Source organism: Bos mutus, chromosome 7, assembly GCF_027580195.1.
Source record: "Bos mutus isolate GX-2022 chromosome 7, NWIPB_WYAK_1.1, whole genome shotgun sequence".
In the NCBI taxonomy this organism is placed as follows: domain Eukaryota; kingdom Metazoa; phylum Chordata; class Mammalia; order Artiodactyla; family Bovidae; genus Bos; species Bos mutus.
Genome location: NC_091623.1, coordinates 51,884,875 through 51,954,036, shown reverse-complemented (window position 1 = coordinate 51,954,036; position 69,162 = coordinate 51,884,875). Strand labels below are relative to the sequence as shown.

The 69,162-nt window shown below is 50.4% G+C and overlaps 4 protein-coding genes across 6 annotated transcripts in view; all 4 read left to right on the top strand.

Annotated features, from left to right (window-relative positions):
* The first annotated feature begins 17,885 nt into the window (after nt 1-17,885).
* Nucleotides 17,886-31,030, top strand: YJU2B (YJU2 splicing factor homolog B). Its single transcript, XM_005888014.3, has 10 exons — nt 17,886-17,985; nt 21,560-21,604; nt 23,697-23,750; nt 24,790-24,872; nt 24,992-25,047; nt 26,531-26,591; nt 27,429-27,571; nt 27,655-27,827; nt 30,084-30,222; nt 30,320-31,030. The coding sequence occupies exons 2-10, from the start codon at nt 21,602-21,604 to the stop codon at nt 30,808-30,810; spliced, it is 1,203 nt and encodes a 400-aa protein (XP_005888076.1). The 5' UTR covers nt 17,886-17,985; nt 21,560-21,601; the 3' UTR covers nt 30,811-31,030.
* Nucleotides 31,031-31,977: 947 nt separating this feature from the next.
* On the top strand, nt 31,978-38,418 carry MRI1 (methylthioribose-1-phosphate isomerase 1). Its single transcript, XM_005888015.3, has 6 exons — nt 31,978-32,185; nt 32,266-32,504; nt 33,345-33,520; nt 34,825-35,001; nt 35,084-35,308; nt 38,179-38,418. The coding sequence occupies exons 1-6, from the start codon at nt 32,054-32,056 to the stop codon at nt 38,304-38,306; spliced, it is 1,077 nt and encodes a 358-aa protein (XP_005888077.1). The 5' UTR covers nt 31,978-32,053; the 3' UTR covers nt 38,307-38,418.
* Nucleotides 38,419-40,052: 1,634 nt separating this feature from the next.
* Nucleotides 40,053-45,534, top strand: C7H19orf53 (chromosome 7 C19orf53 homolog). Its single transcript, XM_070373553.1, has 3 exons — nt 40,053-40,210; nt 40,288-40,343; nt 44,756-45,534. Exons 1-3 carry the CDS (start codon nt 40,111-40,113, stop codon nt 44,894-44,896), a joined length of 297 nt encoding a protein of 98 aa, XP_070229654.1. The 5' UTR covers nt 40,053-40,110; the 3' UTR covers nt 44,897-45,534.
* Nucleotides 45,535-52,569: 7,035 nt separating this feature from the next.
* ZSWIM4 (zinc finger SWIM-type containing 4) overlaps nt 52,570-69,162 on the top strand; it is a 23,006-nt gene continuing 6,413 nt past the window's right edge. Inside the window, exons 1-11 of one of the 3 annotated variants that reach the window (XM_005888013.3) lie at nt 52,570-52,962; nt 55,174-55,375; nt 57,030-57,386; nt 58,723-58,871; nt 58,955-59,105; nt 60,261-60,428; nt 61,239-61,589; nt 62,894-63,031; nt 63,364-63,618; nt 64,303-64,438; nt 68,937-69,091. In XM_005888013.3, the coding sequence (XP_005888075.3) occupies nt 52,810-52,962; nt 55,174-55,375; nt 57,030-57,386; nt 58,723-58,871; nt 58,955-59,105; nt 60,261-60,428; nt 61,239-61,589; nt 62,894-63,031; nt 63,364-63,618; nt 64,303-64,438; nt 68,937-69,091 (2,215 nt within the window). In that variant the 5' untranslated portion in view covers nt 52,570-52,809. The remainder of the gene's footprint in view (nt 52,963-55,173; nt 55,376-57,029; nt 57,387-58,722; nt 58,872-58,954; nt 59,106-60,260; nt 60,429-61,238; nt 61,590-62,893; nt 63,032-63,363; nt 63,619-64,302; nt 64,439-68,936; nt 69,092-69,162) is intronic. The other 2 variants (XM_070373552.1, XM_070373551.1) reach the window with 2 other exon arrangements.

Below are 69,162 nucleotides of genomic sequence, written 5' to 3'. Positions count from 1 at the left end.
ACACATCATATCACACGTTCCCTAGCAGGATATACTTAAAAGGGCTGCTGTAAACTGAAAGTTTGTGTCCTTCTAAATTTCATGTGTTAAGACTCTAAGCCCCTGTTAATCAGCTATACCCCAATATAAAATAAAAAGTTTAAAAATTTCTTTTTGAAAAGAATATATACGATGAAATATTTTGTCGGTGTTAAAAAAAACAATAAATCAGATATTTTTAAAACAAACAAAAAAAACAAACAAAAAATCTAAGCCCCATAGAGAACAAGTGTATGGACACCAAGGGTAGAAAGGGGGAAGAGAGTGGGATGGATTGGGAGATTGGGATTGACATATATACACTATTACGTATAAAATAGATAACTAATGCGAACCTACTGTATAGCACAGGGAACTCCGCTCAGTGCTCTGTGATGACAAAGAGGGGAAACGTGTATACCTAAAGCTGATTTACGTTGCACTGCAGCAGAAACTGACACACCACAGTAAAGCAACTAAGCTCCAATTTAAGGAAAAAAGTTAACCCACAACATGATGATATTGGGAGGTGGGGCCTTTGGGAAGTGATTAGGTCATGAGGGTGGAGCTTTCATGAATAGAATTAGTGCCCTTACATTCAGGGAAGCTGGGTTAAGTGTGTAAGAACTCTCTGTACTATTTTTGTAACTTTCCTATACATCTAAAATCATTTCAAAATACAACTAAAAAGCTTAAAAAGAAAGATTTCAGGTTTTGACCTTCAACTGATGGAAAACATGATCCAGCAGATAAATGTTCCTACCTCTAGCTTTCAGACAGACATTGTTGGGAGAAATCTTTATTCTATGGCCCACAGCAGTGACCACAACAACTCACCTCATCTTGGCTTTTCCCCCTTCTCCATTGTGTTCTCCCAGCTCTTTCACTCCTCATCCCTGGGGTCACCTCTGACAAGGACCCCTCTCTTTGACCAAACTTTACTCAGGCTCCTCTGAACTCTCTTGTCCTTGTCCTACTGAATCCAGTTGACACATAACCCAGTTCGTAACTTAGTAACTGATTCCCTCACCACACCCATTGGCTATAAACTACCAGCTTTCCTCGCTGTATTAGGAGTTGAGGTCAATCTCTCTCCTCTATTGCCATAGTCTTGAATAAAGTCTTCCTTGCCTGTTTAACACTGTCTGGTGCAATTTTTCTTTGACATCTCCCAGATAAACAACTTGAGCCCAAGTCCTTGTCTCAAGGGGTCCTGAACTAAGATAATCCCACTAACAGATGAGGAAAATTAGGCACATTGAAGTTAAGGTGTAATCTCAAGGTTTAACAGCCAGGAAATGGTAGAGATAAGATGTAACAGACAGGCCAACATCAGAGTCTGTCCTCTTGATGACCACACTATACTGCCTCTAAGAATTAAAGGATTTTCTGGGACATTCCTGATGGTCCGGTGGCTAAGACTCCATGCCCTCAATGCAGGGGGCCTGGGTTCAATCCCTGCTGGTCAGGAAACTAGATTCCGCATGCTGCAACTAAAGATCCTGCATGCTGAAACTAAGACCTGGGGCAGCCAAATAAGTAAATTAATTTTTAAAAAGAATTAAAGACTTTCTGTTTAAAACTTCACTAATTTAAACCCAGGTTTGTGTCCCCATGATTCCCCAACACAAACCCAAATGCTGTTCTTCTGCCAACTTATTCAAATAATGTGTGTAAGGCAGAGAAATGTGACAGCTTGAAACTACTCTAATTTTACTTACAAATAATTGGGTTGATTCATGCTGTTTTCTCCAAAACCTACCCCCCAAAAACTGGTAATCTGATTGGTGTTACAGAGTGCCAAATTTGTCACATACATCTCTTACAACTTTTATAATTCTCCTTCAAAGGCAACACGCAAAAGCAGTCAGTCACAAAACTAGAGTAGTAAACAAGAGATATTCCAAGATGGGAGAAAGTTAGTTTTTCAAAAGAGATGAAATGAGAAGAAAGAAAGGCAAGAGGGAGGAAAATCAAAGAGCAGCTTCTGGAAGAAAGAAACCTCAGTGTTCCATGATGTAAAGATCATTAATACGGGTGGGATAGGGTGGGAGGTGGGAGGGAGACTCAAGAGAAATTGTGTCAGTCGCTCAATCATGACTCTTTATGACCCCATGGACTGTAGCCCACCAGTCTTCTCTGTCCATGGGATTCTCCAGGTAAGAATACTGGAATGGATAGCCATTCCCTTCTCCAGTGGATCTGCCCAACCCAGGGATTGAACCCAGGTCTCCTGCATTGCAGGTGGATTCTTTACTGTCTGAGCCACAAGGGAAGCCCTGTAAAGATCATTAATAGGGTAAAAAAAAAAAAAATTTAAATTGCTATAACAGGTACTCAAAAATGTACCAGTTAAAAGAATGTAGAAGTATGGACCTTACTCAGGTAAGTGTCCTCAGATAAGTGGTCCAGCTGTACATGCAGATGCTCTCTATTTGATCACTAGGGACACAGGTAATTTCCACTTCCTTTCTCTGTTATTGCATTAGTTACCTGCTTGTGTGCTCAGGTGCTCAGTCATGTCGGAGTCTTTGCAACCCCATGGACTATATAGCCCACCAGGCTCCTCTGCCGATGGGATTTTCCAGGCAAGAATACTGGAGTGGGTTGCCATTTCCTCCACAGGATCTTCCCAGGGATCAAACCCCATGTCGCCTGTGTCTCCTTCATTAGCAGACAGATTCTTTACCACTGAGCTACCTGGGAAGCCCCATTAATTTTCCAGGTCTGCTTTAACAAAGTGCCACAAATTGGGTGGCTTAAAACATCGTTTACTCTCTGGTGGCCAAGAGTCCAAAATCAAGGTGTTGGCAGGGCCATACTTCCTCGGGCTGTGGTGAAGTCAAGTGAAGTATTATTCATGTCTGACTCTGCAACCCCATGGACTGTGGCCTGCCAGGCTCCTCTGTCCATGGGATTTTCCAGGCAAGAATACTGAAGTGGGTTGCCATTTTCTTCTCCAAGGGATCTTCCTGATCCAGTGATCAAACCCAAGTCTCCCATATTGCAGGCAGGTTCTTTACTGTCTGAGCCACCAGGACCTGTGATAGTGTAGCCAAAAGTGGGGTCCGGTTGCTCACTGCTCAAAAGCCATTAAAGAGGCCAAGTCGGTGGAAAGGCAAGTTTGCCTTATTTTGGATGCCAGCAACTGGGGCAGAGGGTGGAGCCCAAAGGCTGACTCCCCCACCCTGAAAATCAGGAAGCAAGAGCTTTCATAGATGAAAGGAAGGGGCTACAATGCAGAAACTCTGCATTCAACTCTGCATACAACGCAGTCAGCTCGAAATTGGTCTTTGGCATCTGACCAGGGATATCTTAATTGTTTTAGGTACAGAAAACCATTCCATGGTCTGTTTGTTCTCATTTCCTTGAGGCCAGTTCTCAGAATTGTGGCAACTTATGTCATGGCTACCCTGGAAAAGGAAATGGCAACCCACTCCAGTATTGTTGCCTGCAGAATCCCAAGGACAGAGGAGCCTGGTGGGCTACAGTCCATGGGGTCCCAAAGAGTTGGCCATGACCAAGCATACACACACATGTCATGGTTATAGTCAGGTCATCATACAGGTAACTTCTTCCACCTCATGGGGGTTTCAAAACCTGTAAAACAGCTCACAGGATATGGCTCAGAATATTATCTATAGCCCTTGAGAAGGAGCTAAAGGTCCTTGACTATGCTTAATGACTAAATGACTAATATTTGGTCTTCTCTGACTGTTTTTCTTTGTTTCTGCATTTTCTCACTTCTCTGATTAAGCTTATTCTTAAGATTTTTCCACAGACAAAAGGTTGGCAGAGGGCAAGGGACAAGGGACAGAGGGCAAAGGGACAAGAATCATAGGGTCTTGTTCTATTTCAATAGCATCACTTCAGTCTCTGCCCCTGTCTTCACAGAGTCTTCTTCCATCAATTTCTCTCTGTAGTATCCTCTTCTCATAAGAACACCAGTCATTAGAATAGACCCCCCCTTAATGATCTCTTCTTAATGCAAAGACCGTATTTCCAAATAAGGTCACTACTGAGATGTTTTTACTCACACTTTTGACACCAAATGCCTGCATTTTTTCCACATCAATAACCTATTTTCCAATTGGGACCTCAATTGGGTGTCCAAAAATTCAATTCAATAATGATGCTAACTACCCAAAGTTCATGCCAGACCTCAAAGGTTAAGGGCTCAATTCTACAAGACTCTCCACCACTTCATATGCCAATTACAAATCCTGGGCGTCCTGTACTTATGACCAACTATCTATAAAGGGCTACCATGATCACCTCCCTGGGTTCAGTAATTTGCTAGATCAGTTCACATAAGAAAGAAAAGTGAAAGTGAAGTCACTCAGTCATGTCCGACCCTTTGCGACTCCATGGACTGTGGCCCACCAGGCTCCTCCGTCCATGGGATTTTCCAGGCAAGAGTACTGGAGTGGGGTGCCATTGCCTTCTCCAGGGGATCTTCCCACCCCAGGGATTGAACCTGGGTCTCCAACTCAAGTAAAATAGTTTAGTTACTAGTTGTTGTTTAGTCACTAAGTCCTGTTTGACTCTTTTGCTTCCCTATGGACTGCAGCCCACCAGGCTCCTCTGTCCATGGGATTTCCCAGGCAAGAATACTGGAGTGGGTTGCCATTTTCTCCTTCAGGGGATCTTCCTGACTCAGGGATCAAACCCAGGTCTCCTGCATTAGCAGGTGGATTCTTTACCACTGAGCCACCAGAAAAGCCTTTAGTTACTATTACTGGTTTATTACAGAGGATATTATAAAGGATACTTTATATACTTAGAATAACTGAGGTTAGATGATGATATAATTTGGTCAAGATCATACAGTCAGCAAATGGCACAGGGAAGATTGGAACCCCTGTTTCTCCCCTACACAATGCTGTTGATCAAATATAACAGTACCCTTTCTCATCAACCAAAAATAAAACACCATATGTCTGCTTGTTTATTCAAAACACTTGATGAGCTAGTCCTTACCCTCAAGAGGTTTACAACTTATTTAAAAAAAAAAAACAAAACAGAATCTACTCCACTCTCTATTACTTTCAGTTCAGTTCAGTCGCTCAGTCATGTCTGACTCTTTGCAACCCCATGGACAGCAGCACACCAGGCTTCCCTGTCCATCACCAACTCCTGGAGTTTATTCAAACTCATGGCCATTGAGTCGGTGATGCCATCCAACCATCTCATCCTGTGTCATCCCCTTCTCCTCACGCTTTCAACCTTTCCCAGCATCAAGGTCTTTTCAAATGAGTCAGTTCTTCGCATCAGACAGCCAAAGTATTGGAGTTTCAACTTCAACATCAGTCTTTCCAATGAATATTCGGGACTGATTTCCTTTAGGATGGACTGGTTGGATCTCCTTGCAGCCCAAGAGACTCTCAAGAGTCCTCTCCAGCACATTTCAAAAGCATCAGTTCTTTGGCACTCAGCTTTCTTTATAGTCCAACTCTCGCATCCATACATTACTACTGGAAAAACCATAGCTTTGACTAGATGGAACTTTGTCAGCAAAGTAATGTCTCTGCTTTTTAACATGCTGTATAGGTTGGTGATAACTTTTCTTCCAAGGAGCAAGTGTCTTTTAATTTCATGGCTGCAGTCACCATCTGCAGTGATTTTGGAGCCCCCAAAAATAAAGTCTGACACTGTTTCCATTGTTTCCCCATCTCTTTGCCATGAAGTGATGGGACCAGATGCCATGATCTTAGTTTTCTGAATGTTGAGCTTTAAGCCAACTTTTTCACTCTCCTCTTTCACTTTCATCAAGAGGCTCTTTAGTTTTTCTTTGCTTTCCGCCATAAGGGTGGTGTCATCTGCATATCTGAGGTTATTGATATTTCTCTCAGCAATCTTGATTCCATCTTGTGCTTCATCCAGCCCAGCATTTTGCATGATGTACTCTGCATAGAAGTTAAATAAGCAGGGTGACAATATACAATTTTGACGTACTCCTTTCCCTATTTGGAACCAGTCTGTTGTTCCATGTCCAGTTATAACTGCTGCTTCTTGACCTGCATACAAATTTCTCAGGAGGCAGGTCAAGATGATATTCCCATCTCTTTAAGAATTTTCCAGTTTGCTGTGATCCACGCAGTCAAAGGCTTTGGCATAGTCAATAAAGCAGAAGTAGATGTTTTTCCTTTAAGTAATAAAATCTCCTGAATTGGAGGGGGTCACATGACCCCCACCTAGAAACTACATTTCCCAGAAGAACTTGCTGCCAGGTGTGGCCATGTGACTATGTTGAATCCCAGTGGGATTTAAGCAATCCTCAAAGCAATTTGGGAATCATCTCCTTAAAAACAAAACTACTCACCTAGACCTCCTCCTCCTTCTGCTGGGAACTAGGCTATAGAGGCAAGCCAGCTCCTACTGTGTATCTGAGGACAGACCCTAGGAGATGGAGAAGAAACAAGACAGAAGGAATCTGGGTTCCTGGATGACCTAAGGGAGCACAGAAAAGAATTAATATCCAACCCTATGTGACCTTATTTGCCCGTGCTTAATTTTAATCAAAGACTTGAGTCCACACAGAGTATATAGCAAGAATGAAACAGAATGACTTACTATAAAAGCTTGTTATAAACATTCCATAAGGCTCAAAGCCATGCAACTAATTACAGTAAAATTATATGTGCATGAAGATTGTTGTCGTTTAGTCACTAAATGGCATCCAACTCTGCTACCCCATGGACTATAGCCCACCAGGCTCCTCTGTCCACAGGATTTCCCAGACAAGAATAATGGAGTGGGTTGCCATTTCCTTCTTCAGGGGATCTTTCTGACCCAGGGATCAAACCCTCATCTCCTGCATTGGCACATGGATTCTTTACCACTGAGCCAACTGCAGGAAGGTAACTGGCACATATGGAAACTTCAGGCAAATAGAAAAAGACATCTACTCTAATAGAATTAGAATAGGGTCCAGGATCCTTCAACTTCGGGAACACAGTCTAGGCAGGATTTCAGCCCCCTTTCCAGCCTCTCAGCCAGTCACAGCATGAACATACACAGCAGTTCATATTTTCTGCATATCTATATGCAGAAAAACGAGGTGGGATCTTGTATCTAAATGAATTTTCTATAAAGTGAATCGTTTTCAGTGCACTGGGGAAGTTTTCTATTTAAAGAAATCCTCCTGCGAATTCTTTGACAGAGAACGCTTTCCTAATGGAGTTAGTCACCAGTGAGTCATCTCTACAAAATTCAGATTCGTGATTTGGTCTTAGCCGGATTTGGCCAGAGACGTCAGATAAATTATAGATGGCGTTAATGAATTATAGAGTATTCAAAAGCAAAAGAGGAAAGAGAACGTGGCACGTGAATGTGAACCTATGGACACCAGGAGGTAGATCTTTAAAGTGGTCCCCGTGCGTGCTTGCTTAGTTGCTCAGTCTTGCCCCCTTCTTTGCTACACTTTGGACTGTAGCCCACCAGGCTCTTCTGTCCATGGGATTCTCCAGGCAATAATACTGTAGTGGTTGCCTTGTCCTCCTCTTCCCGACCCGGGGATCGAACCCGCATCTCTTGCATTGCGGGTTCTTTACTACCAGCGCCACCCAGCACCTAATCCTAGCCAAGATCCTACGCTATCCATAATTTTTAATTAACAATTGGTCCTGGGGACAGAAAAATCAGCTTCTGTCCAATTGAAAAGTGAACGAACGAAGGGAAAAGAAAGAGCAACTGGGAAAAGAGTCACCAAGATGAGGTAAAAAGCTGTGGACGAACAAAAGAAGCCACCGCAAATTCTTGCAGCCCCCCACCCTCCCGGGCCCGGTTGCCATGACAACCGAGCGGGCGTCAAGGTAGAGCCTGGAGCACTCCGCAGGCGTCCCGCAGGCCCCGGCGCTGGTTGACGCTCGCGCAGACGCCCCAGAACCAAAGTCGCGCCGCGGAGGTTGCACCTTTTGAGCCCTATGCTTGACCTCTGCTCCTCGCTGGATCCTTGCCGCCCGGGGAAGCAGGATCGCAGGGACCCAGGAAGAATAAGCAGCTCGTCTGGATGCCCCTTTAGTGCTGAGAGCCCTCTGGAGGACTCTGGAGAAGATCCCCGCCTTCCAAGTCGGCACCTTCCTTCAACGCTATGTGAGACTGCGCTTCGGGTCCGTGTGTCTAGCCTCAGTCTCCCCATCTGTAGTGTGCGGGTTCACAGCTCCTACCCTGGAGGCCAAAGAATATTCATAAAACTGCAGACAGGGCGGGCTCCGTTGGGGGAGTGATGGGGTTAAGGCAGCTCTTCAGCGGCCCGAGGAGGTGGGCATATTATTCTCATTTTACAGAGAAAGAAACTGAACCCAGAAAAGTAAAGTGAGACCCACTCATGAGGCTCAGCTAGTGCCTGGCAGGAGGAAGAGGGGAAGGTGCCCACCCTGGGGTAAACCCCACTGGAGGATCGGGGGACGCAATGAACCTTGTGCCTTGGCAGGAGTGACAGTGAAAGTGACGTCGCTCAGTCACGTCCAACTCTTTGCATCCCAATGGACTATACAGTCCACAGAATTCTCCAGGCGAGAATACTGGAGTGGGTAGTGGGTCCCTTCTCCAAGGGATCTTCCCAACCCAGGGATGGAACCCAGGTCTCCCGCATTGCAGAACCCAGCTCTTCTGATTTCCACGGCCAGACGAGGTGGGCATATTATTCACATTTTACAGAGAAAGAAACAGCCCAGAAAAGTAGTGAGCCACCAGGGAGGAATGAGAGGGTTGTGTTTCAATGTTGGGGGTGGGGAGATGGAGTGAAGGCAAGAAATAACAACCCAGAGTGCCCCAAACACCATCTGGACTGTAAACAGGATGGGAAAAGTGTTGAATTTAGGAGCCCATAAATGCTTACCTTTTGAAACAGTACCTTTGTTGGCAAATTCTTAGCCCACTTGGCATCTCCACCAGGGTCCAAATTCTAATCTGAGTTCGCATTTTGGTTCCTGTGCCTCTGGGTTTCTCAACATCAGCAATTCTGACATTTGGGACTGGGTCATACTTTGGGAGGTGGGCTGTCCTGTTCGCTGTAAGATGTTTCATCTAGCAGCATACCCAGCCCCTACCCTCTAGTTGCCATGAATATGACTACCTCCAAATGTCACAACCAAATGTCGTCTGGGGGACAACTCTCCCCCATTGAGAACCACTGACCAGAGCCAAAACTTAAGACATTCTGTCTCTGGACTTCCCTGATGGCACAGTGGATAAGAATCCACCTGCCAATGCAGGGGACACAGGTTCCATCCCTAGTCCAGGAAGATTCCGCATGCTGCAGGGCAGCTAAGCCCAGTACACTGCAACTGCTGAACCCAGTGGGCCTAGAGCCTGTGCTCCACAACAAAAGAAGCCACAGCAATTAGAAGCCCATGCACCACTACGAAGAATAGCCCCCACTCACCATAACGAGAAAGCCCACACAAGACAATGAAGATCCAGTGCAGTCAAAAATAAATAAATACTTTTTAAAAGACAGATAAATCTACTCATTGTCACTAAATAAATGTTTAAATTCTTGGATCATGCTCTATGCCCCAAAGTGGTGGTGGTGGTGTTGCTGTTCAGTTGCCAAGTCATGTCTGACTCTTTGCAACAGGGTGGACTGTAGCATGCTGGCTCTGTCCTCTACTACCTCCCGTAGTTTGCTCAAATTCTTGTCCATTGAGTCGGTGATGCTATCTAACCATCTCATCCTCTGCTGTCCCCCTCGCCTTTGGCCTTCAGTCTTTCCCAGCATCATTCATTCCAGTGAGTCAACTCTTCACATCATCAAGTGGCCAAAGTATTGGAGCTTCAGTTTCAGCAACAGTCCTTCTAATGAATATTCAGGGTTGATTTCCTGCCCCAAACTATGTATCATATTAATTCTCTCTCTCTCTCTCGAGATCCTTAAAATAGCCTAACTTTCTGGAAACTGGTTATCACAGTTGGATTATATGGAACACAATGGATGATTGTAATGGATAGGTCAACTGTGGAGTAAGCACTGGCTAAGAATCAGGAGAGCTGGGTTCTGTGCCAAGCTCTGCCATTACAAACTCTGTGGCCTTGTTACTTAGGCTCTCTGGACTGATTTTCCCATCTGTCAAATGAGGATAGTGAGATGATTTCTAAGGACTTGGAAACGCTCAGATTCTAACAAGATAACACTCCCCACCTTGAAGTTATTTAAGCCACCCAGCCCCCATCCCAGCGCCCTCTTCACCCCCAAATGTCTTTCATTTAACATTTTTCAGCCTCCTGGCCTGTCCCTTTAAATATATCTTACAGAGTCAGTTCTTCCAGGCTCCTGTTACCACTCAGACAAACTCATTATTTTTCCTGATTCTAACAAGTAAATTATGGTGGCGTTTAACACAGCAGTGGCAGGGGCTTGTTTGTAGGAAATTACGGTGTTTAAGCACAAACACACCCTGATATTTGCATGAGGAAAAATAAAACTAAAAATGGTCTTTTAAAATGCCCCCATGATGTGCTGCTTAAATTACAGGAATGTCTCAAGCATCCACATAAACTATGCTGACCTGTTTGGTCTTCACACAAAAAGCCGTGTTGTTGTTTAGTCACTCAGTCAGTTGCTCAGACTCTTTGCGACCCCATGAGCTGTAGCCTGCCAGGCTCCTCTGTCCATGGGATTTTCCAGGCAAGAATACTGGAATGGGTTGTCATTTCCTTCTCCAGGGGATCTTCCCAATCCAGGAATTGAACCCATGTTTCCTGCTTTGGTAGGCAGGTTCTTTGCCCCTAAGCCACCTGGGAAACCCACAGAAAGCCATAGATCATCCATGTAATTAATTCTCTTCAGCACCCCCTGCCTTTCCACATACTCTGCTGTTGCCAGATTGGGGTAATGGGTCAGAAGATTCTACGTCCTGTCTTCAAAGAGCAGGAACTCGAAGTAAGGAATGAGGTGTTCTGCTCACAGAGAACAGTCTGCCCAGGATGATCCAAACTGAACCCACCAGAATGTAAGCTCAGGAGGGCAAAGATTATCTGTTTTATTTATCGCTGCATCTCCCATGCTTGGAAAAATTCTAGACACCTAGTTGTGCGTGCATGCTTAGTGGTGTCCAACTCTTTGCAACCTGATGGACTGCAGCCCACCAGGCTCCTCTGTCCATGGGATTTCCCAGGCAAGAATACTGGAGTGGGTTGCCATTTCCCCCTCCAGGGGATCTTCCTGACCCAGGGATTGAACCCGCATCTCCTGTGTCTCTTGCATTGGTAGGTGGAGTCTTTACCACTGAGCCTCGTGGGAAGCCCCAGACACCTAGAAGTACTCAATAAATGAGTCAAATGAATGACTGGACAAGATATAGTTTGGTAAGTCATAAATAAAGTCAATCTAAATATTTTGCCTGAGGTTTAAGGTTGTGTTGCAACCCCCCAGGAAGTTTTGGCGTAGTAGACAACATTTCCATCTTTTCCCTCCTTCCTTTTTTCTGTTACCCTCATCAGTTCTCTCACTGACAAAGCATCTCCTCCCTCATCTGGGTCAGTTCTGTGTAGTCAGCACCCTTTTGGAGGGCAGCGTTCAGGTGCATTCCTTGTCACAGGAGGAGAAAGAATTTATTACCTAGGATGCATGCTGGGAGGAAGAGGCAGGCACTTCTGTGTTCCCCAAGGATGATCCCTATGCCCCTGGTGTTATCCCCAAAGCTGGTTCCATACACTTCTGGTTTGCTGTTTGAAAATGTCATCTTTAGGCAGATGAATCAGATGGTGAATGCCACCTCCCTGGTGGTCCAGTGGTTAAGAATCCACCTTCCAATGCAGGGGACACGGGTTGTATCCCTGGTCAAGGAACTAACATCCCACATGTTGTAGCTAAGAGTCTGCATGCCGCAGCTAAAGATCCTGCATGCCACAACTAAGACCCAGCACAGCCAAAATAAAAAAAAAAAATTGTTTAAGAATATTTAAAAAAAGAGAGAGAACAGGAAATGCCTTCTTGTTGGTACCATTAATCATTCCTGGCCTCTTCCTTGCAGCCATACACCAAAATGCACCGAGTTATTCCTTCAAAGGCTTTTAGAAAGCCAGAAATGCTGGGAGTGTCTCTATTTCTCTGGTTCTTTGCTCTCTTCCTAAATTTCAAGAACAATCGGTTCCAAGAGATTGTCAAACCCTTCCTATGGCACACCAGGCTGACTAAAATAGCAAGCAGCAGAGCCAAGAATAGAACCCAAGAATCCAGTTTTCCTAAACCCATAAAAGGCCCAGGCCTCCTTTAAAAGTCCTTTGAACTTGGTGCAATAAAAGCAGCACCTCAATCAAGCATGTTATTCTTCTTGTGGAGGTAATTCACAGATGGCATTGAGCTCGTCAAGGTCCAGACCTCCTTCTTATACTCTCTTGCAGATTAAAGAACCACAATGCATGATGCGCCCTCGTGGCTTCAAGGTGCCCTTCCACCACTGGGAAGGGAGGCTCCCTGTCTCATTTAATCCAGTCCTACCTTCTTCCTTTTTAGAGACACAGTTCAGTTAAAGAGCTCTCTTTACCCTGAAAAGCCCCTTGCATCGCTACACTCCTCTTGTCACACACAAAACATTTCTATGGCTCAGTGGTAAAAGAATCCAACTGCCAATACAGGAGATGCCGGAGACACAGGTTCGATCCCTGAATCAGGAAGATCCCCTGGGGAAGGAAATGACAACCCATTCTAGTATTCTTGCCCGAGAAATCTCATGGACAGAGGAGCATGGCAGGCTACAGTTCATGGGGTCGCAAAGAATTGGACACAACTGAGCATGCACACATAGTTGATTTGCAATGCTGTGTTAATTTGCTGCTGTCAGCAAAGTGATTCAATTACACACATATATACATCCTGTTTTAGATTCATTTCCATTATGGTTTATCCCACAATGTTGAATACAGTTCCCTGTGCTAGACAGTAGGACCTTGCTGTTTATCCATCAGATGTTCTTTTTCAAGATTTTTGTTTTCCCCAAAGACTTTAGCCTCAGGGACTTACCTGAAAGCTCAGTGGTTAAGAACTTACCTGCCAGTGCAGGGGACTTGGGTTTGAACCATGGTCAGGGAACTAGGATCCCACATGCTGCGGAGCAGCTCAGCCTACACACCACATTGAGCCCACATGGTCCAGAGCCATGTGCTGCAACTAGAGAGCCCATGTGCTGCAGCCACTGAGCCTGTGCACCTCAAAGAAAGATCCCAAAGGGTGCAACAGAGATCCCGGTGCCACAATTAAGACCCGACACAGCCAAATAAATAAATAATTTTAAAAAGTATGTCATCTCTGAATAAGAACAGTTGTTCTTTCTTAAAAAAAAAAAAAAAAAAGACTTTAGCTGCAGAATAAAGCAGGTGCAGCAGCTAACCAGTGGAGGTATGGCACTGAACTTTCTAGCTCTAGAGGTCCTCTCTTGCCCCCTCCTCTGGAGTTCATGGCGAGAGCATGAAGGCTCCCTGGGTGCCCCGTGTGCTCAGAGCCTGGCCACTGGAGGAGTGACTCATGCCAGAGCTGGTCCTGTCCTTTCTGCCTTCCACCAGGAAGAGGATTTTCTAGAATCCGATGAGACACTTGAATGTTGTCCTGATCACACCAGGATCTTACAGAGGCGAATGTATAGGCATTGAGGTTTCTGTTTTGTCTAAAGTTGATTTGAAAACATGTCCAGCTCCATTTTCTGGAGTTCTTGATTCGACCTTTCATTTTCTCTCTGGGCTCAGACCTCAACCACCAAATCATGAGCTCTGATACTGCTGGAAAATGGGTTAAGTAACCGGGAAGGACAACTTCACATTGAGAGATCCCTCATCCATTCTTTTCAAATCCCGTTACCTTGTTTTCCATAATCAGAGAGCTTGCACCATTGGCCAGCTTCAGTGCTCACCTGCAAAAGATGATTAACTTGGTTTTTCTGGTTTGCACTTTATTTTTACTGTTCTGTAGTTATTTCATATTTTGCAGTTCTACCTATAAAGTGAATTGTTTAAGGCTCCCCAGTCTTGGGGTTGGTCCTCACAGAAAATGAAGTGAATCTGAAGTTTGTAAATTCCGTGTGTAAATTTCATGTCTTAGGCACTTACACAGTTACAGTACTTTTGCTTGCAAGAAAGAGAAACTTGTTCAAATTAGCTTAGACAAAGAGGAGAGTTTGTTACAGGGATAAAATACAGGGATATATCAAGGCACTTAAGAACTGAAAGGTCTCCAAAGATAAGGAAAGTTTCTCTGTCTCTTTCTGTCTCCTGCTGTTTTTCAAATTTTATATTTTTTATTTTTGGCTGTGGCAGGTCTTCATTGATGTGCACAGGCTTTCTCTAGTGGTGGTGCCCAGTGTATCACTGCAGTGGCTTCTCTTGTTGTAAAGCATGGGTTCTAGGGCACACAGGCTTCAGTAGTTGGGGTGCGTGGGCATGGACTTAGTTGTCCCGAGGCACATGGAATCTTCCTGGACCAGGGATTGAACCCGTGTCCCCTGCAATGGCAGTGGATTCCGAACCACTGGACTACTACGGAAGTCCTCCCCGCCCCCCGCCCCTTTCTCTCTCTCTCTTTCTCACCACATGATTGCTTATCTCTGCTCCTCTCTCCTCATGGCTAAAGATGGCTTCCCACTAAGTCCTAAAGTTCTATGTCCTCAGATCTAGCCACCAGCAGATTTCTGAGCCTCGCTGGATCCCAAGTCTAAATTCCCGGGAGCAAATCCCATTGGCCCCGCTTGAGTTAAATCCATACCCCTGATCCAATCAGCTGTGGCTAAGGATGGGCCATAAATGTTAGAAATGCTGCAGCGCCCTCTGGAGGTTGGATGTTCTCACACAGGGAGAGGTGGGGGCCGCGCAGGCACCCCAACTAAGCAACTAAGCCCCTGTGCCACAACTGCTGAGCCCAGGCACCTACAGCCTGTGGTCCCCAACAGGATAAGCCACTGCAATGAGACACCCGTGCACTGCAACAAAGAGTGGCCCCTGCTCACTGCAACTAGAGAAAGCCCACGCATAGCAACAAAGACCCAATGCGGCCAAAAAGAAAGAAATTTTTTAAAATAAATACATAAAATGTCTAATCTGTTGGGCCTGCTTTCTGAGCTGGGCTGGGCTGGGCTGAGCTGAGCTGTGACAGGGGGTGAAGACAGGTAGGCTCCAACCACAGACTCTTAGAAGTGGGAAGGGGCTGGAGGACTGGCATGTGGAAGACAGGTCAGTCCTCTGCGACCCTCGAAGGCAGGAATAGAGCCACATAGTCGGTGCCAATAGCAGGAAAGTTTGATGTAAAGAACTTCCTGGTGCTTAGAGGTCTCCTTCTCATTCTGCTCCAGTCCCCCAAAGCCACACCATGAGGAATGCCCTCCTCAGCCCACTGATTTCTTTCTTCCTATTCAAACTGTTTTACAATTACATTTGTAGACATCTATTGCGTTTGTTCCCATGGGCAGGCTGAGCTGTCCCACTTTACAGATGAGAAAACAGAGATGAGGTGACTTGGTCAGGGTCCCCCTCCAGAGCTAGAATTCAGGTCCCTTCCTGTCACCCTGCCCAGCCTGGCTAACTGTCTTCATCTCCCTGAATGGGTTCCCTAGCCCCACAGGAACTGGCCTGCCCTTGGCATCTTTAGAGACAGTCTCTTGATATCTCAGGCTGATGTTTGCTTCTATCACCTGCCCTGTGTGGAAGTAATGAGTGAGGATCTACATGTCCCTTGAAAGCCAATGGTTCCCACACTCCTCTTTCCCAAGAGTACTCACAAGGGGGTATTTTGTGACTTTTTAGTCTTCTTTCAGGTACAAGACAAGGATTTAAACAAAATCCAGAGGTAATAATAAGCAAGATTACTGAGGTTGAGAGAGGCTCCATCTTGTTCCTCAGGATCTGGGAGCCTCCCTCTGCCCTGCCTACCCTCACAACTCGATTTTGTTTTGTTGTTGGTTTGGGGTGGCATGGTTTGGCTGCACCATGCAATATGCATGATCTTAGTTCCTTGACCAAGGATCAAACCTGGACCTCCAGCAAAAGAAGTGCAGAGTCTTAACCACGGGACTGCCAGGGAAGTCCTTGCCTTGCTCCTCTTTATCTGGCTCAGGTGTTAGCCCTCACAGGGGTCTCGCTGATCCTCACTCATGCCCACTCCCAAACACCTTACCCTTGTTAAAGGTTCCTGCTGGTTCCCACAGCCCTTATGTTTAATGCATACAAACCAAGGCAGTATAACTGAGGTTAAGGGAACAAAGTTTAGCTCAACAGATGGAGGTCACATCTTCCACTCCTCACTAGCTGTGCAACCTTGGGGTAGTTACTTGACCTCTCTGGGCCTGTCTCCTCATTCATAAAATGAAAATGGCAGAGTATCCATCTCCTGGAATCAGCATTCCCAGGTGATATATGTGACAAGTGAGCACTGGTGAATGATGTCTGGTGAGTAGTGAGCACTCCCTTTACAGCACTATGATTATAGGAGATCTGACTTATGAGGGCTTTAGAACAGGGCCTGGCACCAAATAACAGTGTAATAATAGCAATCATAGTAGTAGTGTGCTTAGTTGCTCAGTCATGTCCAACTCTTTGGACTGTAGCCTGCCAGGCTCCTCTGTCTATGCCATTCTCCAGGCAAGAATACTGGAGTGGGTAGCCATTCCCTTCTCCAGGGGATCTTCCAGACCCAAGGATCAAACCTGGGTCTTCTGAATCGCAGGTGGATTCTTTACTGTCTGAGCCACCATTACAGGAGATTTGACTTATGAGAGCTTTAGAACAGAGCCTGGCACCAAATAACACAGTCATAGTAGCAATTGTAGTAGTAGCGTCATTTTTCACACTGTCCTTGATAAATTGTCAGTTGGCATGTTTGCATCAGTGAGAAATAGGTGTGTCCTTTGCTTTCAAATTCCCATGGCCTGACAAACAGCACCTAATAAACAGCTATTGAATGAACAAATGAACAGATTCTGTTAGGCTCTACAAGGCACAAAAGTACATTCAAAAGTCATTGTCCCATACAGAAGGCAAAATTAAGCTGGTCCGAAGGCTCTGAGACAAGGGCCAGATAGTACATTTTCAGGTTCCATGGGCCACAGGAGTTCTGTGGCAACCATTCAACTCTGCCGTTGTCATGCGAAAGCAGCTACAGACAACAGGTAAATGAATAGGCATAGCTGTACTCCAATAAAGTTTTATATATGGACACTAAAATTTGAACTTCATGAGGTCATAAGGTGTTATCCTTTTGATTTCTCTCCACCCCCCCGGCCCCCGCCATCAACTACTTAAAAAAATGGAAAAACAATTCTTATCTCGCTAGGCATTAAAAAATAAGGGGCTGTGGAGAAGGAAATGGCAACCCACTCCAGTATTCTTGCCTGGAAAAGTCCATGGACAGAGGAGCCTAGCGGGTTGCAGTCCATGGGGTTACATGACTGAGCACTCGTGCATGAGGGTGGAGGTAGATGGGTTGGTAGCAATAAACTGGTAAAACTTAAAAATATATATATATTTATATATGTATTTTTATATATATATATATATATATATATATAAAATGGGCTAGTTCGATTCGGCCCGGGATATGGCAACCCACTCCAGTACTCTTGCCTGGAAAATCCCATGGACGGAGGACCCTGGTAGGCTACAGTCCATGGGATCGCAAAGAGTCGGACACGACTGAGCGACTTCACTTTATGAAGAGGCCCACCTTCGCCCCACCGATTAGGCGAGCTGGATCTGGCTCTGGGGAGCGCGCGATCAGAAAGGCGGGATTTGGAATGGGTCAGGCAAATGGGCAGGGCGAGGGTGGGGCATCGTGTCGTGCGTGCAGTTGGGAAGGGCAGGCCCGATTGGTCTACTCCTGCGGCGGAGAGACAGAGGCGTGTTCGACATCCAGCCCATCAGCGCGGCGCTGCCGCCTCGCCCCGCCTCGCGCAGGCGTCTCAGTCTTGCGGAGAGTGCGCCACGCCCCCTTGCGCGCCCGGAAGGGACTTCCGGGAAGGGCTCGCCGTGACGTCAGGAGGGCAGGTAAGTGCGGGAGGGCAGAGGGGCGGGCAGGCCGGGTTTGGCAAGGGGTCTGTCCACTTCCTCACCAGGCCTGTGAGCCGCCCGAAGGGGGACAAAGTGCCGGGTCCGCGGAGCTCTGCGGACGTGGGCCTGGTGCTCAAAGCCGCTCGCGACCCAGCCTTAACCCCCGACCCCAAACCCCGGACCCCGGCCCATATCCGATACCTCTTCAGGTTTTCCTTAGGGACAGTAAGCCCCTACCTCGCTGCGTCGTCGTGAAGATTTTGTAAAATGACGCTTGTAAAATGGTTTGTCGTGAGAAATAATCAAAACGATCATCGTTTAACTTGACATCAGGCGCTGTTCTAGATCCTTATTTAACTCAACGAGTCTTGATAGCAGCCTTATCAGGTTGATACTTTTATAAACCCCATTTTACAAGTAAGAAAACTGAGGCCCAGAGAAAGAAGGAATTTGCTTATACTGCTAGAAAGCAGCAGAGTCGGGATCCAAGCCCCAGCATTAGCCCTGAGCCAATGGGATTTATCATTATTCTTGACACCAAAAACCAGAGATTTCTATACATCCCCCCTATGGTCCAACCTGTGCCACTCACTGGGGTGATAAAACCACTGAAAGACCCCAATTCTTGTAAATGGAGTGCTTACTCTGTGCAGGCATTACCCAGCATGTTATTTCATTTACAGCAACCACAGAAAGTCTTCTTGCTGTCATCCACTCTTTACAGATGAGGAACTGTACGCTCAGGGAGGCTCAGACATTGGCCAAGGTTCCCCAGCTAGTGAGGAATGGAGCTGGAGTTCCAGCCCAGGGAACTGTGTGTCCCTAAAACTTGGGTCTTGAGAGTCCCTTAGACTGCAAGGAGATCAACCAGTCCATCCTAAAGGAAATCAGTCCTGAATATTCATTGGAAGGACTGATGCTGAAGCTGAAACCAGTACTTTGGCCACCTGATGCGAAGAACTGACTCACTGGAAAAGACCCTGATGCTGGGAAAGATTGAAGGCGGGAGTTGAAGGGGACGACAGTGCATGAGATGGTTGGATGGCATCACCAACTTGATGGGCATGAGTTTGACTCAGCTCTGGGAGTTGGTGATGGACAGGGAAGCCAGGCATGCGGCAGTCCAGAGGGTCGCAAAGAGTCGGACACGACTGAGTGACTGAACTGAACTGAAAGCTTGGGTGGGCACTTGCTGTTTTGTTAGTATTTTTAGTTTGGAGGTGACTTTAGGAGACTCTGGTCCAGGGGTATGCATTACAGATGGAGGATCTGAGGTGTAGAGGGGCTCAGGATGGGATGGTGGAAGACTCTCTATCTGGGGCTTTTCACCCTGGCTCTGCCTTCTCGGCGGCTTCTGAGCTCGGGCAAGTTATTTAAGCTCCCACGTGCTCGTTTGTCAGCTGGAAATAGTAATAACATCAGTGGAGCGTGTGACACACAGTAACTATCAGCACACAGCTAAGTTGGCGGAATATTCGAGACTTTCTGACTCCAGCACCGGGAGCCAGCAAACTCCACTCACAGGCCAAAATCAGACCACCACCTGATTTCGTATAGCCCACCGGCACAAAGTGGTTTTAGCTTCTTAAATGGTTGGGGGAAAAAACAAAAGAAGAATAATATTTTGTGACAGGTGACAGTCCTGCGAAATTGAAATTTCAGCGTCCATAAATAAAGTTTTGCTAGGATGCAGCTACACCCATACGTTAACATGCTATCGGCTACTTTCTGGCTGAGGTGGCTCAGTTGATGAGTCTTTGGGACAGAAATGATTGCCCTCAATGGAGGAAATTTGCCAGTCCCCATTCTGGACTACACTTTAGTCCCTCATAATGTCTATTCTCTCTCTCTTTTTTTAAATTTCTTTTAGTTTTTTTTAACTTAAATACAGTTGATTATAATGTTGTGTTAATTTCGCCTGTACAACAATGTGATTCAGTTATACATTATATATATATACACATTCTTCTTTAAATATTCTTTCCTGTTGCGGTTTATCATAGAATACTGAATAGAGTTCCCTGTGCTATACAGTGGGACCTTGTTGTCCATCCAATCTATAATAGTTTGCTTCTGCTAACGCATTCCCATAGCATTTCTCTTTAGCATCAAGTTGAACTTCCTTCTGTTTGACTGGAAAGTCTCGCCTCTGAACAAGCAGGGGAGGGAAGTCTCCCCATCCCACGTTAAAGGAGCCCGGCATTTAACACCTGTGTCATTGACACTGGTTCTTCAGTTCAGTTTAGTCACTCAGTCATGTCCGACTCTTTGCGACCCCACGAATTGCAGCACGCCAGGCCTCCCTGTCCATCACCATCTCCCGGAGTTCACTCAGACTCACGTCCATCGAGTCGGTGATGCCATCCATCCTCTGTCGTCCCCTTCTCCTCCTGCCCCCACTCCCTCCCAGCATCAGGGTCTTTTCCAAGGTTCTTATGGAACCTCAATCAATTATCAGAGGTTCACACAGTCAGCATTTATCAGGACCTGTCCTGGGTGCCAGAGACGTAGCACAGTGTGACCTGGCAGAGGAGACAGACTGTAAACGAGCAAACAGACACAGGGTGACACGATAGAAAGTCCAGGGAGGAAGTGACTTGAGATCATGTCGTCAGGTGAGGCCTCTCACTGAGGTGATGTCTGAGCTGAGATCCGTGACAAAGGACGGACTGCTGGTAGAAGAGCACCTGAGGCAGTGGGCCTGCACCCACTGAGCCTCCTAAGGCAGGAAGCCAGTGTGACTGGAACAGAGAGAGAGGGCTTGGGGAGGCAAGCAGGGGCCCCGCAGGCCATGGAAAGGGACTCGAGTTGATTCTCAAAGCCATGGGAATCCCTGGAGGGTTGGGTTTGTTTGTTTGTTTTTTATTGTGCTGGGTCTTTGTTGCTGCATGAGGTTTTCTCTGGTTACGGTGAGTGGGGGCTACTTTAGTTGCAGTACGCCAGCTTCTTATTGCGGTGGCTTCTCTTGTTGCAGAGTACAAGTTCTAGGGCACTCAGGCTTCAGTAGTTGCGGCCCGTGGGCTCAATAGTTGCCGCTCCTGGGCTCCAGAGAGCAGGCTCAATAGTTGTGGCACAGGGGCCTAATTGCTCTGTGGCCCATGGGATCTTCCCAGACCAGGGATCGAACCCAAGTCTCCTGTATTGGCAGGTGAATTCTTTACCCCTGAGCCACCAGGGAAGGGTTTTAAGCCCCCTGGAGGCTTTTAAGCAGGAGAGCTGTAGTTTAGATTTATATTTGAAGAGATCCTTCTGGCCCTTATGAGGAGAACAGACTGTGAGAGTCAAGGCCAGAGCCAGGAGCTTAGCGAGATGACGGTACTCCTCCAGGTGAGCGATGATGGGGGCCATGGTGGGGTGAGAAGTGTCAGCTGGGAAACAGATGTTGGATGGAGAGTGGACAGGACACTCCCTTTCCAAACAGCCAAACCACTCCTCGGATGCCTCCTACACCTAGGGGGAGGACTACCACACACAGCCCCCGCATCTTCACAGGGAATCTGGACTGCTGAGCTGTCCAGAAGGGCAGCACTGGGCAGTGCGTCCACAAAGCAGTGTCTCATTGTCTTTTCAGATTGGCCACGTGGAGGGCGAGGACCTGTAGGCAGCTACCAAGATGGTAAGTAGACGGGCTGTGCTCACTGGGTTTCTCTTGTGGTCTTTGATACGGGAAGGGGCCCCCTAAGTAGCCTCCTCTCCCTGCTAAAAGTCTCCTTCCCCATCCCTACCCCTGACCCAAAGCTCTAAGGTATTTTTAAACTCTGCATCATGGTCTTCTCAGTGGAGTGGTTTTCAAACTTTGTGCATGCGTGCATGCTAAGTCACTTCAATCATGTCTGACTCTGCGTGACCCTCTGGACTGTAGCCTGCCAGGTCTGTCCATGGGGATTCTCCAGGCAAGAATACTGGAGTAGGTTGTCATGCCCTCCTCCAGGGCATCTTCCCACCGCAGGGATCAACCCACCACATCTCTTATGTCTCCTGCATTGGCAGGCAGGTTCTTTACCACCAGAGCCCACCTGGGAAGCCCAGACTTTTGTGCGTGCTAAAATCACCCCAGGAGCTTTTGCTTTTTTTTTTTCCTTTTTTTTAAAAATGAGGTGAAATTCACATAACATAACATGAACATTTTAAAGCTGTGATTCAGCAGCATTTAGTATATTCACAATATTTTGCAACAACCACCTCTCTCTAGTTCCAAAACATTTCCATCACCCGCAGAAGGAAACATTATACCCAATGGCAGTCACTCTCATCCCATCCACCCACACTCCCAGTCCCTGGCAACCCTAATTCGGCTTCCTGTCTCTGTGGATTTGTCTCTTCAGGACCTTCCATGTCAATGGAATTGTGTACTATGTGTTCTTTTGTATCCAGTTTCTTTCACTTAGCAGGATGTTTTCAAGGTTTATCTGTTAAAACATTGTAGCAGGTATTAGAGCTTCCTTCCTTTTTATGGCTCAGTAATATCCCATCACATGGTTGGACTACAGTTTGTTTATCCATTCATCCATTAATGGACACCTGGGTTGCTTCCACCATTTGGTTATTGCAAACAAACATGTATGCACAAGGATGTGTAGAAACATGTTTTCCAGGTTGCTTTTGAAAAGCCCTGTGTCCTGTGACTTCCCTGGTCAGGGAACAAGATCCTAAGTGCTGCCTCTTAAGACCCAGTACAGCAAATAAATAAATAAATTTTTTTTTTTTCAAATGGGCTTCCCTGATGACTCAGTGGTAAAAAATTCTCCTGCCAATGCAGGAGAGGCAAGTTCAATCCCTGGGTCGGGAAGATCCCCTGGAGAAGAAAATGACAACCCACTCTAGTATTTTCCCCTGGAGAATCCCATGAACAGAGGAGCCTGGTGGGCTACAGCCCGTGGGGCCACAAAGAGTCGGACATGACTTAGCGACTAAACAACAACCACCACCACACCAAAAAACAAAGAGAAAGGAAAAGCCCCGTCTCCGGGCGCCAGAGCAGGTGCTATGTCAGGTATCCGTGGTTTAGAAACTCCTCGGGACTTCCCTGGTGGTCCCATGGCTAAGATATTCCGCTTCCAATGCAGGAGGCCCAGGTTCGATCCCTGGTCAGGGAACTAGATCCCCCCTGCTGCAAATAAGACCTGGCACAGCCAAATAAATATTAAAAAATATATAAAGGTATGGTTATAACGTGCAGCCAGGTTTGAGACCCACTGCTTTGGTAGATCATTCAGTCAATTCAGCGGGTGGCTGCTAGCAGTTAAAAGAGAGACTGTCACAGCTGGATGAACATTCTTTCCTGAAACCCGTGCTTCGACTGTATTACGTGTGTTTGTGGTGTTAAATATGTCTTATTTTAAGTCACAGTCCCAAAATAACCGTGAAAGCCATTGTTCTAGGAGAGAGTGACCCTCGTGGAATTTTCCACAGCAATGGCGGTGGAGCATGTTTTGTTTTGTTCTTTTGGCGGAGCCGTGGAGCTTACGGGATCTTAGTTCCCTGACCAGGGATTGAACTTGGGCCGCGGCAGTGAAAGCGCCAAGTCCTAAACACTGGACTGCCAGGGAAGTCCTGACAGTGGGGTTTTTTCTCGCTAAGTCTCCAGTTCTCAGCCACACATCTTCCAGGAAGTCCCTGTCTCCCTGGTCCAGGTCTCGCCCTTGAGGCTACACAGGTAGGTCTCCTGCAGGACCCACCCTAAGTCGTGTCTCTCTTCTGCTTTCCAGGGTGAAAGGAAAGGCGTAAACAAGTACTACCCTCCGGATTTCAACCCTGAGAAGGTAAGGGGCAACCTTCCTTCTCCGTGTCCATGATAGAAAGCAACCCCTGGGCAGGGGCCCACACACATCGTCCCCTCCTGGAGTCAGACATCGTGGCCTCCTGGAGTCAGAACCACGGCTGCAGAAGCCCAGGCAGCCTGAGAAGTCTCCCTGCCTTAGGCTCATCACCTGGGTCTCAGGGCAGCCTTCCCTCCTGGGTGGTCAGTATGGTCCTCAGCGGACCCAGCATTGGGTGTGGCATGTTTCCAGAGGAGCCAGGATGAGATCCCTTCGCCCTTCCGGCTCCAGCTCCTCAGGCCTCCTCGTTGTTCCCTCTGCCGGGAACCTCTGCCTCATTTTGACCCACAAGGCTGCTTTCCTTCCTTTAGGTCTCTCCTCACAGAGGGCCTCCCTGACCACCGCCTCGTGTTCTGTCTATGACTGAGTGCTTTATTTCTCTCATAGCTCTCACAACTCCCTGACACATAGTTTATTTCTCTGCATGTTGTCCATCTCTCCACCTGGAATGTCTGCTGCTCAAGGCCAGGGACACGCATCTGTCTCGTTCAGGCTATGTCCCCATGCTGGGTGCTCAGTATGGGCCTTTGAATGAATCAGAGCATCCTGGCTGCTGGTCCCTGCTGACTCGGCTTTTCTATGCCACAGTCTCCCTGTACGTAGGTCCAAAGGGGAAGGAAAATGACCTGGGCTCCTAGAAACATGGAGGGATTAAAATGAGACGAGGCACATAAAGTGCCTGGCAGCCGTTTGCCGATCTTGTCGCCTATCCCAGTCCTCCCCACGACACCCGAGGTGTGTTATGATCCTTGTTGCCAGTTGATTCGAAAAACCAGGCTCAGAAAGGTAAAAAGATGAGGTCACTGCCCAGGGTTGCACAGCTTATTTAGCTCTGCCTGCTTCACCAAAGCCTCTGTGCCTCCTGTTTGCTGTTAACGCTCCCAGCAGAGCATAAGAATGAGGCCTCTCTCAGCCTGTGGGAGAGGGCCTGAGCTCCCCCTACTCAGCAGTGCTAATCCGCTCCCTCTTCCTTACCACACAGCATGGCTCGCTCAACAGATACCACAACAGCCACCCCCTTCGGGAGCGGGCTCGGAAGCTGTCCCAGGGCATCCTCATCATCAGGTAAGGCCCTGATTGTCACCACGCCCTTTGCAGCGTAACTGCAGCCAGAGTCTCAGGCATGGAGACCCAGGGAGAACCCATGCGGACAAGGACAAATGAGCTGTTCTCTGTTTGTGTAGGTTTGAGATGCCCTATAACATCTGGTGTGACGGCTGCAAGAACCACATCGGCATGGGTGAGCTGCCTGCTCCCCACCCCGCCCCCAACTATTCAGCCCCACCGCCAGCGAGCCCCGTAACTTGCTAAGCGCTGTGAGAGAGCATCTCACTGATGCCCCAGTCAAGAGTCAAGGAGAAGATAGACCCCCCCTCTTCACTGCCCCCAATAATTGGTGGGCTGTGGCCACTTGATGGCAGAGCAGTTAGGAGGCTCTGGGTTCAGATCCCGTCCCTGCCACTCCCTAAGCTGGGTAACCCTTAGCAGGCAACAGAGCTTCCATGCACCTCGGTTTACCCATCTCTGAATTCACATGATATGAGTGCCCGCCTGCATGGCATACAAAGTGCTTAGTGCAGAGAAAGAAAGAAAGAAGCGTGGGCTTTTATTATTTTTCTAGAGAATATCCAGGTTTGGGGAGGGTTTCTTTTTCACTAATTAGATGATATATTCTGGGCTCTGATCTTGCTTACTAAGTGAAAAATGCTTAAACTACAAAAACAGAACTTGGGGTGGTGGATAGTGTGGCCCTGGGAGGCTGGGGGCTGCTCTGGTTCATGGCCTCGAGGGTCAAGCTGAGCCCTGCTCTTGGTGCCCTGAGAGCCTCTTGGCCTTTGGAGCAGGTGTCCCTGGCTGGGTCTGATCAGGGGGATGCGTTAGAGGGGTCAGTCAGCCTCAGCAGTGGGGTGACCTGGCCCCTCCTTCTTGCTCTCGTCCCTCCCTCTGAAAGCCACCAGCTCCTGTTTATAGAGCAGGCTCTCCCCTGGGCTGGGTGCTATGGAATGGGCTGGGGATGTCTGCACTGCAGAGAAGGAAACGCAAGCCAGGAAGGCCGAGTCACCCACCGCAGGCCTCAGACCCCTGTCTCTGCATCCATCTGCGCCTGTGGGCACAGTCGGGTTCGAATCCTAAAGGCAACAGTAAGGGCAGGGGCGCGGCAGGTCAAGCCTACAAGCCCTCACGTGCGCCACATGTTGTCCACTAAGCACTTTATTCATTTATTTATTTTTGGCCACACTGTGTGGCTTGAGGGGTCTTAGTTCCCCCACCAGGGATTTGAATCCACACCCCCTGCAGTGGAATCGAGGAGTCCCAACCACTGGACGGCCAGGGAAGTCCCCAAAACCAGCCCTTTTGGGATGATCACTGGCACCCAGCCCTGTGTTAAGTGCTCCATGTGTGTTAACTAGCTTCTGCAGCTTGCACAGCAGCCCTGTGTGGTGGCCGTCAAAGTCATCTCTGTCCAATCCGGGCAGCTGGACTAAGGTCTTGCAGCTGGTAGGGCAGAGCCAGGATTTGAACCCAGGCCCTCTGGCCGCAACCCACCACCCTCTGTGGCTTGAGCACCCATCCCGAAGCCCCGACGGCTCTTTTCCGCTTGAATCTCTGGAGGTGTCTCCCCTGCAGGCCCGTGGAAGGCCACCACTCCTGTCTGCCCCCTACCACCCCAGGAAACGACGCTGAGGGTGCGCCCTAGCCTCGTTCTTTCCCTCTCCTCCCAGGTGTTCGTTACAATGCAGAGAAGAAGAAGGTTGGCAATTACTACACAACCCCGATCTACAGGTAGAGGCAATCTGGTGGGCAGAGGGGTGAGGGGCTACACAGAACTCGGAGTGGGAGGGAGGCTTGTACCGTCTGCCTGAGGGTCACCCCCTGCTGGTCTCTCCTGGAAACCAGCATGGTGTGTCAGTCCGGGTGCATCCTGCCTAGACCCCTCCATGGCTCCCTCCTTCCTCGGACTAAAAATCTCAGGTCTCCCCATGGCCCACAGAGACCCCTCCCTGCCTTCACTTCCTCCCACCCTCCCCGTCACTCACTCTCCTCCAACCACACAGCCTCCTCGCTGCCCCTCATAAAAACTCTCTCTGGTGCCCTCTGCCTGGAACGTCTTCCCCAGACATCTGCAAGGCCCCCTTTTCCTCCTTGGATTTCTGCTCCAAAGTCACCTTTCAGAGAGGCCTTTTCTAAAGCAGTGCTCTCCTCCCAGCGCTGTGGTTGTTTGAGCATTCCCTGCCCACTCAGCTGCCACTAGAACATCAGCCCCGCTGAGAGCAAGTTGGCTTCCTTCACTGCTGTGTCCCCAGCAGCTGGCACCAAGCCTGCCCCAGAGCAGCCTGGCTTTGGAGGGTTTGTTGAATGAATGAGTGAACAGATGAACAAACGAATGAATGCAGGGATGAATAGATAAACTCCAGACACATGGTCAGTACCAGGGTGATGGGCCCCTGCGTGTCACCCATGGCTGTGCCTCAGACACGGAGAGCAGCATGCAGCAGGTTCTCTGCAAATGCTAGTTGATGACGTAACGCACACAGATGGAGGGAAGCAGGCAGGGGTCGCAAGGTGTCCCAGGGTGGCCACAGTGTCCAGATTCCCGCCTGCCACCCTCCACCCACCCAGGTTCAGGATGAAATGCCACCTCTGTGTCAACTACATCGAGATGCAGACAGACCCCGCCAACTGTGACTACGTGATTGTGAGCGGCGCCCAGCGCAAGGAGGAGCGCTGGGACATGGAGGACAACGAACAGGTGCTGACCACAGGTGAGCGCTGTGGGTGGGTTTGGACCCCAACCCTGATCCTGAGCCGGGGCCCCGAAAGTCCAACCCCATTCTCACCCTTGCAGAGCATGAGAAGAAGCAGAAGCTGGAGATGGACGCCATGTTCCGCCTGGAGCATGGCGAGGCTGACCGGAGCACGCTCAAGAAGGCCCTCCCCACCCTGAGCCACATCCAGGAGGCCCAGAGCGCCTGGAAGGACGACTTCGCCCTCAACAGCATGCTTCGGAAAAGGTTCCGGGTGAGTGGGGCTCCCAGCCCAGGGTCGGGTCCACAGGCGGTGAGGCATCAGCAACAGTGGAGCAAAGAAAATGAAAGTTAGTCACTCAGTCATGTCTTACTCTTTGTGACCCCATGGACTGTAGCCCACCAGGCTCCTCTGTCCATGGAATTCTCCAGGCAAGAATACTAGAGTCGGTAGCCAATTGCCTTCTCCAGGGGATCTGCCTGACCCAGGGATTGAACCTGGGTCTCCTGCACTGCAAGCAGATTCTTTACCGTCTGAGCCACCAAGGGGGTCCTAACAGTGGGGCAGGGAGAACGCAAAGTGGGCCGAGACCCAGGTCCAGCCTGCGCCCCATCACTTCCTGACTATAGGCGGTCCTTTTACCCTCAGTTTCCCCATCCGCCACGCGGGGACCACCTCCCTACATCGCAGTGCCTGGGGGAGGCAGCTGGCCCAGCAGCTTTTTTTTTTTTAATAATCTTTCTTTCTTTTTGTCTGTGCTGGGTCTTCATTGCTGTGCTGGCTTTTCTCTGGTTGCAGTGTGCAAGCTTCTCATTGCTGTGGCTTCTCCTGTTGCAGAGCACAGGCTCCAGGCACTCGGGCTTCAGTAGTTGCAGCACACAGGCTCAGTAGTGGTGGCACACTGGCTTAGTTGCTCTGTGGCTTGTGGGATCTCTTCCCAGACCAGGGATCAAACCCACGTCCCCTGCATTGGCAGGCTCTTAACCACTGGAGCATCACAGAAGCCCAAGGGTTTTCTTACTAATTATTTGTTACTAAAAGTGTGTCCCTCTGGCCAGGCCTATAGCCTGAGTTGTGTGTCCCCTGCCTTCTGGGCATCCCTGAGTGGCGTCTGAGGGCCCCCAAACATAAAATGCCAGGGAAACCCCATCAGTCCCTAACTTGGCCTGCCTGCATCCTCCCTTTCTCAGTAATAGAAGCATCTTTGTTCTTCCAGGCACTCAGCCTTGCTCCTCTTGTTATAACCACCATTATTTCCCCACCTCTGCATCCATCAGCAAATTCTGGCAGGCTCTGACAACATCCGCAGCCTCCATCGTCTCCTGCCTGGACTAGCACAATCTCTCCACGCTGGTCCCCAGTGGCTCCTAGCTTCGTGTCCCAGAGCCTGTTCCCCTCACAGCCATCAGAGGGCACCCGTGAGCACCTGAGCTGGATCACATCCCTACTATGCTCAGAGCCCTCCATGGTTCCCACTTCCTTTATGCAGAAACCAAAGTCCTCCCCATGGCCCACCAGGCCCAAACAATCTGCCCTTTACCCTTCTACCCCCATCTCCACCTTCCCCTTGCTCATTCTGCTCCAGCCACACTGGCCACCTCACTGGCAAGTGCAGTTCTGCCTCAGGGCCTTTGCACAGGCTGTTCCCTCCCCTTTGGAACACTTTTCCACCTAATATCCACATGACTCCCTCACTTAGACATCTTTTCTTGAACATGATCTTCTCAGGGAGACTGCCCCTGCCCCTCTGCTCCACCGCGTGCCATATGTAAAGTTGAACCCCCTGCCAACCCTCACCCCCTTCCCAGCATTCTTTTTCTCCTCATCATTTTGTCTCACTCACCCACTAGTACGTCAGCTTCACCAGGGCAAGGGTTTTTTTCTGCTCATGGCTGTGTCCCTAGTGTCTAGAACAAGGCCTGACACCAGAAAGATATTCTGCAAATATTTGTGGAAAGAATGAATGACTGGGAACTTCCTTGGCAGTCTAGTTGTTAGGACTCCATACTTCCACTGCAGGAGGCGAGGGTTTGACCCCTGGTCAGAGAGCTGAAATCCTGCCTACTTTGAGTCGCAGCCAAAAAAGAAAAATGAGTGAAAGACCCAATGGCACGCACAGTAATAACAGTCATGTCTCCTGTTTGTTGAACAAGTTCTGTGTCCCAAGCACTGCATGAGGCCCTTTCCTCACATAAACTTAAAGAGGAGGAAATGGGAGGAGAGCTAGAGGGGATGCCCATGCCAGCTCCCAGCTCAGAGGGCATGGAAGAGGCATGACTCTGGCACCCACCATCCCTCCCCATGGCTGCTCTAGAGAGCTCAGTGGTAAAGAATCTGCCTGCCAGTGCAGGATACACAGGAAACCAGAGTTCGATCCCTGGGCTGGGAAGCTTCCCTGGAGGAGGAAATGTCAACTCACTCCAGTATCCTTGCCTGCCTGGTGGGCTACAGTTAATAGGGTCGCAAAGACTCGGACACAACTGAGTGGCTGAGCGCTGTCCCTCTCCACCCACTTCCACCCCGACACAGGAAAAGAAAAAAGCCATGCAGGAGGAGGAGGAGAGGGACCAGGCACTGCAGGCCAAGGCCAGCCTGGCCATCCCACTGGTGCCGGAGACAGAGGATGACCGCAGACTGGCCGCCCTGCTGAAGTTCCACACCCTAGACTGTGCGTGAGGGCCAGTGAGCGTGGGGAGTCGGGTGGGGGGAGACGGGGGGTAGGCGCTCAGGCAGAGGGCGGCTCTGGACCTCCTTCTCCCCCCCAGCATACGAGGACAAGCAGAAGCTCAAGCGGACAGAGATCATCAGCCGCTCCTGGTTCCCCTCCACTCCGGGAGCCAGCGCCAGCAGCAGCAGCAGCAGCAAAACCAACAGTGTCCTGAAGAAACTGGCCCAGAACCGCAGAGCCACTCCCACCAGCTCCCCTGTCACCATGGGGCACCTGGGCATCGTGCGACGGCGGTCCCGGGAGGTCCCAGAGAGCCCCCAGCACGTGGCCGAAACCTTCAAGTCTGGGGAGCCACAGTTGCCAGAGGGGACCAACCAGAACAGGCCCGTGTCCCCCCAAGACTGCTCTCTGGAGACAGCCGAGACCCCCAAGAACAGCAGCCCACTGGGGCAGGAAGAGAGCTGTCAGGACAGGCCCCAGCCCCCGCCAGACACCTCCCCTGAGGCACCCAACCCCCAGGACACACCACAGCCCTGCAGCCTCGGCTCCTCCCTCGTGGCTGACTACTCCGGTTCCGAGAGTGAGTGATTCCATGGTCCAGATTCACTCCAGAGGCCAAGACTCACCCAGGAGGCCCCTCCCAGGCTGCAGCCCCGCTGGCCCACCAGCTCTTGGAGAGCTCAGTCCCCACCTTTGTGCACACCTCACTTTCTCGCGGTGATGGAGTTGTTATTTATTTGTTCCTGGAGAGGGTGTCTGTGCCTTGTGCGACCCAAGACCTCCCAACATTAAAGCCCTGCTTCTTTGTCCCTGCCTCAGATTACTAAATGGGCCCAGGAGCTCTACCCCCACCCACCCAATGAAGGTTGCCCAGCATCTCATCACCCAGTGCAGATTCCCTGCTCACAGCCTTGGTTCCCACCCAGCTTGATAAGGGTTTAAATGTAGTAGCCCAGGCTGGCCTGAAATCAGGGCTGACTTCCTGGAGGTGGTGGAACAACAGGCTGAGTTTGTGAGGGATGGAAAGGGGACTGGACAACAGGGCAGGCACATAGGGTGCTCAGCATCCTGGCCCAAAGCAGCAAAGGATGGAGCGCACAGGTGAGGGCTGTTCATTAATCCCCTGCCCATGGGGACACCTTGGAAGGGTATACTACTTTTGAAGGAAACTAGTAAAATGAGTAGAAAACAGTCTCCAAACAGCAGAGCACCCACAAGGAGGCTCATGGCCCACCGCCTTCCCCTAAACTCTGGAGAAGGATCATTGCTCAAACATTGACGGAGCCCTTGCAGTGCACCAGGCACCATCCAAGCCGTTGGAGATAACAGCGTGCACAAATCAGACACCTCTCAGAGCTGAGGTTCCGACTTAATCTCTCGGAACTTGTAACGTGCTGGTCCGGAGAGGTGGTAGCCCCCAGCCCACTGGACTTTCCTCCCCGCGGGGATGGGACTGTCTCAGGGCAGCAGTAAGGATCGTTCAATCTTGGGACCCCCAACTGGGGCCTTGCTCTACATAAGACCACAGGCAGTACGCGCTCCTGAGGGTGCCCACCAGGAACTTGGGGGTCGTGCTATATGGCTTGAGGTCGTTGCTCCCAAAATAGTGGCAGGGGGCACTAACAGTGGAGGGGGCTGCTAACTGGGCTCGGCTGGGAAGGTGGGGCAGGATCCGACTTAAGGACGGCGACTTCCGGGAACCTGCGGGGTTACTGTGCGCATGCGCCTCCTTCCGGGGAGGCCCCGCCCCCTCCGCGTATTCCGGCTCCGCCCCGGGTGCGAGCGGGCCCCCGGAGCCCGGAGAAAAGCGGTGAGCGCGACTGTTGACAGCATGACTTTGGAGGCGATCCGCTACTCGCGGGGCTCACTACAGATCCTCGACCAGCTGCTGCTGCCCCAGCAGAGCCGCTATGAAGCGGTGGGCTCGGTGCGCCAGGCCTGGGAAGCCATCCGTGCTATGAAGGTGGAGCCGCGTGGTGGAGCTCAGGTTAGGGTGGGAGTGGTTGCCCTGACTGCTGTCCCTGACGCCAACTCCCCCTCCAGGTGCGTGGCGCCCCAGCCATTGCCCTCGTGGGCTGTCTTAGCCTCGCCGTGGAGCTGCAGGCGGGCGCCGGGGGACCTGGCCTTGCGGCACTCGTGGCTTTCGTCCAGGACGCGCTGAGCTTCCTTGTTACCGCCCGGCCCACCGCCGTCAACATGGCCCGCGCCGCACGGGACCTGGCAGACCTCGCGGCCCAGGAGGCGGAGCGGGAGGGCGCAACGGAGGAGGCGGTCCGAGAGAGGTAGAGGAGCCACGTGCCCGGCACTGTTCAAACCCGAGGCTGTTCATTCGTTCACTGGTGGTGGTGGTGGTGGTGGTGGTGCACAGCTGCCAGTTTTACAGATGGGGAAACTGAGGCAGGGTGCGCTTAATCCGGGGCGACACAGGCAGGCCTGGGACTCAACACCGAGCCGCCTGGCCCCCAGGTCCTTGAACTTAATCCCCTGACTGTCTTCCCTGAACGTCCCCAGCCCTATCTGCCCTTAGAGGTCCTTTTAAGTGCCACCTGGTTTACCTGGTTTTTGCTTTTGAGAAATTTTGTTTCCAGCCCTGGTCCTCGCCCTGCTCTCTTCCAACTCTTTCCCTCCACATCTGCTACACAGATATTCTCCATTAACCCCACCAGACTTGCTCCTGCCTCAGGGCCTTTGCACACTCAGTGTTTGCAAGCCAGATAAGCCTAGCTAATCTCCTCCCCCTCAGGTCTCAGGTTTCTGCCTTCCCCATCCCCCATATAATACAATTCATCCCCTACCCTCTGTCTCCTGACTGCTGCCTTTTCCCTCCCTTTATTGTCTGCTAATCATTTGCCTACCCAACCCCAGTGTCAACTCCCTAGAAGAGGAGATATTGTCTTATTCACTGCTATGTCTCCCAGTGCCTGACACACAGGAGATGCCTGGTACAATGTTTTGCGAGAGCGAGTGGAGTTACAGATAGGTGGTTGTAGAAGGGACCAGACCCACGCTGAGAGAGGCTTTCAGCAAGAGAATGCTAGTAGGGCAGTGTTGGGCCGTGAGGAGGGGCTGGGGTGGGCCCTGAAGCCTGGCGGCTGGTGCTCAGAGCCCTTTGTTGGCCTTAGAGTGATCTGCTGGGCCGAGGACATGCTGGACAAAGACCTCCGGGACAATCGGAGCATTGGGGACCTGGGAGCCCACCATCTCCTAAAGCGGGCAGCACCCCAGGGTGGCAAGGTGACCGTGCTGACCCACTGCAACACTGGTGCGCTGGCCACCGCTGGCTATGGCACAGCCCTAGGTGAGTGGGCATCCACAGGAATGGGGGAGGTCCCTTTTTGGATGAAAGAGAAAGAAACCCAAACCACTTAATGCATCCCCCAGAAAGGTGACTTTATTAGTTGTTGCACAGAAACACACTCAAGGGGTTGGCTTCAGGTATGGCTGGATCTGGGGACTCAGTAGCATCAGGATCTTTCTATGCCCATCCCTAAGGTCTGCCCTCCTCCAGAGTGGCATCATCCTCTCACTCGACTGGTTGGCCAGGATTCAGATCTTGAGGAAAAGAGCCAAGGATCTCTATTTCGAGTGTCAAAAAAGTCATGTATCTTGGAGGCCATGATGGAGTCACCTACCTACCCATCTAGGATCAATCACTTAATAGGCCTCATCTGAGCCATGTGCCTAGAAAGTGGGTGGAATCTGGGCTCTAAGAGGACTGAAAGGAAGGGCATAGCCCCCTAAAGAAAAATTAGAGTAGCTGTGACCAGGAATTGGGGGCTGGGTCCTGGCACTCAAGGCAACAGAGTCCACCTGATTCTTAATTCTCCTGCATGTTTCTCTGCCTGCCTCAGTCCCACCTTTGTGCCTGGATACTGAGGCAATGAATTCATTCATTTACTCGTGCTTAGGGATTTCCCTGGTGGTTCAGTGGCTAAGACTCGATGCTTCCGATGCAGGGGGCCCAGGTTCCATCCTTGTTCAGGGAGCTAGATCCCACATGCCACAACTAAGAGTTCAGATGCTACAACTAAAGATTCCACATGCCTCAACTAAGACCTGACGCAACCAAATAAATATTTTAAAAAATAATACTTATACTTAATAAATGCTTATCTACTGTGTTCCTCATTATTCATCCATGCATCCATTCCTTCAATCACTCAACATTTATTGAGCACCTACTGTGTGTGCCATCATTCACACATGTGTGCATTCCTTCATTCATTCGACAAACATTTATTAAGCACCTACTATTTGCCAAGCACCATTCTAGCAGTTAGGGACCCAGCAGTGGAGAAAATAGAAGGAATAGACAAAGGCAAGTCAACAGATACCTATGATTCATTTCCAGGTGGTACATACTAAAGAAGAGCAGGGGATGGCAGTGTGGGGGTTGCTATGTAAGATGGAGTAATCCTGGAAGGCCTCACAGAGAAGGCTTTCTCTAAGCACATGTGTACCAGGCAGAAGGGAACAGCCACTGCAAGGGCCTGGGGGCAGACTGCATGGTTTGGAGTTCCATGCTGCTAGCCAAAGGGTCACCGTGCCCATCTATCCCTTGCTGTCTTATCCTCGCCTCTTCTGGTGGGCTGGGCCCCACAGGTGTGATCCGCTCACTGCATAACCTGGGCCGTCTCAAGCACGCCTTCTGCACAGAGACCCGGCCCTACAACCAGGGAGCCCGGCTGACAGCCTTTGAGCTGGTCTACGAGCAGATCCCCGCCACCCTCATCGCCGACAGCATGGCAGCAGCCGCCATGGCCCACCAAGGCGTGTCAGGTCAGCAGGCAGGGGCACCAGTGGGCAGGGCTCCAGCATCCAGGGCCGGGTGGATCCTGACTCCCAGCGTCTCATTCCCCAGCTGTTGTCGTGGGAGCAGACCGCGTGGTTGCCAATGGCGACACAGCCAACAAGGTGGGCACCTACCAGCTAGCCATTGCAGCCAAGCACCATGGCATCCCCTTCTATGTGGCTGCCCCTAGCTCCTCGTGTGACCTCCGCCTGGAGACAGGCCGGGAGATCGTCATTGAGGAGCGTCCCGACCAGGAGCTGACCGACGTCAATGGGGTCAGGATAGCGGCACCAGGTAAGCCTTCCACTCAGAGAGGGGTGCACCACAGTGCCTGGGAACCTCTGTGTAGGCACCCTGACTGTCACGCGGCAGGTGGCATCTGGGTTATCATCAGCCTTCTAAGACAGGCAGTTCCTTCAAGCCATGTTATTAGAGCAGACATGTCTTGGAGGTCAGATGCACTGGTGTGCGTGTGTGCTCAGTAGTATCTGACTCTTTGCAACCCCGTGGACTGTAGCCTGCCAGGCTCCTCTGTGGGATTCTCCAGGCAAGAAGACTGGAGTGGGTAGCCATTCCCTTCTCCAGGGGATCTTTACCACTGTGCCACCTGGGAAGCCCCCTTCCATGGTCAGAAGGTAGAGTAATAAGTCAGGAGACTTTGAGCGAATTGTCTTCTTATCCACCTCTGTTTTCTCACTTGGATAAGAAGAATACCACCTGGTCAAGTGCTTTTGAAGAGACAGATATTTCTCAGCCTCCCCACACTTCCTGACTGTAGCCAGGTGCCTAAAATTCATCCATAAGGGCCCTATGAGGTATTGCTATGACCTACCTCATACACCCAGGATGTTCAACAAGTTAACCCAGGTGACATCGAGAACAGTGCCTGGCCCCTAGTTAGTGCTCATTAAATAGAAACAGGTTACTTTTATTAAAAAAAGGACCAGTTAGGGATAGTTTGGGAGTTTGGGATTGACATGTACACAGTGGTATATTTATTTATTTTTATATCTATATCCATTCCCAATGGCTTGGAGGTAAAGAACCCACCTGCAATGCAGGAGACGTGAGTTCCATTCCCTAGGTCGGGAAGATCCCCTGGAGGAGATGGCAACCCACTTCTGTCTTCTTGCCTAGAAAATTCCACGGACAGAGGAGCCGGGTGGACTACAGTCCATGGGGCCGCAAAGAGTCAGACATCATAGAACACATGATGGATGGGTGTCAAGTTATTCGATTTAACTCACGTTTCAGTTCAAAGATTTATGTACACTGCTATATTTAAAATGGATAACCAACAAGGACCTACCATATAGCACAGGGAACGCTGCTCAATATTATGTAAAAACCTAAACGGAAAAAGAATTAAAGAAAGACCAGTTAAAACTCCTAAGCACTGAAAATACAATGAGGCCAGCGTCCCTTACTCCAAATATGGAATGAGTGTAAAACAATACTGTACAGCTAAGCGGAGGGAAGTCCTAATATTCTATTGTTTTCTGCTGCGATTCCTTATAGCTTTCTAAAAATAGGACACATTAGCAAACTATTATATATACAATGGGTTAACAACAACTATATTCAACCATAATGGAAAAGACTATGAAAAGTAAATAAAAATAGATACATTAATTCTGAAAAAATTTTTCTCAGTGCTTTTTGATGTCCCTGCCTTCCTAGGGGCTTAATTATTTAGCACTGGTCAAAATCCACAAGACCATGGAAAGCGGAACTGACAACCCAGCCTGCTTTTCCCTCCAGGAAAGCTGGGTAACACAGACTAGGTGCAATCCAGCGACCCCAGTCTCTGCTGTCACAGGAATGTAGGCCCCAGGGTAATCGGTATGATTTTTCCAAGAGAAGCCTTAACATTTGTTATAGGGATAAAATCTCCCACATTTTGAAAACTGAAAGTGTTAGTTGCTCAGTCATATCCAACTCTTCGACGTCATGAACTATGTAGCCCACCAGGCTCCTCTGGCCATGATTTTCCAGGCAAGAATACTGGAGTGGGTAGCCAGTCCCTTCTCCAGGGGATTTTTTGAAAGCTGACTGCTAATTCAGTGGTCTTAAAAAAATAACTGAGCCAGAGAAACCAGTTTGCAGCCTCTTGTGTAAAAGGTTGTTATTCATTCACCAGATAAATTTTTAAGTACCTGATCAATGCCAGCTGCCATGCTAGGGGCCAGGGATACAGGAGTGAAAAAAGTTAAAAGTGGGATTTCCCTGGCAGTCCAGTGGCTAAGACACGATGCTTCCGTAGCAGAGGGCTTGGGTTTGATCCCCGGTCTGGGAACTGAGATCCCTCATGCCTCTTGGCACGACGGAGGAAAAAAAAAGACAAGTCCCTACTCTCGTGGGGCTGACAGTCCAGTGGGGGGACAAACGACAGACAAGACAAAGAGTAAAATTCCAATGTGTTTTCAGAAGGGGATAAATGAACGAGGCACAGAAGGATACAGGAAGTATCTCTTCAGGGAGTGGGTTACAGGATGATTAGCAAAGTTCTCACTGAGAAGGTGACATTTGAGCAAAGACCTGAAAGGAAGTGAAACATTAAATCATATGCATATCTGAGGGAAAGCATCCAGGCAGAGGGCACAGTCCATGCAAAGGCCCCGGGGTAAACTCTTGGAGGTTCCTAAAGAGATTTTTTTGGAGAAGGCAATGGCACCCCACTCCAGTACTCTTGCCTGGAAAATCCCATGGATGGAGGAGCCTGGTAGGCTGCAGTCCATGGGGTCGCTAAGAGTCGGGCACGACTGAGCAACTTCACTTTCACTTTTTACTTTCATGCATTGGAGAAGGAAATGGCAACCCACTCCAGTGTTCTTGCCTGGAGAATCCCAGGGACAGAGGAGCCTGGTGGGCTGCCGTCTGTGGGGTCACACAGAGTTGGACATGTCTGAAGAGATTCTTGGAGCAGGCACAAGTTGGGTAGACGTGTATAAGTCTTTGAAGCCTTCTTAGCAACAATCCGGGAATGTCAGGGTGTCTAAACTTGTTACTGGGTGTCAAAACCCATGCATTTGTGTATTTTGGGGGTCAGGATCCCCAGATTCTCAAGGATTCCGCAACCCCAAGAACCACCATGAGGGAGACATGTGACAATAGCTTAAGTACATCCACTGACCAAATACCTGCCTTCTTGCTTCTCCCTGCAGGAATTGGGGTTTGGAATCCTGCCTTTGATGTCACCCCCCACGACCTCATCACTGGCGGCATCATCACAGAGCTGGGTGTCTTTGCCCCCGAGGAGCTCCAGGCAGCCCTTAGTGCCACCATCTCCTGAGTGGAACACCCTAGATGGACCCCAGAAGTAACCAACCTAGCTCTCCATAGCTTCCATATGCCCTCCATATCCCCATTATTTTTATAATAAACTTATTGAATGTTCTGCACAACCGCTGACCTTCTTCCCATAACCACAGCACTTCCCAGAGCAGGGACATCAGGCAGAATACGGGAAGAGCCTGTGTGTGGCTTGAGAGGCCGGCGTCTGGAGCCCAGCTGCCTGAGTTCATACCCCAGCTCCACCTCTTTTTCTGCAGTGTGATCTTGGCCACATCACTTCATCTCTCCCATACTTTCTTTTCCTCATTTATAAAATGCAGATAATACTGGTACCTCCCTCTTAAATTGCTCTCAGGGCTGAAATGAAGGTGACACCTCAGGTGCAGAATTTTAAAGGATGTCATAAGAAGCTCAGTAATCAAGATAAATGGGCTTCCCTGATAGCTCAGTTGGTAAAGAATCCACCTGCAATGCAGGAGACCCCAGTTCGATTCTTGGGCCAGGAGATCCCGTGGAGAAGGGATAGGCTACCCACTCCAGTTTTCTTGGGCTTCCCTTGTGGCTCAGCTGGTAAAGAATCTGCCGGAAATGCAGGAGACCTGGGTTCAATCCCTGGGTTGGGAAGATACCCAGGAGAAGGGAAAGGCTACCCATTCCTGTATTCTGGCCTAGAGAATTCCATGGACTGTATAGTTCATGGGGTCACAAAGAGTCAGACACAACTGAGTGACTTTCACTTTCAATCAAGATAAATAACAGCTTCCTGCATGTTTTTTTTTTTGAAAAATCAAAATTAATGCAGGGAATTTCCTGGTGGTCCAGTGGTTAGAACTCTGCACTTCTGCTGCAGCAGGCATAGCTGGGGAACTAAGATCCGGCATCCCAGTGGCACAAACAAAAAAAAAAAAAAAAGGGACTTCCCACTCGTGGCTCAGTGGTTAGGATTCTGCCCTTCCAATACAGAGGACACAGGTTCTGTCCCTGGTCAGGGAACTAAAATCCCATGTGCCTCATAGTGTGCCCCCTCCCCCAAAAAAAGAACAGAAAAATTAATGCAAAAAAAAAAAAGACCTCCACGATGAACAAAATATCAAGATATTCAATAGAATGAAACCCTGACCTTGCCTATCCTGACTTTCCCTAAGTTTTGATAACCAGCGCTCATACCAGTAACATTTAATCAGACAGCCAGTCCACAGGCTGTAGTGGGCAATTTGATTTTTTTAATATTAAAATATTATTTTTGAATGTTGAAAATATTTTTATCTTGGTTACTGAAGTTTGGTGTGCTTAGTCACTCAGTCGTGTCTGACTCTTTGCCATCCCATGGACTAGCCCACCAGGCTCCTCTGTCCATGGGATTCTCCAGACAAGAATACTGGAGTGGGTTGCCATTCCCTTCTCCAGGGGATCTTCCCAACTCAGGGATCGAACCCGGGTCTCCCACATTGTAGGTGGATTCTTTATCCTCTGAGCCATCAGGGAAGCCACTGAAGTGTGGGGCACCATTATTATTATTATTTTTTTTTTTTTGAGGTAAACTGAATTTTACTAACAAAAAGCATAAGACAATGTAAGTTTTACAAAACAAGTGACCAATAAATGTTAGGCTATCATTATAACCCTTACTTCGAAATTTTTGCCAAACGCTGGCTATGACCAACTACCATTGTGAGTAGCTCGTCCCTTTAACTTTGCCACGTTGTATCCCGTGAGTCATTGCGCCCTTCAGCCCCGCTGTATCCCATCGTGCCCTGCGCCTTCCTTCTGCGACTTTCCCCTCTTCCGATGCGTGGCTGACAATGGCGCAGGGGCAGCGCAAGTTCCAGGCGCAGAAGCCAGCGAAGAGCAAGGCGGCGGCGGCGGCGGCCTCGGCTCGGAACCGGGGCCCGAGGAAGGGCGGTGAGAAGCGGGCCGGGGGCTCGAGGGTGAGGTGGGCCCAATGATCTCCAGCCTCACGAGAGCACGTTTCTCCCCAGGTCGCGTTATCGCACCCAAGAAGGCACGCATCGTGCAGCAGCAGCAGCTCAAGAAGGTGAGTGCGGGCGTGCAGCAGGTCGGGGATGGAGAAGTCCCAGTGCTGTGAGCCTCAGCTTCCTCCTTTGTGCGGTGGGTACGGAAACATTATCTAGCAACCCACGGGTCTCCTAAAGCAGGGATTGGCGCGCAGGAAAGTGTTCACATTGTTAGCTGCTTTCGCGAAATTGTCCTCGTTAATCAGTCAGTTCAGTTCAATTCAGTCGCTCAGTCGTGTCCGACTCTGCGACCCCATGAATCGCAGCACGCCAGGCCTCCCTGTCTATCACTAACTCCCGGAGTTCACTCAAACTCATGTCCATCGAGTCGGTGATGCCATCCAACCATCTCACCCTCTGTCGTCCCCTTCTCCTGCCCCCAATCCCTCCCAGCATCAGGGTCTTTTCCAGTGAGTCAGCTCTTCGCATGAGGTGCCCAGAGTATTGCAGTTTCAGCTTCAACATCAGTCCTTCCAATGAACACTCAGGACTGATCTCCTTTAGGATGGACTGGTTGGATCTCCTTGCAGTTCAAGGCACTCTCAAGAGTCTTCTCCAACACCACAGTTCAAAAGCATCAGTTCTATGGCACTCAGCTTTCTTCACAGTCCAACTTTCACATCCATACATGACCGCTGGAAAAACCATAGCCTTGACTAGACGGACCTTTGTTGGCAAAGTAATATCTCTGCTTTTCAATATGCTATCTAGGTTGTCATAACTTCCAAGGAGTAAGCGTCTTTTAATTTCATGGCTGCAGTCACCATCTGTAGTGATTTTGGAGCCCCCAAAAATAAAGTCTGACACTGTTTCCACTGTTTCCCCATCTATTTCCCATGAAGTGATGGGACCGGATGCCATGATCTTTGTTTTCTGAATGTTGAGCTTTAAGCCAACTTTTTCACTCTCCCCTTTCACTTTCATCAAGAGGCTTTTTAGTTCCTCTTCACTTTCTGCCATAGGGTGGTGTCATCTGCATATCAGGTTATTGGTATTTCTCCCAGCAGTCTTGATTCCAGCTTGTGCTTCTTCCAGCCCAGCGTTTCTCATGATGTATTCGCATATAAGTTAAATAAGCAGGGTGACAATATACAGCCTTGGTGTACTCCTTTCCCTATTTGGAACCAATCTGTTGTTCCATGTCCAGTTCTAACTGTTGCTTCCTGACCTGCATATAGATTTCTCAAGAGGCAGGTCAGGTGATCTGGTGTTCCCATCTCTTGAAGAATTTTCCACAGTTTATTGTGATCCACACAGTCAAAGGCTTTGGCATAGTCAATAAAGCAGAAGTAGATGTTTTTCTGGAACTCTTGCTTTTTCGATGATCCAGCGGATGTTGGCAATTTGATCTCTGGTTCCTCTGCCTTTTCTAAAACCAGCTTGAACATCTGGAAGTTCACAGTTCACGTACTGCTGAAGCCTGGCTTGGAGAATTTTGAGCATTACTTTACTAGCATGTGAGATGAGTGCAATTGTGTGGTAGTTTGAGCATTCTTTGGCATTGCCTTTCTTTAGAATTGCAATGAAAACTGACCTTTTCCAGTCCTGTGGCCACTGCTGAGTTTTCCAAATTTGCTGGCATATTGAGTGCAGCACTTTCACAGCATATCTTTCAGGATTTGAAATAGCTCAACTGGAATTCCATCACCTCCACTAGCTTTGTTCGTAGTGATGCTTTCTAAGCCCCACTTGACTTCACATTCCAGGATGTCTGGCTCTAGGTGGGTGATCACACCATCGTGATTATCTGGGTCATGAAGCTCTTTTTTGTACAGTTCTTCTGTGTATTCTTGCCACCTCTTTTTAATATCTTCTGCTTCTGTTAGGTCCATACCATTTCTGTCCTTTATTGAGCCCATCTTTGCATGAAATGTTCCCTTGGTATCTCTAATTTTCTTGAAGAGATCTCTAGTCTTTCCCATTCTGTTGTCCTCGTTAATAGACGTCAAAAAAACAGGCAGCCTGGGAAAGGAGTTAAAAACCCCAGCCTTGCAAGAAGGATGTGCTGGATGCAAAACGCAGTCCTGTTGACAGCTAGGTCTTAACTGAAATGGTCCTAATGATAGCACTTCTGTCCTAGAAATGTCAGGATTCAGGGCCATAGGAGTGCTTGTAGGGGAACAGGGTTAAATTTATAAAGAAGTTGTGGAAAGACTTATTAAGATTGCAGAGAAGTTTCAGAGAGATCTGGTGGAGTCAGATCTGAATTTGAATTGCACTCTGCACAGTAACTCGCCCTTTGTTGTTGTTGTTCAGTCGCTAAGTCATGTCAGACTCTCTGTGACCCTGTGGACTGCAGCACGCCAGGCTTTCCTGTCCTTCACTATCTCCCAGAGTTGCTCAAACTCATGTCTATTGAGTCGGTGATGCCATCCAACCATCTCTTCACCTGTCGCTCCTTCTCCTTCCTTCAGTCTTTCCCAGCATCCAGGTCTTTTCCAGTGAGTCAGTTCCTCGAATCAGGAGGCCAAAGTATTGGAGCTTCAACTTCAGTGTCAGTCCTTCCAATGAATATTCAGGGTTGATTTCCTTTAGGATTGACAGGTTTGATCTCTTTGCAGTCCAAGGGACTCTCAAGAGTCTTTTCCAACACCACAGTTCAAAAGCATCGATTGTTCAGTCCTTCGCCCTACAATCTTGAGCATATTGTTCAGAGCCTCAGTTTTTTGTCTTTTTGTTTTGGCTACAGCATGCAGCTTGCATGCTGCAGCTTGCAGGATCTAGGTGCCCCAAACAAGGGATTGAACCCTTGCCCTCTGCAGTGGAAGCACAGTCTTAACTCCAGGATGTGAGAGCCTCAGTTTTCTTAGCCTTGGGTACCGTGCTTACCTCCACCTGGCAGCTGGAGGAGGGAAGTGTCTCTTGGGCAGCTCAAGCTCAGTATATCCAAAACCAGGCTCTCCCACTCTGCTCCATCAGCCTACCATGATCCTACCAGTCTCTCCTTCCAGATATTCAGGATTCCCCCTTTCTCTCTCATCCAGGTTGGATCTCATCCTTTTTGCCTTCAGGATTTTTTTTTTTTTTAATATTTATTTGGCTGTGCTGGGTCTCAGTTGTGGCAGATGGACTGTTAGTTGTGGCATGTGGGATCTAAATTCCCTGACCAGGGATCAAACCTGAGCCCCGGCATTGGGAGAGCAGAGTCTTAGCCACTGGACCACCAGGGAAGTCCCTGCCTTCAGGATTAATCTAGAATGCACTCACTTTTCACCTCCTTGATCCCCCTCCCACCTGGCCCCATCCCATCATCTAAAAACACCTGAACTAGAGCAGTCACATCTTCCCAGATCTCCTTCCCCTGCCCCTCCAGTAATAGCCACGGGGCGCCGTTGAGCATCTGAGAGCTCCTGAACCAGGGCAGCTCTGCTCAGAACCCTGCATGACTCCACCTTGCTCAGGAAGAGCCTAAGTTCTCCCCATGGGGCCTGGCACTTTTTAGCCCTGTCTTTGCCCTGCCCTCACCCGCTCCCTCTCTTTCCTCCTGGCTCACTCCCTCTAGCCTAACTGGCCCCTTAACTGCCCCTTGACCCACCTGGGAACGTTGGCACTACTTGTTTCCTCCACCTGGATTCTTTCCCAGAAGTCCACACTGCTTCCTTCCTCCAGGTCAAGGCTGGCAGCCAGCGTTGCTTCTGAGCAGCCATCCCTGATGGTAACCTCACCACCACACCTCTCGCTCATTATCCTTTTCTTTTCTCCACAACAGCACTTGTTATCCGCCATCATTCAACAGTTTACCAGAGTGTCATTGAAGGTTACACACACACACACACACACACACACACACGTGCGTGCGCGGTCTCTCTCTCTCTCTCTGAATGTCAGCTCCGTGAAGGCAGAAGGTTTTCTGTGTCTTTGCTGTTGTGTCCCCTGCGCCCAGGTGCGTGGTGACACCCATGGTACCATGGTCATTGGAACTCATAGAGCAAGGAAGCAGTTTAGGTCATAGCATTAAACTGTCAGTTTTGGACCCAAACACTTGGGCTCTGATTGCTGTGCCTTTATTTGTTCCACCTCGTATCTCTCAGAGCCCCAGTTCACCATTTGCCAAGCAGAGATGATGGGACAAGAAGGGGCTGGAGTTTTAAGCCAGAGAGTCTGGGCGGGCTGGGTTGCAGTTTCCCATCGCTCAGATAGTTTGGGAGCCCTGGCCAAGTGCCTCCTCCCTGCAGGTGCCTCTGTTTCTCCATCCATAAAATGGGAATGAGCAGAAGTTTAGAAGCTGAGGTCCAGAGATGAGAAGGGATGTTCTGTGTGTGTACAGTGTTCTCAGAGGGTGGGAGCGCCAGCCACCAGACTCTAAGGTGCTTTTTCAGCGAGAGGGTTGCTGATCTAGCCCCTGGTGAGCTCACAGAACAAAAGGCAGCAGGCCAGGCCCTCCCTCCCACCTCAGGTCCCAGTCTGATTGCTCCATACTTGCTCCCCCCAGAACCTGGAGGTTGGGATCCGGAAGAAGATTGAGCATGATGTGGTGATGAAAGCCAGCACCAGCCTGCCCAAAAAGCTGGCGCTTTTGAAGGCCAGCACCAAGAAGAAGGAGGCCTCCTCCTCCACCAAGATGCCTGCCTAAGGATGCGCCCCAGCAGTGATCACCACTGCAGCCCCCTCCTCTGTGCTCAGACCTGTGCAGGTAACCCCATGGGAAAGAGGAACTGTGCTCTCCAAAGACTTGAATTGCACCTCGAACTTGACTGGGCCCTGGCCCATGAGCCAGTGAGTAGCAGGTCAGAAGCACACTGACGGACTGGCTTTGCAGGTGCCGAGGTCTCCGCACAGGCCAAGGCCAGGGGGATCTTTTCACCGACTTCCTGTGTCCCCACTACCCCCTCCCACATCCTGTCTGGATAACTTGGAGCAAGACACCTGACTTTGTCATTCCTCCCATGGTCACATGCTCCTGTGAGGAGGCTGTGCTGGGGCCTCGGGCCAGGTGCCTGGACCGCCGGCCAGCCCCAGTTTACACACGAGCCACATGTCCAGGGAAGGGTGGACAAGCTTCCGCACCTCCAGCCTGGGGGCTGGGGGAGAGTCTTTTCTTTCTTCCTACCTTGGGTGACTCACCTGCTTGCCCTCCACAAATATCCCTGTGTCTTCCTGTCTGCCAGGGACAGGCCAGACAGCCTAGGGAGCCACTTTCCCATTCTCGGGGCAGACACTGATACCACCTTGTAGAGTCAAAGTGATGATTAAACCAGAAGCGTTTTTGAACTTCTCTGTGCCATCTTTATCGTTATAAAAAGTCATAACAGTGAGTATGTAGCCGTGCCTGTGGCCCAGACGCGGTTCAGGTGCTTCCCACACGTCTCATCTCAATCCTCACGATGCCCAGGTCAGGTCACGTCATTCATGGTCCCGAGCAAGGACTTGAACCCGCCACTGGCAGAATCGCAGTGCACTCTCTCAGCTGCCAAACCACTGCCTCCCTTCACAGACCCACGTTTCTGACCTGTTGCATCCTGGGCTCCCCTCCTCTAAATCTGCCGTCTTGAAGACCAACCACTTATGGTTTTGAGATTAATGTGGCCAATTCTGATGAAACTGGTAGAAAATCCTACTTAAAGAGTGGTGTTGTCATATCCTAGTGGCTTGCCCAGTGGCTCAGTGGGTAAAGAATCCGCCTGCAATGCACGAGACACTGGGGTGCAGGTTTGATCAAGGACCTGGGGAGCAGGGACCAGGGCAGGCTATAGTCTGGGGGATGCTAAGCTGCTGTCTTTGGAGGGAGGTGGGCATGTGGTGGCTGATCGTCCCAGGCGAGTGACTAATTCCCTGGTGGCCCAGCCTTTCCCAGCCAGTCTCACCCACCCCACATGAGTTTCCTTTGTCCCACATAGTAGTGGTCAACATTTTTTGAACACCCAACATTTTTCTAAAAAGAGGGAACAGGGACTTCCCTGGCAATCCAGTGGTTAAAACTCCACACTCCCAGTGCAGGGGGCACGGGCAGTCCCTGGTCTGGACGATGTCACATGGCTCAGCCAAGTAACAAAAAGCAGGGAACAACCACTGTGGAAAACAGTCCGGTGGCTCCTCACTAAGTTTAGCCCGGAGTTGCCACCACGTGACCCGGCCCTTCTCCCAGGCCTTAAGGGACTGAATTCAGACAGCATCTCACACACTACATTCACAGCAGCACTGGTCACAGTCACCCAAAGGTGGCAGCAACCAAATGCCCAGCAGATAACTGGATAAACAAAATGTAGATTATCCACACAATGGAGTATTTATTATTTGGCCATATAAAACAATGGCCTCTGGTGGCTCATTGGTAAAGAATCCGCCTATAATGCAGGAGACTGGGGTTTGATCCCTGGGGTCAGGAAGATCCCCTGGAGGAGGAAATGGCAACTCTGTCCAGTATTCTTGCCTGGAGAGTCCCCGTGGACAGAGGAGCCTGCTGGGCTACAGTCCATGGGGTTGCAGAGCCGGACAGGACTAAGTGACTAAGCTATCAGTCACCATAAGACAGAACGATACAGGCTACACCATGGGTGAACCTCAAAAACATTCTGAAAGCAGACAGACACAAAAGGCCACGTAATACGTGATTCCGTATATGTGAAATGTCCAGAAGAGGCAAATCCACAGAGACTGGAATGCACTATGGGGTGCCAGGAAATGGGGAGTGTCAGCTAATGGGTATGGCTTCAGCTTTGGAAGGCAGTGATAAGATTTTGCAGCTTGATAGAGGTTGCAAACATTGTGGAGGTGCTAAATGCCACTGAATTATACCCTTCTAAATGATAAATGTTCCTTGTGGGTTTTAACCACTGGAAAAAAAAGGCAGGAAGGGAAATTTCACACCCCCTCCCCCCAAAAAATCCTAATTTACATCTCAAAAAAACGAGTTGTGGCAGCAGAGCCCTAATTTGATAGAGACTTCACAGTTGGGAGTTACCTGGAGTCCAGGGCTCAGGATTTCTGTTGGGGAGGATGGAGCTGGTGAATGGCTCACAGACCCTTAACTAGAGGGCAGGACCGCTGCTGGGCTCTGTGACACCCCCAGGGCACACCCTTCTTTGATCCCCACCTAGGGGCCTGGACCTCCTGCCATCTGCCCACCTCACAGCAGTTTTCTACCCTAAGCAGGTAGCAAGTGACTTGTGCCCTTGAAATGGGATTGCTTTGAAATCCCATTGGATTTTTCCTCAATGGGGATTTTTCCTCAAATTATTCATTTATGGCTGTGTTGAGTCTTTGTTACTGTGCTCAGGCTTTCTCTAGTTGCAGCAAGCAGGGGCCTACTGTTTATTACAGTGTGCGGGCTTCTCATTGTGGTGACTTCACAGGCTCTAGGGCAAACGGGCTCAGTAGTTGCGGCACACTGGCTCCGTTGCTCTGAGCTTGTGGGATCTTCCCTGATCTGGGATCAAATCTGTGTCTCCTGCATTGGCAAGTGGATTCTTAACCAGTGGACTGCCAGCGAAGTCCATGATGGGCATTCATTGTGCGCCTACTGCATACCAACCTCTGCGCTAAGGGAGAACTGAGAGCTGACATTTTAGTGGGGAGAACAGGAAACAGGAAGTCCCAGGCCACCCCCTCCAGACCCCACCCTCCTCCCTGAGCTGCCTCTTGGCCTTTTTCAGCCCCTATTGCTCCTCCGCTCCCAGGTGTCCCCGCAGAGAGCCTCCTCTGTCCCCCGCCCCAGGAGGTGGTCCCTGTGCCACTCTCCTCCGTTTTCTCTTCTGCATCTTTGTTATGTCTTGAGCACGTGGAACAATGGACAGCAGTTGCTCCACGAACAAGTGTTTGTTGAATGAAGGAAGGAAGGAACATTTTGCGTCTCAGTGAATCTTTCTGACCATTCAAAGCACTGTCTCCATACAACACGTGCTTGCCTTCCGGGTTAGCTGATTCATAACAGCCTCTTCGAACTTCACAGCTCCGTGAATTGTCAGCAACTGATAGCAATTCAAAACCACTGTTACCTGCTCCTTCCGGCTCATCCAGCCGAGGTCCCATTGACAAGCCTCCTCCCCTGTGGAAAAACCAATTGGCCTCCATTCGCACATTTATTTACTCGAATAGTCTGAATAGTCTGATCTGTCCTTAAGAGTGCCTGTTTTTCTGGACTCTTTTGAACCTCGTGGAACATCTGCCTGGTTCCCATAGGAGTTCAATAGAAAAAAAAAAATCTTAATACGTGTCCTTTATTTGTCAGTGAGAGCCATGATTACACCCGCTTTTGAAAATTATCTTTTAAACTTTCTATGTGGAATCTCAAAAGGGCGAGGGCTGGGACTCTCTGGGCTCTGGGTGCCATCTGGCGCGTCCCTCAGCCACAAGGGGGCGCCTCCGACCCTGGGCCAAGCCCATGACGCAGGGCAGGCCGAGGACTCTTGTAAACTGGCTCCCTTTGTCCCTCTGATGCCAGCCCCTTTGAGGGGGACCCCAGGGGTGAGGAAGAGCATTCAGGTGTGACAGATATGGAATCTGGACTGTCAACCCATCTGTTTTGTCTTCCCCTACCCTCCACCCTGTCACTGCCCCGAGTGACTCCTCTCCTTCCTAGCACGTGGGTCCTGCCCGCAAATCCCCTTTTAGTGTCGCAGCCGAGAGCCCCAAACTTGGGCAGATCCCCATACCTCCTGTTCTTTTCAGTCCCTCTCTGAGCCTCAGTTTCCGCATCTGTTAAATGGAGACCCTAACACCTCGTCCTGAGTGTGGAGAATTCGCTGAACCTTAAAGCTGTGACAGCTGCCTTTGTGTCCTGGGTGGGGTGGGAAGCCCAGTTCCAGCCACTCGGCCTGTCTTCTTTCCCTTCTTCCCCCACCCTCGCCACTCTGCCCACCCCCTACCCCTCCCCGCAGTCATTAAATGTAGCTTTTTCAGACAATTATTCCTGCAGGAGCCTTTTCCTCTCTTGCCTCCACCTTCCCCCTCTGCCTGGAATGCCCATTTTTCCTGGCAGGGCCCTGACTCTCTGCCCATGAGTTTGTGTTCCAAAAGGGAAGAAAAGAAATGTAAGAAGCAGATCTTGCCAGCTGGGCAGGCCAGAGGGGCTGTGTCCAGACCAGGAAGCGAAACTGCCCTGGCTGGTTTCCTGCCTGAGTCTTCAGGAGCCTCGGAGTGCCTGGGTGGGTGGGTAGGTGGGGGCCATGTGGGGGTGTGCTGGCAGAGGGAGGGACCCTTGGAAAGTTAGAATGGGGTGGCCAGAGTTGTGGGGCGCAGCCCCCCTCATGTGAGACTGCAGGGTTGCCCCGTTTCTCATGGGTCTCAAGGACATGTGGGTTTGGGGTCTGGAGTTGTGGATGCCTAGACAGTGAGCTCACAGCAGGGCGGGCAGGATAAACGTGCTTCCATTCCCTGAAGCCCAAACTCACTGTCTACCCTGAGAGGACTTGCCCGTGGCTGGAACCCAACCCCCCAATCTTCTTTTCTAAAAGTGTTGCTGGGTTTGAAATAGGCTTGGAGACGGCATCCCGGAGGTGTGACACATTTCCTAGGTGTCTTTCTGATTTCTCACATTCTGGGGTTGCTATGTGGCCTCGGACAACTTTCTTACCCTTTCTGGACCTCATTCCCCTCATCAGGGATCAGAATGGAATGCTAGTGTGTCTCAAACGGTGCATTTGATCCCCATCCAATGTGATAAGACCAGCCCACTTGTCAAGGTAGGGCTTGAATGCTGGCCCTACCCTTTCCTGCTGTGGATCTTGATTAAGTCACCTGACCTGTCTGTGCCTCAGTTTTCTCATCCAGGAGATGGGGATGGTGGCACTATTAGTATCTCTTATTAATAAGAGAATAAAATAAACCTCCTCACCTTTTGATGCCCCGTTCTCTGTTCCTCTACACATCCTGTTCCACGGGCTTGGAGTGCCTTCTCTGGTTCAGCATCTTGGGGCACCCACTGAAGCATCGTCAGAAGGACCAGCCACATACTAGATGCTGAAGGGAGCCGCTTGGAACAGCCGGACCGTGGGTCCTGTTTGCCAGGGGAGCAGCTGAAAGACTTGTTTTGGTGAAGTTCTGCCTGCTTCTCTCCTCACCCATTACCCCTTCCCCATACGTCTGTCTCTGCCTCAAATCCTTGCAAGAAAGACACGCTTTACTAAGTCTAGGGCTTCCCAGGCAGGCAAAGACCACCCCTCTAAGCCTCAGTTTCCCCATCTGAGCAATGGAGATAACATCCCCATTTTGCAGCACTGTCAGAAAGCTTAAACTTGATCATGTGTCTGAACAGCTACAGTACACCATAAACAATCAGTACAGTATTATTATTGTTGTTTCTTTTGTTGTCATTGTGGTCAGCTGTGGTTTCTCAAGACCCACAGAAATTACAATGGAGTCCTGTCCCATAGAAACGACCATGCAAGTTGCATACATAACTTGACATGCCCTGAGACCCCATAGAATAAAATGAATACACAATGAAACCGGTGGAGTTAATTTTAATAATGTATTTTACTTAACACAAACTTATCTAAGATAGCATCATTTCAACATGTAATCGATATAAAAAAGTTCTTAAGTTATTTTGCCTTTTTTCTTACTAAGTCTCTGAAATCCAGTGTGCTTACATTGACATGCTTAGTCACTCGGTCATGTTCAACTCTTTGTAGCCCCATGGACTGTAGCCCACCAGGCTCCTCTGCCCATGGGATTCTCCAGGCAAGAATACTGGAGTGAGTAGCCATTCTCTTCTCCAGGGGATCTTCTTGACCCAACAATCAAAACTATGTCTCCTGCATTGTAGGCAGATTCTTTACTGTCTGAGCCACCAGGTAAGTCCACAGCACAGCCTAATTCAGGCTGACCCCATTTCAAGGACTCAAAAGCCCACTTGTGGCCAGTGGTGACCATATTGGACAGTGCAGGTCAGAGAGAGTTTGCTGAATGGTGGGTTGGGGACTGGCCAGAACGTGCAGCTGTGAAACTGGAAATTCCTGGAAGGAAAAAGCCAGAGTTTCCATATGAGGAGGGGCAGGGGGCAGCAATTAGACCAATTAAGAGCCAGCTTGAGTTTTTCCTGCTCTGTACATCATTTCAGTGGAATGGGAACAGGCATGAGTTGGTTTAGTCAACAAGTTATATATAGATTGAGCCACTGCTGTATGTCCTGAGGTGTTCAGGTGCTGGCCTTAAAGCAGTGCATCAGCTGGACAAACTACTGCCTCTTGGAGCTCGCCATGGAGCAGGGAGAGACAGAAGGTAAACAACTGCTGAAATGATAAAGAAACGTAATGCTGACGGAGAGAAGTGTGGCAAAGGGGAAATGCAGGGTTCTCTGAGGACATGGAGCTGGCAGGGGCCACGGTGGGCGGAAGCCGGGGGTGTGGGTTGGGCTGGGGAACTGCAATGAGCACCACCGACAGCTTCAAGGTCAGAGATGTGGCCCAGATAAGTTGAATCAGAAAAAATAATCAGAAGTGGTCAGATTTAACATCTATTACATTGAACTTTATGAGACTGTCATTTAGTGTATCAAAAATGATTGAAAATCAATAATTTCATATGACTCAACGTAATATATGGAGAAGGAAATGACAACCCACTCCAGTATTCCTGTCTGAGAAATCCCATGGACAGAGGAGCCTGGCGGGCTACAGTCCATGGGGTCACAAAGAGTCGGACACGACTTAGTAACTAAAAGACAACAACAATATATGAGGCATAGAATGGATTGGGGGTACTTATCTTGGGGCTCAAGGATGGATTTAAATTTGGCTCTATTTCTAGAGAGGGTGCCCGCAGCCCCCATAAGCTCTACCAAGCGACCTGTGATCCCTCCATTCCGCAAAGCATCAAAACTTGACCTGGAGCCCAGAGAGGCTGTTTCTCACGCCACACAGCCCAGAGGGAGGATGGGCTGAGAGGTTGCCCGGGGATCCCGCCGCTCTGTCTCGCTCCCGGGCCGAGCAGTGTTGATTGTCCCCTCGCGGCGCCCGGAAGCGACCCTCAGTAAACAAAGCTGTGTGTGGGCACAGCCCCAGCAGCCCTGGGAGCGCTGTCCAGCCCGAGGGGGGCGGGGGAGGAATGTTGTGAATGAACCCAAGACCCGCCCCGAAACTCCGCTTAAGGCCGGCGCTGCGGGGTCTCCTCCCACTGTGATTGGTCTTCGGCTCTTCGTGATTGACAGCCCAGCTCGCTGAGCGTCCTGATTGAGTAGTCCCGAAAAGACGGGCAGTGCACGTAACGAATGAACAGCGTCGACTTGGATACGGATCTGGTGGTGCAGCCAACGGCGGAGGAGGGCCTCGGAGGCCGAAGGGGGGGCCAATAGGGATGGGCGGCGGGGGCGGGACAACGGTGTAGGATAAAGCGGCGGCCGAGGCAGCTTCATTGTTGTGAAGCGTCTTAAAGGGGCCGCATCACCGTGGTGGCCCGGGGGTGGGTGCGGCGCGAGTCCCGGGGCCACCGAGCACAGTCCAAGGTCAGGAAGGTGGGCAGGAGTCGTGGGAGCCGGCGAGGGGGAGCGGGCTTCGGGCAGAACCCCCTCAACAGGCCCCGCCCCGGCCCCGGCTCCGGCCGGGCCGGATGGACCCCCCCGCGGCCAAGCGGAGCCGGGGCTGCCCGGCAGGACCGGAGGAGCGCAACGCCGGGGCCGGGGCCGTGCGCGGCCGGGGCCGGCCCGAAGCTCTGCTGGACCTCAGCGCCAAGCGAGTAGCCGAGAACTGGGCCTTTGAGCAGGTGAGCGAGAGGCGGGGTGGGGAGGAACCCACTCCTAGCCTCTTCCTAGACGTATCTTTTCCTCTCCCTGCCCAGACCCCAGCCTCCGGACCTGTCCCCATCGAAGACACCTCCATAGATCTCCAAAATCCTTAATTCTACCCAAGACATCCCCTCATCCTCCCATTTCACTCCTTCCACCCCCATCCCTTCCTGGGACAACTCTGCTCTTCAGCCCACAAGACCCAGGAATACCTGAGTGCCCCAGATCCAACTCGGGACCCATTTTCTCCTCCTGACCCGTGGTCCTCTTAGGACACCGCATACCTCTCTTGTCCCACCTTATCCTCATCCCCAGTTAGGGCACCCCATTCAATCCTCAGTCCTCTCTCCAACTCTTACGACCGCCCCAACTTGGGAACAGAGCAGATCTCAGGACCTAGAGACCCAACATTTCTGACCTACACCCCTTTAGAGGACTCTCCCATATATATAGATCCCAGGCCCAAGACACCCCTTTCTGTCTCCGATCCCTGCCTCCAGCCTCCACAACCCACTTATCCCATGGGGACATCTTCTCTTGGGAATCCTTCAGTCAGGCCCTAATACACAACCCCCTGTCATTCTGGGACCACCTCCCACCTGGGGCTGCCCCTCCTGACTGGCTGCAGAGATTACTCCATTGTCAGAGTCCTCCCTCCCCATTACCTCATGCCTACCCTCCCCTTTTCCCCACCCCACACCCTCAACCATCCCAGTCTTTCCAGAGTTTGGCAGCAAGTGCGGGGCCAGGGTCTTGCTACCTGGACAGGTGCACCTGGAACCCTGCCCCTATGGTTTCTGGGGGCCCTGCCAGGATGGCCCCAGGGCGGAAGCTATTAGAGTCAACTTTCCCAGCCTCAGTGGAGTTGTGGCTAGGACCTGACCAAGCCTTCCTCAGCCCCAACAGGCTCTGTCCTCTCTTTGGCTTTGGGTGGCTTTCTTTGCTCCCTGGCCTCAAAAGAATTAGGGAGTCTGCCTCGACCAATGGGTCTGGGCCAAGTGTGGATGGGGCGGGCTCTGATTCATGGCCTGGAAAATCCCTCCTTAGTCATCTGCCAACTGTCCCCGAGGCCCCGGGCGAATCACTGGTCCTCCCACTTCCCTTTGAAATCCAGGACTGGGGACTCTGAAGGGTTCCTGCTCCTTTACTGTGTGTGAGACCCCCAGGACAATCTTAAAACCTTCTCCAAGGCTCCCATGTACCTGCCTCAGGCAGGTCTGGCCCTAGTAAAGGTCTTACCACGCAGAAGCAGCTCTTTGGAAATTGGTCTCCTTATTTTGAAGAAACAAGGGCACAGAGAGGTTGAGAAACTTGCCCAAGGACACCCAGCCAGTGAGTAGCAAGCCTGGACTGGAATGTAGGCTCAACCAGCTCAGTTCATTGCCCAGAGCCCCCAGGGGTGGGCAGGACGTTCGTCCCTTCCTGGGGACCCTTAGAAGCTGGAACAGAGAGCCTGTCTTGGAACCTGGAGCTCCTCAGCTGTGGGATCCTGAACAAATGAATTCACCTTATTTCTGAGCTTAGAATCCCCAGGCTGCCAAAATATTGGATTGTTGCTGGTAGAATTAAGGGTATTTAATATACATAGAACATTTAGCACAATGTGGGCTAAGACTGTGTAGGCCTGATCACTCGTCTTCTGATCACTTTTGTCTTCTTTCCTCCTGCCCCACCCCAACCCCACAAGCCTGAGGGGTGAGACTACCTTCCATTAGGATCCTGGGACCTGACATTCAAGAGGGAAGTGACAGAAAGTTCTAGAATACTAACAATGGGCCAGGTGTTATTATAAGTGCTATACATATTAATGCATATGTAATACTCATGACACCCAAAAGGCGGGTGCTCTTAACATCTCCTTCTTACACTTGAGAAAAACTGAAGCTCAAAGAGGCAAAGTGACTTGTCCAAGGTCGTGCTACTTGTTTTATTTGGTTATTTTGGTAGGTCTTAGCTGTGGCAGGTAGGATCTTCACTGTGGCATCTTTTGTTGTGGTGGGTGGGTTTAGTTGCCCCACAGCGTGTGGGGTCCTAGTTCCTGGACCAGGGCTTGAACCCACATCCCGTGCACTGGAAGGCAGATTCCCAGCCACTGGGCTGCGGAGGAAGTCCCCAGGGTCATGGTACTTGTAAGCAGCAAAGTCAGGGTTCCAGCACCCGGGTCTCTAACACAGCAGCTCTTTCCACAGGTTGAGGAGCGGTTCTCCCGTGTGCCGGAGCCAGTCCAGAAGCGCATTGTGTTCTGGTCATTTCCACGCAGCGAGCGGGAGATATGTATGTACTCATCACTGGGGTACCAGCCCCCAGAGGGCGAGCACGACACCCGGGTGCCCTTCACCCGTGGGCTGCACCTGCTGCAGAGTGGGGCCGTAGATCGTGTGCTACAAGTAGGTGAGTGCCTGTCCCTCCAGCCCTGCCAGTGAGGCCAAGGGTCCAGAGCATGTGTGGAGGAGCAGGGAGCTGAAAGATTCCAAAAGGCAGGCTTTGATGCCCACAGAGGGTTGTACAAAATATTCTGAGCTCAGGATCAGGGATCTGCCTCGACTTGAGTCAGCTTAGTTGGGGGTGAAGGTAGAAGTGTGAGACAGGGAGGAGGCAGTGGTTTTGAGGAGCGATTATAAACCGGAAGTGAGGGGAGGTTCCAGACCTCAGGCACTGGGGCCCAGGAGTCCTCTGGGCCCAGGGTTTAGAGCCAGAGGTAAGAATGATCCTAGACTTCAGGCAGCAGGGTCCTTGGTAAGAGTTGGAGGCAAAGTTTTTTTGTTTATTTTTTTAATATTTATCTTTTGTTGGGGCGTGTGGACTTCTCTCTGGTTGTGGCACACGAGCTTAGCTGCCCACACGAGGCAGGTGGGATCTTAGTTCCCCGACACCAGAGATCGAACCCATGTCCCATACACTGACTGGAAGGAGGATTCGTAACCACTGGACCAGGGAAGTGGCGCAGTTTTAGAGCCAGTGGTGAGAGACAGACTTAGACCTCAGGCAGAGAGATTCAGGTGGAGGTGGGGTTCATAGGTTTAGGGATGGTCTTGGACCTAAGGCAACGAGGATTTGGTGGGGTCTGGGGTGAAAGTTCACCAGCTCAGGGAGATGGTGAAGGATACGGAAGCCTGGCGTGCTGCTGTCCATGGGATTGCAAAGAGTCAGACACGACTGAGCAACTGAACGAAGGGTGAAAGCTGAGGATCATCAGTAAGGAGTGCTCTTAAAGCGCAGACAGCAGGGTCCAGGTGAAGGGAGCGGGTGGAAGTGTAGCTGGAGATGAAGGATGAGTCTCGACCTCAGGAAGCAGGGCTCAGATGGGAACCAGTGGAGACTGAGCCAGAAGGCAGATGAGCCTTGGAATACCACACTTCACATGGTGGCAGGTCACGTCATCTCCCAGCTGGAGGCAGGGACTCAGCCAAGATGACCGTCTCTGAACCATGTCAGCCTGGGGGCCCCCTTGCCTGGACATGACCCAGCCAGCCACAGGCTCGGCCACCTCCAACTGGTATGAGGAAGCTGCTGTGTCCCTGCATGACACAGACAGGGCCGGCTGGAGCCTGAGCTGCCCAACCAGTCGGATGAGCCTGGCATCTGGGCTCCCCAGGGGCCAGGGAGGGGCAGGGGGTTGATGGGGTGACCTGGCCCCTAGCTGGCCCCCAAGATTCAACCCTTCGCCCCCAAGATTCTTTGGTATCTTCCCAGGAAATTCCAGGGTGCCTGGAGCCTGGGCAGTATCCATAATGATTCAAGGGCTTATGGTAATATTATTCAGAATTAGAATAAGAACAAGCATTTATTTAGCACTTACTGTCTGCAAACAGTGTTCTACATTAACCCATTTCATCCTCTTTACAAACGCATGAGGAGGATGCTACCTCCACATTTATTCATTAATATTCCCATTTCACAGATGCAGACACTGAGACCCAGCAAGGTTAGGTTACTTGTGCTAAGTTACTCAGCTGGAATTTGCACCTGGTCTTGCTGTGCGTCGTTGTCAAGCACAACCCATCTCTGGGGTGATGCAGCAGTGACAGCTTGGTTTTGGTCTTAGGGTTCCACCTGAGTGGAAACGTCCGGGAGCCAGGGGGCCCCGGAGAGCCCGAGCGGCTTTACCACGTCTCCATCAGCTTTGACCGCTGCAAGATCACATCTGTGACCTGCGGCTGTGACAACCGCGATCTCTTCTACTGTGCCCACGTGGTGGCCCTGTCGCTGCACCGCATTAGGCACGCCCACCAGGTGGAGTTGAGACTGCCCATCTCTGAGACACTCTCCCAGATGAACCGGGACCAGCTGCAGAAGTTTGTGCAGTACCTCATCAGCGCCCACCACACCGAGGTGCTGCCCACCGCCCAGCGCTTGGCAGACGAGATCCTCCTCCTGGGCTCTGAGATCAACCTGGTGCATGGTAAGGGTGCCCCAAGGTCTAATGGGAGAGGTGAGGCCCCAGCTCAAAGCCACCTTGCTTGCTGTGTGGCAGGCATGTGTCACAGCATCCAAAGATAGCCTTGATCTAGGAATGAGGGTGGAGCACCACCACCTGAGGCCAAGGTCACACACCTAGGAAGTAGCAGAACCTGGATTTGATCTGGCCCTGGGTAGACGAATGGTCAGAAATCAGCCAATGGGAAGATCCAGCCCCAGGGTAGGGGTGTCCCAAGATCGCAGGAGCAGGCCTGGGATCATGGATGGGTGGAGGTCAGGAGGAGTATGTGTGGACCTTAGTGGGTATGAGAGGTGGGATATGGTTAGGAGATACACCCGGAGGTGTTATGAATTCTGGGGTGGTTTGGAGCTACAAGTGTTGCTTAACTATAATGGTGGGAGGATGGAGTAAGATGGAGAGTGAATAGATGGATGAGTAGCAGGTGGAGGCATGAATGGATGTTTGAGAGTAGTGATGGGTGGCCAGAAATTGTTCATGATGGAGTGTTGGGGTGAACTGATGGTGTGGGAAAATGAATGGAATGAGTGGATGGGTGATTTACTGGGACAGTAGGTGAATGGGGAGTTGGTGGTACTCGGCAGTGGAGTTGGATGGCATGTGCTTTGCTTGCGGAATTTGAGGTAGTGGACAGATGGGGTTGGTGGAAGATTGGAAGGACCAAGGGGTACATGGATTGAGGGTGAGTTGATGGGTGCATGAATGTTGTTATATATAGACTGACATAGTGCATGGATCAAGGATATGGGATGGATGGATGGACTAATGGATTGGTGGGTGTTTGGAGAGATACAAATGAATGGATGGTTGGTGGGGGGAAAATAGATGGAGAGTTTGGGTAACTGGATGCATGGATAGCATGGTTGTGTGGGTCAGTGGATGAATAGGTCAGTAGTGTTTTGAGTGTTTGGTACAGATGAGTTGGAAAGACAAATAGGGTTGGGTAGGTGGATGGATGGATGGATGGATGGATGGATGGACTGATGGGATGGGTGTGTAGATCAGTGAACAGATAGGAGTTATGGGTAGGGTGGATGATGAACTAATGCGGTAGGTAGGTGTGCTAAGGGTTATGATGTGTGGATGGAAAGATGCATGGCATGACATGGGGGTGTGGATAGACCGGTGAGTGGTTTGAATGGATGCGTAGGTGATGCTTTGGGTAGGATGAGGATGGATGGGTGGGTGAGTGGGTTTTCAGGTGGGATGGATGGAATTTGGGGATGGATTGGGTGATTTGGAGGACTGGTTGACATATTCCTTTCCCCAGCGCACACCTGTTTTCCGTCCCTCCCCACAGGTGCCCCAGACCCCACAGCAGGCGCAGGCATCGAGGATGCCAACTGCTGGCACCTGGACGAGGAGCAGATCCAGGAGCAGGTGAAACAGCTGCTGTCCAATGGCGGCTACTACGGCGCCAGCCAGCAGCTGCGCTCCATGTTCTGCAAGGTGCTGCGTGGGCAAGCACGGGGGGCGGGGCTAGGCTCCGGAGTCAGAGCCCCGCCCCTTCTGACCACCAGGTCTTGGCACAGGTGCGAGAGATGCTGCGGATGCGTGACTCCAATGGGGCGCGCATGCTGATCCTCATGACTGAGCAGTTCCTGCAGGACCCGCGCCTGGCCCTGTGGCGGCAGCAGGGCGCTGGCATGACGGACAAGTGCCGCCAGCTGTGGGACGAGCTGGGTGAGTCCCAGACCCCAAAAGCGGAAGCACGGCAAGCTCCTGGGCTCGACCACCCTGAATCCGTCCTCATTCAGTAGCACCGCCAATATACAAGGGCTGTACTGAGCGCTGGGGCTACCACAGGCAACAAAAGAGATTAAATACCTGCCCTCAGGGCTTCCCTGATAGCTCAGTTGGTAAAGAATCCGCCTGCAATGCAGGAGACCCCGGTTTGATTCCTGGGTCTGCAAGATCCGCTAGAGAAAGAATAGGCTACCCACTCCAGTATTCTGGCCTGGAGAATTCCGTGGACTGTATAGTCCATGAGGTCACAAAGAGTCGAACTCTGAACGACTGAGGGACTTTCATTTCTTCTCAGAGACCTGACACCTAGTAGGGCAGACAGAGAGGAGAAAATCCCACAAGCCCATTAGGCCAAGGGTCAACACACATTTTCCATAGGGCCAGACAGTTAATAGTTTTGGCTTTTCAGGCTATTTGGGTTTTGTCCCAACTATTCAATTTTATCTGTTGTAGCAAAAAAGCAACCACAAACACATAACAAAGTAGGCATGGTAGCATTCCAATAAACTGTATTTATGGGCACTATTTATTTATTTGAATTTCATATCATTTTCACAAATCACAAAATATTTTTATTTATTCCTCACCCCCTCCACCATTTAAAAATGTAAAAATGACTCTTAGCTCAAAGGCCATTCAAAAACAGGTGGTGGGGGACTTTCCTGGTGGTCCAGTGCTTCCAAGGCAGGGGTGCAGGTTTGATCTCTGGTTGGGGAACTAAGATCCCACATGCAGTGCAGCTCCCAAACAACAACAAAAAAAAGGCAGGTTTTATTTTCTCCACAGGTGGTAGTTCGCTGACCCCTGTGATTGATAGTGATAAGTGGTATAGAGAAAAAAAAAATGGCAAGAGGAGTCTGGCAGCCAGGGTTTGAGTCCTGACTTCTGTCTTCCCAGCTGTGTGACTTTGAGCAAGTGACTTTACCTCTCTGAGCCATAAAGTGAAGAGAGGATGAATTGCAGCCTCAGAGGCCCAAGGTGAGAGTTAAGCAGTGCCCAGCACACAGCAGGCACTCCATAAGTGTGTGCTGCCCCTGCTGGCATGAGTGCTGAGCCTCCTCCATGCCCACATTGGCTACCCTCCCTCCCCAGGGGCCCTGTGGGTGTGCGTCATCTTGAGTCCCCACTGCAGACCAGAGGAGCGGACGAGCTGGCTCCAGCTGCTTAGCAAGTGGGACAAGCTGGACGTGTGCCCACTGGAGGAGGGCAATTACTCTTTTGATGGGCCCAGCCTGCAGCCTACTGCAGCCCTCATCCCAGGTAGGAGAGGGGTCCCTGCCATTCCCCGCAACAACCCATCCCTATTGCCTGTGGCCTCGTCTCCCCATCATGGTGCTCTGGGGGAAAATGGAGGCAGGGCGGAGGGGACGAGCCCTTACCTGCCTCCTAGCCAGGAGACAGTGAGTGTCCAGGGCAGGGGCAGCAGGCAGCCTGAGGGACAGTGATGTGAAATATTTAAGATACCTGTAGTTCTGGGCTGACTCAGTCTCCTCCTGGCCATGGAGGCAGAAATCGGGTGGGGGGAAGGGGAAACAGAAAGAAAAGGAAACAGGTATTAAGAAGAGAAAGACAAGTAAAGACAGGCAGAGAGGGAGGGAGAGAAATAGAGGAGGAGAGAGAAAGAAATTGAGTATGGAGGGAGAAAGATGGACAGACCCAGTTGTTCATTTGTGGTGGCTCAGACAGTAAAGAATCCACCGCAAAGCAGAGACCTAGGTTCAATCCCTGAGTCAGAAAGATCCCCTGGAGAAGGGAATGGCTACCCACTCCAGTATTCCTGCCTGGAGAATTCCATGGACAGAGGAGCCTGGCGGGCTATAGTCCATGGGGTCGCAAAGAATCAGACACGACTTTTTCATGTCGGACACTTTCACTTTCATGAAGGACTATGATAGCTCCCCTGACACACACACAACTTTAAGTCTTCTGAAAAAATTGGGGGCAATGATGGCACACTCGTCACTGTATCCAGAGTCTAGGCCCAAGCTGGCATTTGGTGGGATAGAACTGTCCATTGCCTAACTGCTAGGGCCCCCCTCATGGAGCCACATTTGGGCACCTCTCCCACAGGCCCAGAGGAGGAGGTGATGGCGATGGCTGCAGGTTCCCGCCACACCGTGTTTGGCCGCGCCCTGCAGGCTGGGTCACTGCATTGGAGTGATGACCATCTGCAGAGGATCCTGGCCAGTGACTCCTACAGCCCCAACCTCACAGGCAACGGGGGCAGTGACAAACCAACCTTCGACCCCCAGGGCCGCCCGCTCTGGCTGGGCGAGCCCTTCCCCACTACCTGTGCTCGTGTGGACACCCTGAGGGCCCATGGATACCCCCGCCAGGCCCTGCGGCTGGCAAGTGCCATAGTCAACACCCTCCGGCTGCAGCAGCGACATCAGCTACAGATTTACAAGCAGCAGAAAAAAGGTGGGCACCAATCTTATCATCGTGTCCTGGGGCTGAAGACACAAATGCCAACTGCTGGGGGCTGTGGCAACCTGGAGGGTCTGTGGGTACAACAGGAAAACAGACCACTCAAGGTGTATTGAGCAGAAAGGACTTTAATACAGGGGATTGAGGGCTCACAGAACCAGTGAAAGGGATGCCATATTGAAAGGCAGGGAAGCCACTGCCTGGGTTCACAAACTTGAACTCCAGAAGCACAGAGAGTTCAGCTGGCTGTAGCCCTCACTGTGGGGTGGGGGCAGTTCCCAAGAGGACAACCCAGAACCTGCTGGCAAATCTTACATCTGTGCCCCAGACAGCCACACACACACCTACTCACAGCTGCTGCAGAAGAGTAATGGGCTCATTTTCTCCCAGCTTTCACACCTCACACAAAGGGGTCTGGGAAATGTAGTTTCTATGCATCCATCCACTTGCCTTTCAAGAACATGGACCCAGCATGCCAGATCAGATTTTTCCAAGAGAGGTCAGAAATCTGGATTCTTTGATGTGTAATTTCCTGTTTTGTTTTTTTTTCCCCCAATATGGGCAACAAATTCAAAATTGTATTCCATGTTGTATGACCCAAAAAAGAACATGTTTATAGACTAGATATGGGGAGCAGGAGGGAGCCACCAGTTGCATACTCTGGGTGATGAGGTTGGGTTGATAGGTTAGTTACCAGGAAATGGAACACAGGGTTTAATGAGGGAAGATGGGGGCTTTGGTATCTGAGCAGAACTCTAAACTAGCCTGGAAGCATAGGGAAAGCTCCTACCCTTCCCCAGGACCAGAGGAGGTGAGAGCTAAGCTTAGATCCTAAGGATGTACATGAGGTTCCCAGGAAAAAGAGAGGGAGCAACTATATTCCAGGTAGAAGAAACAGCGTGGGCTGGAGCCCAGAGGCAAGGGAGAGCTCAGCTTGTGTGAGAAGATGAGAGGATGTGCTTCCAGATGGGGTGGGTGCGTGACAGTCATGGGGAAGCGTTCAGATCCGTCCTTGAGAGTGCTGAAAGCTGGTTGAGCCTGAGAGAAGTGAGAAGGATTAAGGGTTCTATGGAGAGGAATGAGACTGGTTGGATGTTTTAAAAGCACCCAGTTTAGCCACGCCTGAGCCTGGGTGTGGGATAGGAGGCCAGGGAGGTGAGAGCTACTGCAGAGCTCAAGGGGGCAGAGATGAAGGTGCTGGATGGGCATCTGGAGGCTGGGCTCGGGGTTTGGGAAGAGGAAGCCCTCCTGGAGGGTTGGTAGAGGGGTGGGCCTTGAGCCTTTTTTTCTACCTTCAGAGCTACTGCAGAAAGGTTCCACCTGCATCACTAACATGGAAGGATGGGTGGGCCATCCCCTGGACCCCATTGGCTGCCTCTGCAGGGCACTCTTGGAGGCCTGTCGTCTAGAGGAGGAGACCCTCGCCATTTACCCAGGTATCCACACTGGGGACCCCTGGAGGAGGTGGGAGAATCACCACCCCTTGGCCATACTCCTTTGCCTAGTATTCCTATTACTTGGCCACGCCCCTACACTTGGCCTGCCCTTTGGCCAGTACCAGGTGCCAAGAGGCTTAGCTTCTGAAAGTGAGGCCACTATAGGCCTACCTGCTGTTGGAAGGTGGGCGCTACCTCCTGGTGTGTGCAGAAACAGCTGGCTCTCCATAAATCTCCCCCACCCCTACAGTATCCATGTTTAAGGTCAGGGACCACTGGAGTCCCAGGAAAATGGGTTCCTCCCCGGTAGCCTTGGTGCCCTTCTCCCACAGACTCGGGCCCTGAGAAGCGGAAGGTGGCCTACCAGCACGTCCCCGTGCCGGGGAGCCCTGGGGAGTCCTATTTGGCAATGGCGCTAGAGGTGGCCCTGCTGGGCCTGGGACAGCAGCGGGCCCTGCCCGAGGGGCTGTATGCCCAGGACAAGGTGGTACGCAATGAGGAGCAGCTGCTGGCCCTGCTGGAGGAAGTGGAGCTGGACGAGCGGTTGGTGCAGGTGCTGCGCAAGCAGGCAGGACAGCTGCTGGAAGGTAAGGCCACACTTCTAAGCCGGGTTGTTCCTGAAACGTAGGGTCGAGTCCACTGCAGTGGTCTGGTTGCTGCTGGGTTGGGAGACCCAGCCTCTACCTTCCGGTACTTATTGTCTTACATACCTTATTGGTCAGTCGCAAAGTCGTGTCCTACTCTTTGTGACCTCATAACTGCAGCACGCCAGGATTCCTGGTTCTTCACTATCTCCCTGAGTTTGCTCAAACTCATGTCCACTGAGTCAGTGATAACCATCCCATCATTACATACCTTGGCAGTTCCCTAAAGGGGAGGTCCAAATTTTGGCCCCGCCCCCAGAAAGCCTGCCAGCCAATAACGGCTGCTATTGATGAGGCCTCCCCCCTCTCAACCCTATCCTTGTGAGGCCCCGTCCCTACCACTTAGGGAAGCTGGTTTGGCCGCGCCCCCAGAACAAGTGCAGCCCTGCCTTCACTCTGGCAACAGCCTGCGTTTGAGTCCTACCCCTACCCAGAGGTCCCAAGGGTCTCTTTCCTTTGGATTTTCCAGTACGTGTCTTAGTTTCAGCCCTGCTTCCTACCCCTGGGACCTCTCTAGCCCCAACCACTCTATCTTGGGGCGGCCCATACCCCACTGGAATGTGGGGACCCCTGGGGAGAGGCGATACACACCCATACCTGGGGGTTGAGCTTGGGTTGCCCCCGCAGGGGGTCCTTTCAGTGGCTTCGGAGAAGTGCTGTTCCGGGAGAGCGTACCCATGCACACCTGTGCCCGCTACCTGTTTACCGCACTGCTGCCTCACGACCCAGACCTGGCCTACCGCCTCGCACTGCGAGCCATGAGGTGAGAAAATGCAGCGGGGGACTCCCCCCGGGGCGGGAAGGATTAGGGGATGGGAGGCTACTGGGAGCCCCATCCTTCCGCCTGCTCTCGCAACTTAGTTCCTGCAGTCTCCTTCATGCTGGCATTCCAGGCCGCTCAGTGCTCTTGCTGACTAAACATAAATATGTCATATTATTTTGAATTTGAGAAATCTCCACATGACACAGAATTCAGAGTCCTTTTCTAGGTTTACCCCAACCTACCTAAAGCTCTGGAGGCAAGCAGTGTTACCACTTTCATACCTACACTACAAGAGTCCGGATTTCTGCAAACTCGTAATCTGAAAATTAAAACTTGGTTCTCCTTTACGCCCATGATACATCCTGTTGTTGTTTAGTCGCTAAGTCATGTCTGACTCTTTTTGTGACCCCATGAACTGTAGCCTACCAGGCTCCTCTGTCCATGGGATTTCCCAGGCAAGAATACTGGAGTGGGTTGCCATTTCCTTCTCCAGGGGATCCTCCTGACCCAGGGATCAAACCTCAGTCTCATGCACTGGCAGGCAGATTCTTTACCACTGAGCCACCAGGGAAGCCCCATACCTCTGGTACCTATTCTTTTTTTTTTTTTAATAACCTAATGGTTTCTTATGATGGTAAATCTTTTTAAATATTTGTTTATTTAGCTGCACGCAGTCTTAGTTGCCATACTCAGTTTCTTTAGTTGAGGCACGAGGAATCCTTAATTGCGACACGCAGGATCTTTTAGCTGTGGCATGTGGGATCTAGTTCCCTGACTAGGGATGGAACCCAGGCCCCCTGCATTGGGAGCACAAAGTCTTAGCCACTGGACCACCAAAGAAGTCTCCTGTACCTATTCTTTGCACCTTGTTTTCACTGAACTTTTGCATCTTAAAGGCTCTATCCTGTCACATAACAGGTGAACCACTGTAGGGTGGTACCATGAAAAACCCAGTGTGAAACTGATAGACATTTAGATGTTGCAGTGAATGACCAGGTTACCATTTCCCATGGGCACCAGCAGATCACAGAATCAGAATAGTAAAAGGCCCCGTCCATAGTAAACCATGCCCAACCAATTAAGTGAAATCCACCTCCCACCCTCTGATCCTATCGTCCAGCTGCTGCTGCTGCTAAGTCACTTCAGTCGTGTCCCACTCTGTGCGACCCCATAGACAGCAGCCCACCAGGCTCCCCCGTCCCTGGGATTCTCCAGGCAAGAACACTGGAGTGGGTTGCCATTGCCTTCTCCAATGCAGGAAAGTGAAAAGTAAAAGTGAAGTCGCTCAGTTGTGTCCGACTCTTAGCAAACCCATGGACTGCAGCCTACCAGGCTCCTCCGTCCATGGGATTTTCCAGGCAAGAGTACTGGAGTGGGGTGCCATTGCCTTCTCCGTATCCTCCAGAGATACCTATTAACAATTTGAGAGCTTCCCTGGCTGTCCAGTGGTTAAGACTCTGCTTCCAATACAGGGAGATCGGGTTCAATCCCTGCTTGGGGAACTAGGATCCCACATGCCACATGGCCTGGCAAAAAAAAAAAAAAAAGTTTGAGGTGCATTTTCCAGAATATTTGAAAAGAATAATCTGTTAAGAGCCATGATTTAGAGAACACTCTTTTATGTGTCAGACTTTTTTCCTAAACCAGTGCTAGCAAATTACAACCCACAGGCCAACTTTGGCCAGCTGCCTGCTTTTGTGCAGCCCCTGAGATAAGAATGGTTTGTATATTTTTAGATGGTTGGGAAGAAAAAAAAAAAAATTCTGTGACACATGAAAAACACGTGAAACTCAAATCTCAGTTTCTAGAAATTAAGTTTTATTGGCCCAGAGCACCACTCACTCGCTTGTGTATTGTCTGTGTCTGCTTTTACACAACAATGATGGTTGTGACACAGACCAAATGGCCTACAAAGCTGAAAATACTGGCTGTCCAACCAGTGCAGAAGAAAAGGTGCCAACTTCTGATCTAAATCTGACTCACATTATCCCATATAATCTTCTAAACACCCCAGCGAAATAAGTATATTTACACCCATTTTACACAAAGACACGCTGAAGCTGTGTCCCAAGTCACGTAGCAAAGTCATTTATTTATTCTTTAAATTTTTATTTATTTATTTTTGGCGGTGTTAGGTGTTCATTGCTGCCCGCAGGCTTTCTCTAGTTGCAGAGAGTGGGGCCTACTCTTCGTGGCTCTGCTCAGACTTCGCACTGTGGTGACTTCTTTTTCACGGAGCAGGGGCTCTCTAGTGCTCAGGCTTCGGTAGCTGTGGGCTTAGCTACTTGGTGGGGCATGTGGGATCTTCACAGGCCAGGGATTGAACCCGTGTCTCCTGCATTGGCAGGTGGAGTATTAACCACTAGACCACCAGGGAAGTCCAGCAAAGTCATTTTAGATATTTGGAACCAGAATAGTCTTGACTCCTTTTGCATGCTCTGATTACATTTAACAGCTTTGTAGAACTTTCTTAACACAAAATGTATGGAAACAGTGAGCTGAGTATCAAAATATCTTACGGGGGCCCCTCATTGAGTCATTCAGGAAACACGTGTTGTTTACCTGTTGTATGGCAGGCATTGTTCTGGTGCTGGAGATGCAATGGTGACCCAAACAGTCAAAAATTCCTGCCCTCATGGAGCTGACATTGTAGTGAGGGAGTGACAGGATGCACATTTATAGGTAAACTATGTTGTATGGCAGATGGTGACATGCAAGAGACGGGTAGAAGGGGTTGGGAGGGGAAGTTGCACTTGCCCATGTGTAGGGCATGTCATCAAAGAGCTCACTGAAAACACTTTTTAAATCATTTTATTGATTGATTGATTTTTGGCTGTGCTGGGTCTTCACTGCTGCACAGGCTTTTCTCTAGTTGCCATATGTGGGCCTCTCGTTGCAGCAGCTTGTCTTGTTGTAGAGCACAGGCTCTAGGCAAGCTGGCTTCAGTAGTGGTGGCACGAAAGCTGAGTAGTTGCAGCTCACAGACCCCAGAGCACAGGCGCAGTAGTGACGAGCAACTAAGCATGCGAGCTTAGTTGCTCTACACCATGTGGAATCTTCCTTGACCAGAAATCGAACCCGTGTTCCCTTCGTTGGCAGGTGGATTCTTACCCACTGCGCCACCAGGGAAACCCTGATGAGAGTTTTAACAGTGGGTCAAAAATATGGTCTCTGACTAGATCAGGATATGAGCAGGGGTCACAGATCCTTCATCTCAGGTGGTCGGGTCTTCTAATCTTGGTGAGTTTCTCCAGCCCCTTTAATCTTGCTTCAGGTGGTATCTTGGCTGTTCCTCCCTTGATTAGCAACTGTTGGAGTCCATCCATTGGAATGCAGGGAAGTTCTGGAGACTGGAGTCCTTACTTCAAGAAATGCCAGACAGAAAGGCCTCTGTGCCTGGGATTCCCACAAGGCCCTGATCAGTTTAAACTGCAGTGAACATCTTTGTCTTTTTAATTTTTACTGCAGTATAGTTGATTTACAATGTTGTGTTACTTTCAGGTGTACACCAAAGTGAATTAATTATACATATACCTATGTGTGGGGCTTCCCTGGTGCCACTAGTGGTGAAGACCCGCCTGCCAATGCAGGAGACATAAGAGACATGTTTCGATCCCTGGGTCGGGAAGATCCCCTGGAGGAGAGCATGGCAAGCCACTCCAGTATTCCTGCCTGGAGAATTCTACAGACCAGAGGAGCCTGGCGGGCTACAGTCATTGGGGTTGCAAAGAGGTGAAGATAACTGAAGGGACTCAGCAGCAACAGCAGCATCCCTCTGTGCCTGTGTGTTAAGTCGCTTCAGTCATGTCTGACTCTGTGACCCCATGGACTGCAGCCCACCAGGCTCCTCTGTGCATGGGATTTCCCAGGCAAGAGTACTGGAGTGGGTGGCCATGCCCCCCTCCAGGGGATCTTCCCGACCCAGTGATTGAACCCACATCTCTTCTGTCTCCCACATTAACAAGCAGGTTCTTTACCACTGGTGCCACCTGGGAAGGCCCACATATACATATACCCACTCTTTTTGAGATTCTTTCCCCATATAGGTCATTGCAGAGTACTGAGTAGAGTTCCCTGTGCTATACTGTATGTATTTTATGCATGCGTGCATGCTGAGTTGCGTCAGTCATGTCCATCTCTATGCAGCCCTATGGACTATAGCCCGCCAGGCTCCTCTGTCCATGGGATTCTCCAGGCAAGAATACTGGAGTGGGTTGCCATGCCTTCCTCCAAGGGATCTTCCCGACCCAGGGATTGAACCCGGGTCTCATGTCTCCTGCATTGGCAGGCAGGTTCTTTATCACTAGCCCCACCTAGGAAGCCGCATGTATTTTATACATGCAGTAAACATCTTCAACACACATCTTCCATCTTCCTGGGTGCCCAGGGCTTTGCTGACTCTGGAAGGTAGGTTCTGGCTGAGGTAGGAGGCATCTCCTAGAGAGGATGGAGAGTCTAGGCTTGTCTCACAGCAGGCTTGCTTCTCTTCTCACCCCAGGCTGCCCGTCCTAGAGACAGCGTTTGCAGCTGGAGAACCTCCCAGCAACCCGCTGGACTCCATCATGAGCAACCGCTTCCCCCGCTGGTTCATCCTCGGCCACCTGGAGACCCGCCAGTGTGAGCTGGCCTCTGCCATGCTGACTGCTGCCAAGGGTGAGGACCGTGGCTGCCCCCCGCCCCATCCCCCTGCCCTTTACATTACTCCTCTCCCTCCTTACCCTCAT

What these genes read in the sequence shown, in the direction of transcription:
- YJU2B (XM_005888014.3), top strand. An exon ending in TACACAACCCCGATCTACAG is followed by an intron (nt 26,592 to 27,428) that starts GTAGAGGCAATC and finishes CCACCCACCCAG; the next exon opens with GTTCAGGATGAAATGCCACC. An exon ending in TGCTTCGGAAAAGGTTCCGG is followed by an intron (nt 27,828 to 30,083) that starts GTGAGTGGGGCT and finishes ACCCCGACACAG; the next exon opens with GAAAAGAAAAAAGCCATGCA.
- C7H19orf53 (XM_070373553.1), top strand. Translation starts at nt 40,111, where the DNA reads ATGGCGCAGGGGCAGCGCAAGTTCCAGGCGCAGAAGCCAGCGAAGAGC. An exon ending in CCGGGGCCCGAGGAAGGGCG is followed by an intron (nt 40,211 to 40,287) that starts GTGAGAAGCGGG and finishes GTTTCTCCCCAG; the next exon opens with GTCGCGTTATCGCACCCAAG. An exon ending in AGCAGCAGCAGCTCAAGAAG is followed by an intron (nt 40,344 to 44,755) that starts GTGAGTGCGGGC and finishes TGCTCCCCCCAG; the next exon opens with AACCTGGAGGTTGGGATCCG.
- MRI1 (XM_005888015.3), top strand. Translation starts at nt 32,054, where the DNA reads ATGACTTTGGAGGCGATCCGCTACTCGCGGGGCTCACTACAGATCCTC. An exon ending in GAGGAGGCGGTCCGAGAGAG is followed by an intron (nt 32,505 to 33,344) that starts GTAGAGGAGCCA and finishes TGTTGGCCTTAG; the next exon opens with AGTGATCTGCTGGGCCGAGG. An exon ending in GGTCAGGATAGCGGCACCAG is followed by an intron (nt 35,309 to 38,178) that starts GTAAGCCTTCCA and finishes TTCTCCCTGCAG; the next exon opens with GAATTGGGGTTTGGAATCCT.